This window comes from Rhododendron vialii, chromosome 3a, assembly GCF_030253575.1.
Source record: "Rhododendron vialii isolate Sample 1 chromosome 3a, ASM3025357v1".
In the NCBI taxonomy this organism is placed as follows: Eukaryota; Viridiplantae; Streptophyta; class Magnoliopsida; order Ericales; family Ericaceae; genus Rhododendron; species Rhododendron vialii.
Genome location: NC_080559.1, coordinates 15,710,715 through 15,782,803, shown reverse-complemented (window position 1 = coordinate 15,782,803; position 72,089 = coordinate 15,710,715). Strand labels below are relative to the sequence as shown.

General features: G+C 43.1%; 2 protein-coding genes and 3 pseudogenes across 7 annotated transcripts; 1 reads left to right on the top strand and 4 right to left on the bottom strand.

Moving 5' to 3' along the window:
* Nucleotides 1–33,277: 33,277 nt before the first annotated feature.
* Nucleotides 33,278–35,958, bottom strand: LOC131318707 (transcription elongation factor SPT6 homolog). The gene is made up of 2 exons (XM_058348644.1): nt 34,646–35,958; nt 33,278–33,882 (listed from the first exon to the last, which is right to left on the bottom strand). The coding sequence occupies exons 1-2, from the start codon at nt 35,115–35,117 to the stop codon at nt 33,524–33,526; spliced, it is 831 nt and encodes a 276-aa protein (XP_058204627.1). The 5' UTR covers nt 35,118–35,958; the 3' UTR covers nt 33,278–33,523.
* LOC131318706 (serine/threonine protein phosphatase 2A regulatory subunit B''beta-like) lies at nt 35,958–45,047 on the bottom strand (annotated as a pseudogene).
* Nucleotides 45,048–45,135: 88 nt separating this feature from the next.
* On the top strand, nt 45,136–56,987 carry LOC131318704 (uncharacterized). 6 transcript variants are annotated; one of them, XM_058348638.1, is made up of 12 exons: nt 45,136–45,362; nt 46,758–46,901; nt 50,379–50,615; nt 51,479–51,889; nt 52,492–52,602; nt 52,758–52,848; nt 53,337–53,405; nt 53,703–53,780; nt 54,374–54,466; nt 55,254–55,304; nt 56,331–56,567; nt 56,657–56,987. In XM_058348638.1, exons 3-12 carry the CDS (start codon nt 50,548–50,550, stop codon nt 56,789–56,791), a joined length of 1,344 nt encoding a protein of 447 aa, XP_058204621.1. In that variant the 5' UTR covers nt 45,136–45,362; nt 46,758–46,901; nt 50,379–50,547; the 3' UTR covers nt 56,792–56,987. The 6 variants fall into 6 exon arrangements, with proteins under 6 accessions (XP_058204621.1, XP_058204623.1, XP_058204624.1 ...); XM_058348640.1 differs by lacking the exon at nt 53,703–53,780; XM_058348641.1 differs by lacking the exon at nt 54,374–54,466.
* A 669-nt stretch (nt 56,988–57,656) lies between these two features.
* Nucleotides 57,657–61,026, bottom strand: LOC131318703 (pentatricopeptide repeat-containing protein At1g08610-like; annotated as a pseudogene).
* A 2,985-nt stretch (nt 61,027–64,011) lies between these two features.
* On the bottom strand, nt 64,012–66,201 carry LOC131318702 (pentatricopeptide repeat-containing protein At1g08610-like; annotated as a pseudogene).
* Nucleotides 66,202–72,089: the final 5,888 nt, after the last annotated feature.

Sequence of the window (72,089 nt, the reverse complement as noted above, 5' to 3'; positions counted from 1 at the left end):
ATAGCCTTGAAGAGGGTGTCTAGAAAACCTTTGACGTTACTTGTCTCCAGTCAATGGTACCACAAGTGCCATCAAAGGGGGGCTACTGTAGACACCCCATTCTGGACCATACAGATAATGCTATTTTACGGTCTTTTATTTCCCCAATGATGATTAAAGGTCCAGAACAGTCTAAGGATGAAGGTGTGTTTGAGCTTTGAGCGTCCCGAACCTCTTTCAAACCCATGTCAAACCCTTCAAACCAGAGCCAAACAGCCCCAGCAAAACCCAAACTGGCTTACGCCAGTACCCTGATGACGTACGCCAGTTAGCTGCCACGTGTCGGTCATCGACCGTTGACTCAGCTATCGCTGGCGCACGCCGGTCCATATGTGGCGCACGCCAGTCAAGCCCAGTCAAATCAACTTTATTCAGCCACATGGACAAGACTTTTGAGCCACCCTGACGTCGGCCACAGTCTCCCTGATGATTACTCCCCCTCTCTCCTACACCCCCCATCAAGGCAAGTCCCATGCATTTAATGCATGGGAGGCTCCATCTCTCACCCAAACCAGCCAAACAAGGCCTTAGTCCAATTGATCTCAGTCCCTCTCTCCTCAATAAATACCCCCCCTTGCATTCATTTGCAAGGGGTTAGCCACATTAAGAAGAAAAAGCTCTCTTCTTCCCTCCTTCATGCTCTTTATCTCTCCTCTTCCATTGAAAGAGAAAGTAGGGCAACTCACTTCCATATACCCTACTGATATCCAGTCACCTTCTAAACCTTCATCTTCAACCCTTAAGCTCAATACCACCTTCAAACCTCAACACAAAAAGGTATACCACCTTTGTGTCCCTTTCTGTTTTCAACTTCTGAGGGAGACCAGTAAGGCCCAGGCTAGTAAGCAATACTAGTCCTAGCCTTAAACTGGTAAAATACAGCAAACGTATGAGATGAGACATGGCGTACGCCAGTACACCTATGTCGTACGCCAGTCATGGCAGTACGAGCATTACTGGCGTGGGGATCATCGGATCGTCATTTCTGTTACCTTATCTTTCTGTCAATCACCCTTGCATGCTAATAATAAGTTTACTGCTTTCTGTATATCCAGAGTTGCTTAGGTGTTGTTGTCTATGCTTACCTTTTATCTGCTCAATAGGCCTCTGGGATCCTTCTGGTCATGATCCAGAGCCCAGATGATGCAAAGCCAAACACTGGATTAGGGTTAAACATGCGTACGGCATCCTATGACTGGCGTACGTCAGTTTGTCCTAGGATCTAGTGGCTGGCCCTTGTATCTTAGCTTAAATCTTGGCCTTTTTTCTGTTCCCATACTGTTTTTGGGTTATTCTGCTGCTTTTTCGTGGCTTGAAGCCATTTCATTTGTCTGTAACTGAATATATTATGTTCTATTAAACTGCGTGGTTTGTCCTGGGTGTGCGCTGGTCCCTTTCCAGAGCCCAGAGGGTTGCAAACAAAGACTGTGAAACCTGATAAGAGGAGTACGCCAGTCTCAATGTGGCGTGCGCAGGTTGTGCCAGCATGCAGTGGCTCGGCCAGTGCATGCTGGTGTGGGCCTGCCCACGTCCCTTCGGGATAGCGTACTCCAATTTATCCGGGTTGCTCAGTGCTTGTTCTCAATCTATATTTATCATTGCAAGCCAGTCATCCATAAGCATTTTGTCACATAAATTGCAAGCTGTTATAAATTGCAAGTTGTTATCCCCGTTAACTGTTTTCCCCCTCCCTAACTAGCTAAAAAATGATCAAAAGAGAGAAAAATGCAAACGTTTTATCAAACAAAATGCCTGAGTAGAGACCGATCTCCGGATTGGGCGAGAGGGGTGCCATAAAACCCTTCCCCTCTCGTAACCTGGCTCCCGAACCTCAGATATCGAAGGTGACGACGGACCGGTCTACGCCTTTTTCAAAAATCAAACAAACGTGGCAAACGTTTTCGAGTTCGGTTCCTTGGGTGTTTTAACCGCTAAAACCCGAGTGGCAACTCTGAATCGAGACGTTTCGCCGCGCTTTTCAAAAGAGGGCCGCACCCGATTTTAAAACAACAAAGCTTAGAATTTTTGAGGCGCGTGCCCACAGTGGCGACTCTGCTGGGGAACTCATTGCGTTTATTGATATTGGGCGATTAATACATAATAGAACAATTTTCAAAAGCCTGTCAAAACAGTAGGCTTCGCGCTGCTGAAAAACGGAATGGTAACGTAACAGGATCTCAGCATCCGACCAATCCGTCCATAAGCATTTTGTCACATAAATTGCAAGCTGTTATAAATTGCAAGCTGTTATCCCCGTTAACTGTTTTCCCCCTCCCTAACTGGCTAAAAAATGATCAAAAGAGAGAAAAATGCAAACGTTTTATCAAACAAAATGCCTGAGTAGAGACCGATCTCCGGATTGGGCGAGAGGGGTGCCATAAAACCCTTCCCCTCTCGTAACCTGGCTCCCGAACCTCAGATATCGAAGGTGACGACGGACCGGTCCACGCCTTTTTCAAAAATCAAAAAAACGTGGCAAACGTTTTCGAGTTCGGTTCCTTGGGTGTTTTAACCGCTAAAACCCGAGTGGCAACTCTGAATCGAGACGTTTCGCCGCGCTTTTCAAAAGAGGGCCGCACCCGATTTTAAAACAACAAAGCTTAGAATTTTTGAGGCGCGTGCCCACAGTGGCGACTCTGCTGGGGAACTCATTGCGTTTATTGATATTGGGCGATTAATACATAATAGAACAATTTTCAAAAGCCTGTCAAAACAGTACGCTTCGCGCTGCTGAAGAACGGAATGGTAACGTAACAGGATCTCAGCATCCGACCAATCCGAACTGGGGATTTTACTATTGTTCTCCTGTGTAATTTTCTCCAAGTATCAATTAACAAAAGTGAGCCAAATTTCAAAAGGCATTTATTTCAAAAGCGTTGCATTTCTCTCTCGTCGAATCATTTTTTGGTATTCTCCGTTCGTATCGATGGTTGGTCAGCCCCGTTGAGGTGTTTTAGGTAACCGGCACAATTTATTGGAGCCCGGGGTCCTCGAACACCCAACAACCTTGGACGATGATGAGTCGTACTACCGTTCGACCATTGCTTTGCTCTACGCATTGCAATGGGAGGTATATCGTGGCTCTAGTCAGAGGAACCCCTTAAGCCAAAATCGGCCTCTACAGCGCTTACAAGCACTAGAACCTTTCAACCTAAGACAGGGACCCGCAGGGTAGGATTATGTGCATCTAACCCCTATATTCTGTCTACGTGTTACTGCTTTCCTTATCGCATGCCTGTACATACATTCATGATCGTTTTGCGTAGGAGCATGCTAGGGCGGCTTTTAGGGTGTCTTTCGTCAAGTTTGTATTGCGCCCATTCGACGTTGCCTTGGACCGATGACGAGTCGTGCATCTCAATGTTGCACGTTACCAAAAATTTTTAAGTCCTTAATTAATGAGACTTCGGGAAACCAGCACCTCCTAAGTCTTTGCCCAATACCCCATCGAGGTTTCAAATCGAAAAACAAGGAACAACGGAGAGAACGACATGATGCTTACACCACCTAGGTTAAGAGTGCTAATCACTTACACCGCTCAGGCTCCGGCACAGTGCTGCTTACGCCGCTTTGGTTACGGTATCACGCCATCTACACCAAGTTGTTCCGAACTCAAACTTTGAAACTTCGATAAGGGAGAAAGTCAAAGGCTTAGGCCGTTTTGGCATCTCTTAGTAACAGTCGATTCAATCAAGGATACACCATCGAAAAGAAAATCCGAGGATTCTATGGCAACTGTCCGAGTGTCGTAAAGCAGACTCTCTCTAGTTCTAGAGTCTAAGAGGACACCGACGACGTTGGCATGCTCATTTTCCATTCTTTTCGATTCTTTCAAATAAAATGATTGCAGGCTGTCACTGAGTTCTTGTACTTTGCTGTAAAGCCATGTCGATATCAAAGCAGGGTTCCGAAATCAAGAGCCAAACCTACTTGGGGCCGTTCGCCGAGTCCGCTTGAAAGTTTGATTTGGGGTTTGTCTCTCAGTCGATCACAACGAAAGCTCTGGCCTGCACTGTGTCACGAGAGGATTCACCGCCGACCACACCGCACGAGTCCCCTCCATCTACTCCGTCTCCGCCGACATCTCCCAAGCTTGTTAAAATAGAAGTTCTAGCTATGGCAGATGTCCCACCTCCGAATCTCGTTACCGTATTGGCAGATCTGCAGCACAACCTAGCCATCATGCAGCAAAAGGTCGACCAGGCCGACGCCTCCATGGCCAACCTCCGCACATTAATCGAAGAACGACTTCCCCTTGTAGCAGGAGGGGAAGGCCGCAAAAGGCGAGAGCGGGAAGTCGTTGCCGAAGAGGAACCTCTGATCGAAAATCCTGCTCCGAGCCCGAAAATGGTAGCCTTGGTCGCCAAGATGGCAAAATTGGAAGAAGCAATCGCTAAGTCCTAGAGAAGAGGATCGGGAGTGCTAGACATGGATCGCCTTTGCCCGTTCCCGAACGCCAGGTTGCCTGATCGATTCAAAATGCCCGACTTTACAAAGTTTGACGGAACCGGAGATCCAAAAACTCACCTGTTGGCCTATCATGGTGCAATGAAGTTACATGGCGTTGGGGAAGATGCGATGGCTCAGCTGTTTCCGCAAACCCTTTCTGGCCCTGCCTTCCAGTGGTTCTTGTCACTTGACATCTCCAAGAGACGGACATGGGAAGGCATCGGCACTGCCTTCAATGCTCAGTATAGCTACAGCGCCCAGCTCAAAATGACCACTCAAGAGTTGAATCAACCAAGATGAATGCGAAGGAGTCTTTCGCAGACTTCATCCAGAGGTGGAGGGCCAAGGCCGCTCTCATGCCCGATCGCCCGAGCGAAAAGGACCAGATCCGCATCATTTCCCGTAATCTGCAGCTGGACTTTGCCAAAAACCTCGTGTTGGTTCAGGGAGCGAACTTCGAGACTTTTTATGACTCCGGGCTGGCCATCGAAGAAGCCCTCCAAACTGGTGTCCTACCCATAAGTGACAATTCCTCCCCTACCTCATCCTCAAAATCAAAGCCCCGTGCATACACCGGAAACAACACTGCTCTGTTTGGAGGCAACAGCTACGCCAACACAACCGCTGTCAACAATGCCTCTGCTCAAAACTCCAATCACATCGCCGATGTCAACCAGGTTCAAACCCCTCAAAGACCCCGAAACCGCAACCAACCCCGTAACTTTGCCAATTTTGAGGCACCGCTTTCCTCGGTATTTGAGAAGTTAGTCAAAATGGAACACCTTAGGCCTCTAATCCCAACTCCACTTCCTCAAAATCCACCCCCCAGTCATAACCCTAATGCCTTCTGTGTACTATCAAATGCCCGGCCATTACACTGACTCTTGCTATCGCCTTCGTCATGCGATACAGGATTTGGTGGACAATGGTACCCTTCCAACTCCACCTACTAAACCAATGTCATTACCAACTCCTTGCCTAAACACGACCCCAACCCTCAAGTAAACCAGAAAAACCTCAGCTCCACCATATTCAACCCCACCGACCATATTACCTCAGCCAACAACCCTAAACCAATCATACCCTTTCCTTTTGAGCTAAGTGTTAACATGATGGCAGCCGATTGGGCCATGGAAGATAAGGCCAAGGAATGGAAGGAGCTTTGCAATGATTGGATCGAACAGCACAACATGGGATTCCCCGCGCACCCTCAAGTCAATCAAATATGGCTAGACCACTGGGAAGGAGAGTGGAATGCGGCATAGGCTGACCCTCTGGACGGTCTCTCCTTGTTCGCACTCTTCTACCAGCCTGAGCTGAACCGAGTCGAGGAGGAAGCCGAGGAATACGTGTGGGATCCGCAACCCGATGAATGGTAAATAGTTCAGGGTCTCAAGGCTGATTTGGACCAAGATTACATTAGTGAGGAGTGCTGGGATTACTATCAAGAAGGGGAGATTGTGTCGGATGTCCGCCGCTCGCTCGGCGCCATTCTACCTTTAGTGAATACGATTGCCGGCATGGTAGGCCACTGCACCCATGAATTTGACCCTACTCTTGACATTGTCTCCGTGGAGCAGCCTCGCCCTATTATTTCGGCTCCCGGAGATGACTGCTCGATCATGGTCTTGGATGCACCTCCCGCCGACCTTTGGGATGCAGAGGAAACCGTTAAGACTCCGCCACCTGCTGATATCTGGGACGTGGACAATATTGTCGATCTGAACATGGGGAACGAAGTGTGGACTGTCAACACTGCTCTTGTCGATGGAGGATTCTGGGATGTTTCGTTCGTCACCAATCCGGGGGCACCCTTCGAGGAAGATGCTGCACAGGATCTTGCTTTTTGGGAAGGACTAGTGATAGAGGATTTGGAATGGGACACAGCTCCGGGGCCAGACTCGACTGCAACGGTTGCGGCAACAGACAAAGGAAAGCGCAAATTGGAAGAGGTGCCAGCCGATTTGTGGGATTTTGTTGACTCCTCTTCTTGGTGGGATGTTGCCAACGTCACACGGAACGGACAAGTGTTCCAGCCATCTAACCTCCAAGCAGGGAGTTCTTCCAATCCGCCTGCGCAGAAAACCGCCGCTCCCGCCGCTCAGAGGAATGATCCGGTCTTTCCGGGTGGGGTTCCCGAAGAAGACGCCATTCTGAAACAGCTCGAATGGATTCTGGCCGCCGTGTCTATCTGGGGCTTGATATTGTCATCAAAGGAGCATCGTGAAAAGCTGTCCTCCGCGTTGGCCCAACTCACGGTGCCGATTGACATTACGCCCGAGGCCATGATTGCTCTTGTGCTGCCGCTCCTCTCTAAGCACTCCGTCACTTTCACCAAGAGGGATCTGCCCGTCGAAGGAACTGCTCATAACCGCCCGTTGCACATCACTGTCAAGTGCCGGGGACATTGGGTGCCAACTGTGCTGATCGACAATGGTTTCGCCATCAACGTTTGCCCGATGAGAGTTGGCTATCGCTTGGGGCTCACCAAGAATGACTTAGCACCCTCCAATCTGGCCGTCAAAGCGTATGACAGCACTCGCCGTGCGGTGGAAGGAACTCTGACTCTGAAACTCGATGCGGAGGGCTTTGAAATGGACGTAGAATTCCACGTCGTCGACATCCCTGCCACCTTCAACCTGCTGCTGGGCAGGCCATGGCTCCATAGGGCTGACATCATGGCGGTGCCTTCAACTCTACACCAGAAGGTCATGCTGGGGCTCCCCACCAGGACTTTGACAATCTGTGGGGACTCTGGGATCCGCCCACTCGCGGATGACGAAACGCCTGTTTTAGGCATTATGCACGGGGAAGAGGACTCAAACTTTGGAGGATTCTCTTTCGACACATCTGGCTCAGTCCTCGCCATCGCCATGGATGATGATTTCACCATAAGCTCAACTATCCTCAAAATGATGAGGAAAATATCATTCATGCCTGGCCTAGGACTCGGGGTCAACCAACAAGGGATCGCTGAGTTCCCTGTCTTTCCTTTCACTGAAGGCCGCTTTGGTCTAGGTTACACTCCACCGGCCAAAGACGCCAAAAGGAGGAAAGACACGGGAAAACCTCGGACCCTTTTTGGTAACCCCGATAGCTATTTCGTTCGAGAAGGAGGAGGCTCTGCTTATGCGGGACAGATAGAGCCATTTTGGGATCCAGAGACTTGCACCTGGCTGCCGGGATTCAAAATCTTTGCCGCGGACACCTGGTCCGACGGTGAAGAGGTAACAGCCGAAGAGAAGCTTGCTCAGGGGGAATTCGAGAAACAGCTGAGTCAGACCAAGGAAAAGCTTGACTGGCTGAAGGCTTTCGATCAAAGGGGTCTGGAGATGCTGTTCTCCCAAGTAGGTTTGGTTGGCGAGGGTGAAGAAGCTGAAGTGCTGATGCTTGGGCCCGACTCATCAGATGCTCTCGAGGATCCTACCTCCCTCATTGTGAAGGCGCAGGGAAGTATTAATAACTGCATTTTCACTCCGCGTCTGACATGCATTGATGATGTATCTGAATCTGACACAGAGTCTGTCAAGTCTAAGTCTAGCTCAGAGTCGGAGTTTGTGCCTCTTAGCCCTCCACGTCGTAGCTTTTACTTTGAGTTCGAGTCGTTTGTACTTGGCAACCCTGTTGGGCTTTATGAAATGCATGATCCTACTTCTGACTACTTTGCTAGCTTCTATATAAACTGTGTCGACCCTGACGATGAAGGAACAAACTTCGACGGAAGTATCCCCACTGAGTTGTGTTCCCTCATCGAAAAGGAAGACGAAAGGCTTCCTCAGCCTCTAAAAGAAGAAGTAATTTTTGTAAATTTGAAAGACGAGGATGACCCTTGCATGATGCAAATTGGTGCAAATCTATCCCCGAAAAATCACGCTGGAACAATTGAGCTTCTCAAGGAGTTCCCCGAGGTTTTCGCATGGTCCCATAAGGATATGCCCAGCATTGATCCTGAAATAGTGCAGCATCGAATCCCGTTGGAGCCTGGGGCTGTCCCCGTCAAACAAAAACTCCGCAGGATGAGGCCGGATTGGGTTCAGAAGATCAAGGAGGAGGTTACAAAACAGATTGATGCAGGATTCATAAGGGTCACATAGTACCCCAAATGGGTTGCCAACATCGTGCCTGTCCCCAAGAAGGATGGAAAGATCCGAGTCTACATTGACTTCAGGGACTTAAACAAGGCAAGCCCCAAAGACAGTTTTCCCTTGCCACACATTGACGTGCTTGTGGACAACACGGCGGGGCGTGCCTTGCTCTCTTTTGTCGACGGATTCTCCGGATGAAACCAAATCTTTGTGGCGGCCGAGGACCAAGAGAAAACGACGTTTATCACGGAATGGGGCACCTACTGCTATGTAAAGATGCCATTTGGGCTGAAGAATGCCGGATGTACTTTTCAACGGGCCCAAACGACCTTGTTCCATGACTTTATCCATAAGACCATTGAGATCTACGTCAACGACATGATTGTGAAGGCAAAGGAGGAAAAGGACTACCTTCCGTCACTCAGGCAGTTTCTTGAAAGCCTTCGCAAGTACAACGTGCGTCTGAACCCACAAAAGTGTACATTTGGAGTCACGGCAGGCAAGATGTTGGGATTTCTGATCACTGCAAGGGGAATTGAAGTAGACCCTTCCAAAATCAAGGCGATTCTTAAAATGGAGCCGCCAAAGTCTAAGAAAGGTGTGCGAAGCTTTCTAGGAAAGGTCCAGTTCATCAGCAGGTTCATCTCCAAGCTAACTCTAACCTGCGAGCCGCTATTTCGTTTGCTCAAGAAGGGGGTCCCGTTCGAATGGACAGAGAAATGCCAGGCCGCCTTCGAGTCTATTCAGAGGTATTTACAGAACCCGTCTGTACTGATGCCGCCTACGTCAGGCCGACCGTTGATTCTTTATCTGTCCGTCTCCCCGACAGCCATGGGATGTCTACTAGCACAGGAAGGGAGCAATGGGGTCGAGAAAGTTGTTTACTATCTGAGCAAGAAAATGGTGGGGTCTGAGTAGCGCTATACCCCTCTGGAGAAGACATGTGGGCGTTGGTTTGGGCTACCAAAAAGCTTAGACACTACATGCTAACCTATTCGGTGAGACTGATTTCTCGGATGGATCCTATCAAGTATTTGTTCGAGAAGCCCGCGCTCACCCATAAGCTAGCACGTTGGTTGCTTTTGCTGGCTGAGTTCGAACTCCAACACGTCACGAGAAAGTCTGTAAAGGGGTGCGCCGCTGAATTTTTGGCTGATCACCCGATCGACGGCCCGGAAGACGTGGATTTCACTTTCCCTGACGATGAGGTGTTGACAGTGGTCGAGGAGGTATGGACGCTCTATTTTGATGGGGCTGCCAACCAGAAGGGATTTGGGATCGGAGTGTTGTTGATTACGCCCGCCGGCGCTCACATTCCGCTCGCCTTCAAGCTGAATTTCGATGTCACCAATAATCAAGCTGAATATGAGGCCTGCATCGTCGGGATGGAAGCTGCTATTGCTTTAGGAGTCGAGAAGCTCGAAGTAATTGGAGATTCAAACTTGGTGGTTTCCCAAGCCAATGGAGATTGGAAGGTTCGTGAGGAAAAGCTGAAGCCTTATCACCAAGATTTGGAAAAACTGATTCCTCGCTTCAATAAGGTGACTTTCACCCATGTCCCACACTTGAAGAATCAGTTCGCCGATGCTTTGGCGACTTTGGCTTCAATGATCGAACTTCCGATAGGCGTTAAGATGCAGCTGATTGTGATTGAACAGAGGGATTTGCCTGCTTATGAGTATGTCAACGCCATTGATGATGTCGATGATGGCCTACCCTGGTACCATGACATTTGGAACTTTGTCGAGCGCGGGGAATTTCCTGCCGAGGCCACGAGGAAGGATCGGATTGCTTTACAGAGGTTAGCTTCTCAGTACATCATCTGTGGAGGGAAGTTGTATCGAAGGTCTCACTGCGGGATGCACAAGCTCTGTGTCAGTGGCGTCGAAGCAACAAGGATAATGGAAGAAGTTCACGAGGGAGTCTGCAGACCTCACATGAGCGGCGTCATGCTCGCTAGGAGGATCCTCAGGCAGGGTTATTACTGGTCTACAATGGAATCGCAATGCATCGACTACGTACGACGCTGCTACAAATGCCAAATCCACGCGAACCTACAACATGTCCCTCCATCTAAACTGTATGGCATGACTTCGCCATGGCCATTCTCTGTTTGGGGTATCGATGTTATCGGGATGATTAAGCCGTCTGCTTCGAATGGCCATAAGTTCATACTGGTGGCAATAGACTACTTCACTAGATGGGTTGAGGCCGAATCCTACAAGACGCTGACAACGGTTCAGGTCGCTCAATTCATTCGAAAGAACATCATTTATCGGTACGGGGTCCCTCAGGCGTTTGTGTCGGACAACGGGAGTCATTTCAAAGGAAGGGTTCTGGAGCTCTTTGAGGAATTCGGTATCGAGATCCACCATTCGACGACCTACCGCCCACAAACAAACGGAGCGGTCGAAGCTGCAAACAAGAATGTCGAGATGATCATCAAGAAAACTGCCGAGTCTGCAAGGGATTGGCATGAGCAGCTGCCTCTCGCCCTTTGGGGGTATCGAACGTCTATCCGCACTTCAACTGGTGCAACTCCTTTCTCCTTGGTCTATGGGATGGAGGCAGTGCTTCCCATCGAGCTTGAGGTCCCGTCACTAAGAATCATGGTCGAAAGTGGTCTTGAAGAATCTGAATGGCTAAGCGGGAGGTTTGTCGAGCTGATGTTGTTTGACGAAAGAAGGCTCCGAGCCTTGTACCATGTTCAGGGGTATCAGCGTCAAATTGCTCGTGCATTCAACAAGAAGGTGAAATCCAGGGGCTTGGTCGAGGGGGACATGGTTACAAAGGAAATCCGCGCCCCAGTGTTTGATCCCCGCGGGAATTTCAGGCCGAAGCTATCCGGGCCTTACATCATCAAGACCATCCTATCCGAGGGTGCTGCTAAGCTCATCGACCTCGACGGTAACGAATTCAACACCTTTGTCAACCTGGATCAACTCAAGCGTTACTATCCCTGAGAGATGCTCGTTGGGTCGAAAACCACAAGGGTGGACGATTCCAAGCAAAAGTTAGAGCAGCCTGCTAGACCGAAAACCTAAGGAGGCGGTACTAGGAAAAAATAAATAGGCAAAAGTCAAAAAGCTCGCTAGGCCGAAAACCTGAGAAGGGCAGTCTTAGGCAAAAGTTAGAACGTAAAAAGAGAGGTAAAATACACGAGCGAACCCTTGCCTGAACTACGTTCTGACCTGATTCCTTGAAAAGGGATACGTAGGCAATCTCACCTTGAGATTCGGTCATATTCCATCAAAATTTTGATCCAGGGTTGACATTTTGGGTCCACGTCGCAGTTTGAGAAGGTCAAGCACAAGTCAAAACCGCACTGAGGAGGATCAGAAAAGGGGAAACCCATCATCTTTCAACTTTATTGCAAATTACTACTTCTAATACATAAGCTGAGCATAAAAGCCTTAAAATAGTGAAAGCATGAAAAACAGAACTAAATGCTTAAGAAGCCTAACGGCTCGCAGTTTATTCTAAGCATAGCAAAGTGGCCCGAAGTCAGTTAATGTTTTCCCTTGCGTTCACATCCTCTCTCAGCCACTGTCTGTAGCGATTCCTTAGCCCTGTGGTAAACTCTGGCATCTCAGCCTGAAGGGCTCTAAGGCCCCAGTGCCTCTGGTAACCGTTGAGTGTTTGAGCGTTGAAATTCGGGACACGAAAATCCCCAATGCTAATGCGGTGATTCTCCTGGGAGGCACCCAGCTGTCGAAGGGCACGGCCAGGAATGTAGAAAGTAAAGCTCAACAGTCCTGCAATCACCATCCTGTCGAATCCATCAGAATGAATAGCCATGTCCGGGAGGTCCAGCCAGGGGCACCTCCAGGCAATCTCGTCAAACTGCATTTGCTGCATGAACTCATACCAGCCTTCTATGTCCATGTCGGGATACCGCATCTCCCTTTGATGAATCCTCTTCGGAAAGAGATTCCAACCTGCCACTGGTGGGTTCAGTAAACTCAATTTGTCCGACAGCCACAACTGCATGAGCGAAAAGACAAGTAAGAAGTCAGATAAAGCCTGAGCAAAAAGACAAGTAAGAAGTCAGATAAAGCCCGAGCGAAAAGACAAGTAAGGAGCTAGGGAGCAGCCTAAGCCGAGCGTCAAGGTAAAACGAGAATGTGCGAAAAGCCAGAAAAAGGTGAGCTGAGTGAGTTTACCTGAAGCAAAAGCAGGCTCCCGCCGAAAACGGCCGACTGGCCCGTGTATACCAGATCCAAACCCAATAGTGTCTCAGCCAGGACCAAAGGGATCACGTTCCTTCGTGCCCCCATCTGGGCAGCGACGCTCACAAGTGAAGGGCTGACCTGTCCGTGGACCGGCACGAGCAGGTAAACGGCAAGCAGGCAAATTACCAAGGCAAAGCGGCGGCGCGCTTGAGCTTCGTCGCTATCCAAATCGCCGTCTGGGCTGTACATCTCAATCAGCCGCATGATGTTCATTTGGCCGCCCTCAAGGATGGTGTTCGCCAATCCCTGGGAGATGTTGAGCAAGCTGGCTAGCAATTTGGGCATGCTCGCTTGATAAGGCGGAACAACAATCGTAGGGGACGAGAAGGTCCGGAGGTACGCTTGGAACTCCTCAACGGTCGGGCACATCTCGTCATCGCCAAAGCGAAAGACATGAACGTCAGGATCCCAGAATCTGAGGGCAGCCCGCAGGAACGCCGGACGGAGCGGCACATGTCGAAGAAAGCGAAACGAGGCAAGGCCGTGGTATTTAAAATTGAGCCAATCAACGCTTAGAAATTGCGTCAACTAGGGCCTAAGTAAAGTGGGGAGGGGGTTATCCATGGAAAATGCTGGAGTATACTGAAGAAAATTGGGAAGCAATGCAGCCGTGAAGGCCACAATGCATTTGCCTCAGTTTTATAGGCCCTGGCCATCCTTCCCATTACCAATGATTCATGCAAGCATCTTGCTACCTTCCAAACCTCACCCCTGCAAAGGACACTGCCTCCTCAGAGCTCAGAAACCGTGTGCAAACCGTGTGAGGGTAAAAACAAAGTGCCCCCTGAAAAAGGACAGTTGGTCAGTCAAGTGGATCTGGTACTCAGAAACCAGGCGTACGCCAGTTTATAACTGGCGTATGCGTGTCTTCCACCTACTGGCGTACGGGACCTACTTCACGGCGTACGCCAGTAGTATTCACCAGAAACCAGTTTGCAGCAGCTACTGCCTACACATGGTCATTTTCGATTCCGAGGCTGGCTTTGGCTATTTGGTGGTTCCTACAAGTCACAAATGTCGTTTGGGACTATGGTAAGGCGTCGGATTCCAAAAGCGACGCCCGACGAAGATTTCGAGCCCTCGGCGGCCCGTTTCAAGCTAAAATCAAGGATACGGGAGGTCAAATCTCGTTTCAGGGGCTTTTGCCAAGTTTTGTCATACCATACATGTTACATAGGACTTTTGTGACTATATGGGGGTGTCGGTTTCAGTCCGGAACCATATCGGGTCATCTTTTGCGTCTAATGTCCATTTTTGTGGCATTTTTAGCTTTTCTTCAGTATTCTCCTCGTGCCAAGACAGTTCTACCAGTTTTTGTAGCTCGTACAAGTCATTATGCACCTATTTTACCTTTTAAAAGGGTGAGTTTCTTTACCCCGGGAGAACCTTAGAGTTTGGCCAATTAGAGCCCCAAATCTCCTGTATCCTCCGCGTGTCTGGGATACGTGTCGTATCCTAGGACTTTTCTGTCCATATTTTCTTCGAGCTAAGTCAATCGTGTACATATGTAAAGTGTCTTTTGTCAATTCAAAGCATTCGTCAATGCATGTTAGATATTAGCGGATGGTTTGTTATTTTCCTTAATCAAATCTCATCAAAAGCGAGGGAAATTGATAAACGGGAAATGCAGAAGTTTTATACTACTGTGTCAAAGCGTAAAGGTGGAAATGTATCAAGTATTGAAGCGGCACAACAGCCCGGGCAGAACTGAAAGTATCAGGGCACACTCGCCTAAAAAGTTCAAAAGGCACACAGGCCCTATCCAAAGTATCAAAGTATCCATCTCAAAAAGTATCAAAGTATCAGCAAAATAAACTAAAGCTCGGTGGTAGCCCTCAGTCGTCAAAAAGATCCTCGTCGTCGTCGTCCTCCTCCTCGCTCTCCTCCAACTCTCGAGGGTCCATCCGGAACCTGGGGTTGCTCGCCGAGTCAGAGCTGCTGCTGAGGGACGTCTGTTCCTCTTCTTCTTCTTCTTCTTCTTCTTCCTCCTCTCTCCTCCTCTTCTGTGAGGGTCCCTCAGCAAGCCTCTTCTCTGCAGGCCTCTTCCTCAGTTCTCGACGGAACTGGAGCTCCTCGCTAGCCGGAGTGATTTGCACTCCCCATTGTACCTTCGCCGCTGGCCGAGAGGAGCTCGGTGCTACGTTCTTCGTTGGATGAGGCCGCACACTCTTCCTCCTAGGAGCCGCCCTAGCATGACCCTGCATGGTCATTCAAGTCGTTTAGCATACATTGTGCATATTGTATATGTTGAAATGCTAAGTGCAGGAAACTTTGAAAGCAATCCTATCCAAAAGCAGAATGAGAAATCATACCTGAGGCTGCATGGCAGGAGCTGGAGCTGGTGGTGGGTATTGCAACTGCAAAGAGGCGCCGCCGGCTATCTTGTGAAATTCCTTCTCCATGGCCTTCATCAGGCGAGCTACATCCCGCACCCACTCCATCGGGGCCTGCGACACAATTTTGGGCCAAATCAGAATGCAAACCAGATATACATGCCAAAAGTAAAGTAAGGAAACTACAAGGGATGAAGAGTGTCATACCGGCCCTGTGATCTCTGTTGGATCTGTCCTGGCAAGCTCAAACCGAACTACGGCCTCCTCTCCTTGCGCGTCCCGCACCGCTAGTGTCCAAGAAAGCCGTGGCAGCCCGGTCGTTGTGGCATAGTTGCTCCTCTCTCTCGGCCGAGCTGCCCTGCTCTCGGCTCCTCCTCTCCTCACCAGCCTCCAGTGCCTTGCCTGCACGGCGATATGCTCTAAAACCCCAAGTGGCCTCGCCAAGCGCTGCCTCCGGTAGACAGCATAATCACGCTCGGACCTCAGAAAAGCAGCAAGGCCGGCCGGAACAGTGAAGCACCGCAACTCAACCAAGGTGTACTTATCTGTGTGAGAGGCGTGAGGTGGAAGTGGCACGGGAACCTGGAACTCGAGGAAGCCCAGTGACTGCCGCGTCACCCAGTCACCCAGGTACCACCGCCACCCAAAGGCCGACTCCAACAGCACCCGGCTCGCTGTCACCACCCTGTTCTGCGCTAGATACTCAGGCTCAGGTTCGGCATTGCTCCATGGGTTCCACTCCACCTGCAAGACAAGTGCACAGATTCAAAGTCATCAGCGACAGCATTAAAGCAATTCTAAGGGCAGAATGATCAATTTGACGTGTTGCTTACCTGAGTACCAGACAGCTCGTCAAGGTACGACCTGAAGGCTAGAAGGCTCCTTCTCAACTTCTTCTTGCCGCTGTACATAGGGCCCCAGATCATGGCACGGGGGAGCATCCTCAGGTTCGGGCACTTGTTCTCTGGCGGGTACATCTTCAACACCTCATAAGCCCACAGCTGCAAATGGTCAGACAATCAAAGCATCAGAATATGGTTCATATGCAAATCAAAGACAAGTGCAAGAAAGGGAAATGGGAAAATATGTTGCAAGCTTTGTTTCGTACCTCCCACACTCTCCAGTAGCTGGCAGTCGCTTTCTTCCCCCGCGAGAATTCCCCCATGAAACCATAGCAGGTGCCCAGAGCCGCTCCTCCCCAGTCGAATCGTGAGGCTGTGCTCAAGTCATAGAGGGCTGGCAAGTAGGACAGGTGCATCGTGGATCGCTTATTCGAGTACAATGTAGCCCCAAACAAGTACAACAAGTAAGCCCTCGCCATCTGCTTCGCCTCCAACTCCGAGTCTGGCTCCCTCCTGTGCAATTACCGTCTGAACTGGTCATAGTGAACGGTCTCTGCCTCGCCCGCTGGCGCCTGCCCTAAAAACCACTCCAGAGCCCTGGGATCCCTGTGAATCTCTGAGTCAAACGGGATAGGCTCCCCTCCTACCCTCAAACCGATGAGAGCTGCAAAGTCAGACGGGGTCACCGTCATCTCCCCGATCGGAAAGTGGAAGGTATTCGAGGAATCCCACCACCTCTCGGCCAGCGCTGTCAGTAGAGCGTGGTCACTCTTCACGGCCGTCAACGTGAGGATGAACGGCCGGAACCCTGCAGCGTCAACCAAAGCCCTGACCCGCTCTGGCAACCCTCGGTACAACTCAAGCGAGCTTGCAGGACTCCGTGGCCCCAAGTACTGGCCGTTCCTCTCTGTATACAAAGAAAGACAAAAAAAAAAAAAAAAGAGGTTCATCAGCATTTGCAATTCAAACAATCAGTCAAATTCGGAATTTCAAAAGTAATTCTACGGTCGAAACAAGCATCTTAAGGGTCGAACGAAGCTACCGAGCACTCATATTACTCTATCCAGTTATGCTATCAGTCGAATCAATTCAAATGTATTTCTCAGTCAAGTTCCGAGCCACAAGGCCTTATTTCTCGCGAGGTACACCTCTCAGTCGATTTCACAAGTGTTCTGTTTATCAATACGGTCGATTCAAAACTATGGGACACGCCATTCGGGCGTTCGTTGTGTCATGGCAATTTACCTAGTCGAATTCGAGTTCAAAGGAGTATCTTATTAACCGAGCCAGCCTATGATTGATGCAAGTTTGGCACTAACGGTTTTATCGAAGTCAGGGGCACTCTGCAAGTCGTTTCAGTTACGTCAAGTGTTCTATCATCCAAGTCAAGTTTCAAAGTCGAGGCATACTATTCAAATTCTACTTTCTCAGTCAAGCTACAGCTCAGAGTTTTGGCCTACGTACGTTACAAGTTATGCTACGCCAATACAAGCTACATAAGGTTATAAATAACAAAGCATGCATATCAAAGTAAGTTCCAAAGTATACCTGTGCCCAGTCCACGGACAGGTGTCTCTGAGGATCTCTCAGTATAAGCTCTGCGTCGTAGCTCTCCCGCAGAGGTGCGAGGCTCTCAACCCCAGACGGAATGAACAAGTGTGGCTCGGGCAAAATGTACGTGGCCGCGTCGAACCTAGCACGGGGTGCTAGCCGTATGGACTCTGCAAGTGTCACTGCCCGCTCAAAGGACCACACCTCCCCCTGAGCCTCCTCGGCTGCCCCGGCCTCGCGCTTAAAGGCCTTCTCCTCTGCCCTGGCCCTCTCGGCCTCCTCTCTCAAGCGCTCCTCCTCCTGGGCCCTCTCAACCTGCCGGAGTCAATCCTCCCGCGCAGCCAGCACCCCCGGATTCTCCCGGAGCAAGCGGCCGAGCTCCTCCTCCGACACAAACTTTACAAAATCCCCCCGAGTGATGGGTACGCGTACCGAGGACCCTGCTACAGGCCCGAACTCAACCTCCTCCATGGGCACCTCTCCGGATACTCCCTCCTCAACCACGGGACCCTTGCCCCTCGCCGGATCTCTCACCGGTGTCTCCGGCCCACCACCATCACCACCATCATCCCCATCATCACCACCACCACGGCTGCCGCTGCCGCCGGCCCGAACCAAACCTAAACCCGTGATCACCAAGCCCTCTACCCCACTCCTAGCGTCCAGCCGACGAACCCGTAAGACCCCTGGATCGATGACACCTGGCGTACGCCCCGCCACAGCTGGCGTACGCCGCCTGTTGCCGTTGCCTGTCTCTCCTGCATGCCGATCGCTGCCGCCTGCACCACTCGAAACCTCTGCACCGGCACTCGAAGCAGCCTCCCCTGCCGGTTGATCGTCGATTTGAGACCCCAAAGTCTCGATTTCACCCCTTGGTCGGTTTTCCTCTTCACCGGCATTGCCATTGCCGCCGCCACCACCACCACGAGGTTCTGCCATGGATGAGTAAAGAAGCGTGTTTTTTTGGAGAAAGAGGGAGATTGAGTGAGAAATTGAAGAGTTTTGGGAGACTTGGAGGGATTTCGAAGTTCAAAACCAACTGAGAGAGGTTTCTGCACTGGTTCGGAAGCTTATACGACGTAAGGGAGTAGTTCGGCCAGATCTGGGCTCGGATCTCTGTACAAAGTGGCACACGCCAGTATCATAGTACCGTACGCCAGTAAGATGTGGGCCTCAGGCCCAAATTCATGCCCTGTGCCGAAATTCATTCTCAAATGAAGGCTCGACTTATTCTGGAAAGTTTTGAGACCCATCCCCCAAGCAGAGGTTCGTCCAATTTCAAAATCAACGGCGATCTAGCCGTCCCATCTCAAATCAAAGACGATCCACTCATCCAATTTCAAATCAACGACGATCTACTCGTCCAATTTCAAACCAACGGCGATCTATCCATCCCATCTCAAAATCAACGACGATCCACTCGTCCAATTTCAAATCAACGACGATCCACTCGTCCAATTTCAAATCAACGACGATCTACTCGTCCAATTTCAAATCAACGACGATCTACTCGTCCAAATTCAAACCAACGACGATCTATTCGTCCAATTTCAAATCAACGACGATCCACTCGTCCAATTTCAAACCAACGACGATCCACTCGTCCAATTTCAAATCAACGACGATTTATCCGTCCCAAACTTCAAGTCAAAAAGGTTCTTTAAAGTTTATGCATTCTGGATAGCCTTGAAGAAGGTGTCTAGAAAATCTTTGATGTTACTTGTCTCTAGTGAATGGTACCACAAGTGCCGTCAAAGGGGGGCTACTGTAGACACCCCATTCTGGACCATCCAGATAATGCTATTTTACGGTCTTTTATTTCCCCAATGATGATTAAAGGTCGAGAACAATCTGAGGATGAAGGTGTGTTTGAGCTTTGAGCGTCCCGAACCTCTTTCAAACCCATGTCAAACCCTTCAAACCAGAGCCAAATAGCCCCAGCAAAACCCAAACTGGCTTACGCCAGTACCCTGATGACGTACGCCAGTTAGCTGCCACGTGTCGGTCATCGACCGTTGACTCAGCTATCACTGGCGCACGCCGGTCCATATGTGGCGCACACCAGTCAAGCCCAGTCAAATCAACTTTATTCAGCCACATGGATGAGACTTTTGAGCCACCCTGACGTCGGCCACAGTTTTCCTGATGAATACTCTCGGCAGGGGTGCTCCCCCTCTCTCCTACACCCCCCATCAAGGCAAGTCCCATGCATTTAATGCATGGGAGGCTCCATCTCTCACCCAAACCAGCCAAACAAGGCCTTAGTCCAACTGATCTCAGTCCCTCTCTCCTCTATAAATCCCCCTCTTGCATTCATTTGCAAGGGGTTAGCCACATTAAGAAGAAAAAACTCTTTTCTTCCCTCCTTCTTGCTCTCTATCTCTCCTCTTCCATTGAAAGAGAAAGTAGGGCAACTCACTTCCATATACCCTACTGATATCCAGTCACCTTCTAAACCTCCATCTTCAACCCTTAAGCTCAATACCACCTTCAAACCTCAACACAAAAAGGTATACCACCTTTGTGTCCCTTTCTATTTTCAACTTCTGAGGGAGACCAGTAAGGCCCAGGCTAGTAAGCAATACTAGTCCTGGCCTTAAACTGGTAAAATACAGCAAACGTATGAGATGAAACATGGCATACGCCAGTACACCTATGCCGTACGCCAGTCATGGCAGTATGAGCACTACTGGCGTGGGGATCATCGGATCGTCATTTCTGTTACCTTATCTTTCTGTCAATCACCCTTGCATGCTAATAATCAGTTTACTGCTTTCTGTATATCCAGAGTTGCTTAGGTGTTGTTGTCTATGCTTACCTTTTATCTGCTCAAAAGGCCTCTGGGATCCTTCTGGTCATGATCCAGAGCCCAGATGATGCAAAGCCAAACACTGGATTAGGGTCAAACATGCGTACGGCATCCTATGACTGGCGTACGGCAGTTTGTCCTAGGATCTAGTGGCTGGCCCTTGTATCTTAGCTTAAATCTTGGCCTATTTTCCGTTCCCATACTGTTTTTGGGTTATTCTGCTGCTTTTTCGTGGCTTGAAGCCATTTCATTTGTCTGTAACTGAATATATTCTGTTCTATTAAACTGCGTGGTTTGTCTTGGGTGTGACTGGTCCCTTTCCAGAGCCCAGAGGGTTGCAAACAAAGACTATGAAACCTGATAAAAGGAGTACGCCAGTCTCAATGTGGTGTGCGCAGGTTGTGCCAGCATGCAGTGGCTCGGCCAGTGCATGCTGGTGTGGGCCTGCCCACTTCCCTTCGGGACAGCGTACTCCAATTTATCCGGGTTTCTCAGTGCTTGTTCTCAATCTATATTTATCATTGCAAGCCAGTCATCCATAAGCATTTTGTCACATAAATTGCAAGCTGTTATAAATTGCAAGCTATTATCCCCGTTAACTGTTTTCCCCCTCCCTAACTGGCTAAAAAATGATCAAAAGAGAGAAAAATGCAAACGTTTTATCAAACACAATGCCTGAGTAGAGACCGATCTCCGGATTGGGCGAGAGGGGTGCCATAAAACCCTTCCCCTCTCGTAAACTGGCTCCCGAACCTCAGATATCGAAGGTGACGACGGACCGGTCCATGCCTTTTCCAAAAACCAAACAAACGTGGCAAACATTTTCGATTTCGATTCCTTGGGTGTTTTAACCGCTAAAACCCGAGTGGCGACTCTGAATCGAGGCGTTTCGCCGCGCTTTTCAAAAGAGGGCCGCACCCGATTTTAAAACAATAAAGCTTAGAATTTTTGGGGCGCGTGCCCACACAAGGCAAAATCAGGGGGATACTTTTGAGGCCTCAAGGAAAAACCTATTTATAGTGAGAATAAGCTCGAGGGTCGTTGGGCCGTCCGAGCATTTTTCTTTGTTTTTGTCCTTTACTTTGTAAGCCGTGTGGTGTTTATGCCCGGCATGCTCAATAAAAGTACACCTTGTGTAGTAAACGATCTCGCGAAGCCACTTTAAACAACATGGAACCCTGATTTTTGCTTGAAAAACTTTTCGTCGAGCCCAGATCCTTTATTAAACGTAAAATCGGAGAACGAACACTTTGACACGGCCACATATACTCATAATGACCTGTTGGAAGTGTAAAAAGTCCAAAATCTGGCTCGAGGCAAAAAGTGGAAAATCGTCCCGAAAAGTCAGTAGGCTGTCTTCTTGGCTGGAAAAAGGGCTAACCGACGAGTGTGAAAGCGACTCAGTCGCACGTGCTATACTTCCTTGCACGCTTATCCCAGTATGGTGCGCGTTGATTCTGTCCAGTACAGGTGCCGACTTTGACCCATTTCGGAAATTGTAGTGGTGCAGGCATAGTCACCACCCTTGGTCGGCCAGGGTACCTCTGAAACACACCAATAAGTGACCCTTGCATTGAAAAGAAGATGGCCACCTTGCTTAGATATTTCTCTTGGAATGAAAGGGTACTTTCCATCCTTTTTGCTATAAAAGGACATGGTCCTTATGAATGTAAGACACACCCCAGAAGAAGAGCTCCCCACATTACTGAAAACCAATGGCAAACCACTTACCAACTTTAATTGGTCCATGGCTAGAAGCATTTGTTGTTAGCGATTGGTTATCTTTCCGGACTCATGGGCTAGCCGCTTTCCATTTTCTTCGAAGCATAAGGCTCCGCCATGAAATCTTGTGCGCGGCCCTACGGTTCTGGGACCCAAACATCCATGTGTTCAAATTCAGAGATAACGAGCTGTGCCCGACAGTGGAGAAATTTCAAGCCTACCTCCAAGGTTTTGCATCCAGCGTAATTGTCATATCGCCTTACAGGAAGAGCATGCTAAAGCTTTTGAAATCCAGCCTGAATATCTCAAATGGTGCAGCAGAGAGTCTGTTGAGCAGAGGGCAAATAAACATTATGCGCCTGATGGAGTGATATGGTCCTGAAAGTGACCTAGAGGATACTGGCATGCAGGCCCGGCGCCGATTTGCTCTGTCAATCAGCGTGCTAGCTGCATACTTACTAGTGTCTCCAGACGGATGGGTCGATCCCTCACTGGTGAGTGTTGTCGCTCAGTTGGGCGCTCAAAGGAATATGGTGCCAATGGTTCTCACGGAGACACTCATAGGTTTGGATTTGGCTTCAACTAGTTAAACAAACATGTTCAGCGGCAGTCCACTCTTATTGCAGGTAAACTCTCACTCACCTCACCTTTTTTCGGCTTTCATACCTTTTGTTTTTACCTCAACTCTCAGCTAAGGCTACATCGGAGTTCCTCACTTGTTTTTTCGCTCAAGTTTTATATGGCTCCGTACTTGTCTTTTTGCTTATGTAGCTATGGCTGTCAGACAAGCTTGGGTTGATTGTAGCTCCTGAAGCGAACTGGCCCTATCTGCCCGAGCGAATGCACCAAAGAGGGATGCTATATCTGGAGACGTCCACCGAAGCATAGTATGCATTCATGAGCGAGATGTCGCCGCATGAAATTGTTTGGAGGCACGAGGCGCTGAATATCCCAGATATGGCCAGAAATTCTGCAGGTTTTGAGAGGATGGTGATTGCTGGGCTATCCAGTTTCACGTTCTATATCCCAGGCCGAATCCTTTGTCAACTAGGCATGAGCCAAGGGCTATTCCGAGCCGAGGTAGAGACCTTTTTCATCCCTGAGTTCACTACCCAAAATCTGGCTAGGTATGAGCACAACTGGGGTTTGAGGCAACTGGGCGGAGCAGACCCTGATTCCAGCACAGAGTTGATGCATCGCTACAAAGCATGGCTAAGAAAAGAAGTTGGAAGGAGACAAAATGCAGACTGACTCCAGACATGACTCCAATGATCTAGAATAAACTGTGAGCCTGTGAAGGGCTCTAGCATTTCATTCTGTTTTTATGCTTTAACTATTTTTAACTGTTTTGAATAAAATCGAAAGTTCAAGAACTTTCTCCTTTTGGTCCACAAGTTGAACACCAAGTCGTTTCGAACACTGAGCTGCACCCTGGAAAGGGAAACCACGGATCAAGCTGATTGAATGTGACCGAATGTCACGGGGAGATTGCCTACGTATCCATTTTCAAGGAATCAGGTCATGACGCAGTTCAGGCTAAGGTTCGCTCGTGTATTTTAGCTCACCTTTTGTGCCTTAATTTTTGCCTAGTGCGGCCACTTTGGGTTTTCGGCCTAGCGAGCTTTGATTGTTTGCCTATTTATTTTTGCCTAGACCGCCTCTTTAGGTTTTTGGTCTAGCAGGCTTGCTCTAATTTTTGCCTGGAACCGTCCACCCTTGTGGTTTTCGGCCCAGCGAGCTTCTCTCAGGGATAGTACCGCTTGAGTTGATCCATGTTAACCAGAGTGTTGAACTTGTTGCCATCTAGATCGATGAGCTGAGCTGCTCCACCCGGGAGGATGGTCTTGATAATGTAAGGCCCCGCACGCTTCGGACGGAACTTACCATGAGGATCGAAGATAGGAGCCCGGATTTCCTTTGTAACCATATCCCCTTCGACCAAGTCTCGAGACTTCACCTTCTTGTTGAAAGCCCGAGCAATTCTTCACTGATACCCCTGAACATGATACAAGGCACGGAGCCTCCTCTCATCAAAGAGCATGAGTTCAACGAATCTTCCACTGAGCCACTCAGATTCCGTGAGTTCACATTCTGCCATGACCCTCAATGACGAGTCCTCAAGCTCGATAGGAAGTATTGCTTCCATCCCGTAAACTAAGGAGTAGGGAGTTGCCCTTGTTGATGTCTAAATCGACGTTCGGTAACCCCAAAGAGCTAGAGGTCGCCGCTCGTGCCAGTCCCTGGCAGACTCTGCAGATTTCTTGATGATCGTCTCGACGTTCTTGTTAGCTGCTTCAACTGCTCCATTTTTCTAAGGGCGATAGACCGTTGAATGGTGAATCTGAATCTTGAACTCATTGAAGAGTTCCAAAACCCTGCCTTTGAAATGCATCCCATTATCTGATACAAACGCCTGTGGGACGCCATACCTATAGATAATGTTCTTCCTGATGAAATGAGCAACCTGAACTGTAGTTAGGGTCTTGTAAGACTCAGCTTCCACCCATTTAGTGAAGTAGTCTATTGCCACTAGAATAAATCGATGACCATTCGAAGAATATGGCCTGATCATGCCAATAACATCGATACCCCACACGGCAAATGGCCAAGGCGACGTCATGAGATAGAGAGAGAGAGAGAGATATATATATATATATATATCTCGAAGATTCGAAGTGGACAAAGGAAGGGAAAAGAGTAGCAGCCAATTGCTTCCAATGTAGGAGTAGTGAAAAACATACAATGAGACCCACGTGCCACCCACGGGGGTTAGGAAACAACAAGAGGGTCGTTGTGTGTGGTGTCGATTATATTGTATGAGAGGCTGTGGGCCGCCCCTGCCCATGATCCAATTCAAAACCACCGCCTTAACACTAACGACTTACAAAATTAATGCTACAGTATAACATTTTTTACTCTCCCTTCTGTTCTCCTCCCCCACCCACCAAATCTACCCTCTGTTGATCCTTCACCGTTTTCTCCACCCGTCCGTTTCTTGCTTCTATTTTATTTGTTGATTCAGTGGCTCGGCCTCTGTGATGGTTCTCTGTCCTTCGTGCTCGGCTTTCTAGTTCAGATCAGTGTGTAGTGGTCCGGCGAGCGGTGGTCGACGGCATGGCTAATAAGTTGTGGCTGAGTTAGGTTTTTCTTTTGTTTTTTCTTCTTTAACCAGCTGTCTATGGCTCGATTTCTCCCGATTTGGTGACAATATTGATCAGATTTCCCTAGATTCGGTGGGTGAAGATGGTGGGTCAGTAATTTTTCTAGTAATGTTAGTAGTTTTTAGCTGCTTCGTGTTGTTTCTCGCGATTGTAGTTGTGTTTCTGGTTTCTCAGAGGTGATATCCAGTACCTCGCTGTGGTTGCGTCGACCCGTTGGCTTGCCGGCGGTTGTCCATTTGCGCGCCTGAGCTCGAAGTGACAGTTGGGCTCACACAGGTTTGATCCAGTGCCCTTGTTAGTGGATTTGGGTGTCATTTTACGTGCCTGCGTCTTTACTCACTAACAAGGGCCCAAATTTTATATGTGCGCTCCTAAGGTTTAAATTGGGGGCCCTTGTTGGTTTACCTCTTCTGCGATTGATTCTTATGTATCGACATTTTGCCAGCCTACATTTGCAACAGTTAGGTGTATGTATCTAGGATTAGGTAGTTTTGGTTCTCTCCTAATCTTTTGAAGATTTCTTTAATGCCTTCGGGCATTGAATGATATATGACATTGACCATTTCAACAAAAAAAGAAGTGACTTTTGATTAAAATGTTTATTTTATTGCTTCATGATTCTCGACTTGAGAATTAAGGAATTAAAGAAAACCTACTGATATGCGATCTAGAGCACAATATTTGCTTGGTATCCAATAATAAAGCCGGGCAGTGGGATTTGGCCCCGAGGATTAGTCAAGGTGCGTGTAAGCTGGCCAGGACACATTGAGTTATCAGAAAACATAACCAATAGTAAACCTCAAGTAGACACACTCAAGGAAAGAGGATCATGCATATCAATCCGCCCAAATCAGTAAATGAAAAACAATCAAGAATGGAAAAGTATTCGTTAAAAAAAAAGGGAGGGCTCACTTGCTAATACTGCGGCAGCGTGTAAACTCCGGGGAGGGGAGGCTGGGCCTGGTAGATGGACGGAAGGTTACCGGAGGCAGAGGAAGAGGGGAAGCGGCGGCGTAGGAATGTTGTTAGACGTGGAAAGGCACCGGAAGGTAAGGAGCGTTTGAGTAGGTGAATTGTGCAGAAATCGAAGGGTTCGAAGCGTTCAGCAGTGACATGGAGTTCGAAGATGAGGGCGTAGTCGACATGTCCTAACCCTCTCTCTTTTTACTGATCGAAAGTGATAAACTGTATGTATGATATAGGAAATCTAGGGTTTTGAAATTGAGAAGGAATTTTGATTTTTGAGGAGAGAGAGAGAGAGAGAGAAGGATATCTCGAAGATTCGAAGTGGAGAAAGGAAGGGAAAAGAGTAGCAGCCAATTGCTTCCAATGTAGGGGTAGTGAAAAACATACAATGAGACGCACGTGCCACCCACGGGGGTAAGGAAATATCAAGAGGGTCGCTGTGTGTGGTGTCGATTGTACTGTGTGAGAGGCTGTGGGCCGCCCCTGCCCGTGATCCAATTCAAAACCACCGCCTTAACACCAACGACTTACAAAATTAATGCTACTGCGTCACATTTTTTACTCTCCCTTTGGTTCTCCTCCCCCACCCACCAAATCTACCCACTGTTGATCCTTCCTTATTTTCTCCCCCTATCCGATTTTTGCTTCTGTTTTATGGATTCGGTGGCCCGGCCTCTGTGACGATTCTCTGTCTTTCATGCTCGGCTTTCTGGTTCAGATCGGTGCGTAGTGGTCCGGCGAGCGGTGGTCGACGGCGTGGCTAATAAGGTGTGGCTGAGTTAGGTTTTTCTTTTGTTTTTTCTTCTTTAACCAGCTGTCTATGGCTCGATCTCTCTCGGTCTGGTGACTGTATCGATCTGGTTTCCCCAGATTCGGTGGGTGAAGGTGGTAGGTTAGTAGTTTTTGTAGTTATGTCATTAGTTTTCAGCTGCTTCGTTTTGTTTCTCGCGATTGTAGTTGTGTTTCTGGTTTCTTAGAGGCGACATCCAGTACCTCGGTGTGGTTGCGTCGGACCGTCGGCTTGCCGGCAGCTGTCCATTTACGCGCCTGAGCTCGAAGTGACAGTTGGGCTCACACAGGTTTGATCCAGTGCCCGTGTTAATGGATTTGGGTGTCATTTTACCTGCCTGCGTCTTTACTCACTGACAAGGGCCCAAATTTCATATGTGCGCTCCTAAGGTTTGAACTGGGGGCCCTTGTGGGTTTACCTCTTCTGCGATTGATTCTTATGTATCGACATTTTGCCAGCCTGCATTTGCGATAGTTAGGTGTATGTATCAAGGATTAGGTAGTTTTGGTTCTCTCCTAATCTTTTGAAGATTTCTGTAATACCTTCGGGCATTGAATGATATATGACATTGACCATTTCAACAAAAAAAGAAGTGACTTTTGATTAAAATGTTTATTTTATTGCTTCAATATTGTCGACTCGAGAATTAAGGAATTAAAGAACTTAGTGATATGCGATCAAGAGCACAATATTTGCTTGGTCTCCAACAATAAAGCCGGGCGGTGGGATTGGGCCCCGAGGATTAGTCAAGGTGCGTGTAAGCTGGCCAGGACACATTGAGTTATCAAAAAATATAACCAATAGTAAACCCGAAGTAGACACACTCAAGGAAAGAGGATCATGCATATCAATCCGCCCAAATCAGTAAATGAAAAACAGTCAAGAATGGAATCGTATTCATTGAAAAAAAAGGGATGGCTCACCTGCTGATACTGCGGCAGTGTGTAAACTCCGGGGAGGGGTGGCTGGGCCTGGTAGACGGATGGAAGGTTTACCAGAGGCTGTGGAAAAGGGGGAGCGGCGGCGTAGGATTGTTGTTGGACGTAGAAAGGCACCGAAAAGTAGGAAGCGTTTGAGTAGGTGAATTGTGTAGAAATCGAAGGGTTTGAAGTGTTCGGCAGTGACATGGAGTTCGAAGATGAGGACATAGTCGACATGTCCTAACTCTCTCTCTCTACTGATCGAAGGTGATAAACTGTATGTATGATTGAGGAAATCCAGGGTTCTGAAATTAAGGTGGAATTTTGATTTTTGAGGAGAGAGAGAGAGAGAGATATCTCGAAGATTTGAAGTGGAGAAAGGAAGGGAAAAGACTAGCATCCAATTGCTTCCAATGTAGGGGTAGTGAAAAACATACAATGAGACCCACGTGCCACCCACGGGGGTTAGGAAACAACAAGAAGGTCGCTGTGTGTGGTGTCGATTGTACTGTGTGAGAGGCTGTGGGCTGCCCACGCCCGTGATCCAATTCAAAACCACCGCCTTAACACCAACGACTTACAAAATTAATGCTACTGTATCACATTTTTTACTCTCCCTTCTGTTCTCCTCCCTCACCCACCAAATCTACCCTTTGTTGATCCTTCCCTATTTTCTCCCCCGTCCGTTTCTTGCTTCTGTTTTATGGATTCAGTGGCCCGGCCTCTGTGACGGTTCTCTGTCTTTCGTGCTCGGCTTTCTGGTTCAGATCGGTGCGTGGTGGTCCAGCGAGCGGTGGTTCACGGCGTGGCTAATAAGGTGTGCCTGAGTTAGGTTTTTCTTTTGTTTTTTCTTCTTTAACCAGCTATCTATGGCTCGATTTCTCCTGGTTTGGTGACTGTATCGATCTTGTTTCCCCAGATTCGGTGGGTGAAGGTGGTGGGTTAGTAGTTTTTGTAGTTATGTTATTAGTTTTCAGCGGCTTTGTGCTGTTTCTCGCGATTGTAGTTGTGTTTCTGGTTTCTCAGAGGTGATATCCAGTACCTCAGTGTGGTTGCGTCGGCCCATCGGCTTGCCGACCGCTGTCCATTTGCGCACCTTAGCTTGAAGTGACAGTTGGGCTCACACAGGTTTGATCTAGTGCCCGTGTTAGTGGATTTGGGTGTCATTTTACTTGCCTGCGTCTTTACTCACTGACAAGGGCCCAAATTTCATATGTGCGCTCCTAAGGTTTGAACTGGGGGCCCTTGTTGGTTTACCTCTTCTGCGATTGATTCTTATGTATCGACATTTTCCCAGCTTGCATTTGCGATAGTTAGGTGTATGTATCTAGGATTAGGTAGTTTTGGTCCTCTCCTAATCTTTTGAAGATTTCTGTAATGCCTTCGGGCTTGAATGATATATGACATTGACCATTTCAACAAAAAAAGAAGTGACTTTTGATTAAAATGTTTATTTTATTGCTTTAAGATTCTCGAAATTAAAGAACTTACTGATATGCGATCAAGAGCACAATATTTGCTTGGTCTCCAACAATAAAGCTGGGTGGTGGGATTGGGCCGCCAAGATTAGTCAAGGTGCGCGTAAGCTGGCCAAGACACATTGAGTTATCAATAAACATAACCAATAGTAAACCCGAAGTAGACACACTCAAGGAAAAAGGATCATGCATATCAATCCGCCCAAATGAGTAAATGAAAAACAGTTAAGAATGAATCGTATTCGTTGAAAAAAAAAAAGGGAGGGCTCACCTGCTGATACTGCGGCAGCGTGTAAGCTCTGGAGAGGGGAGGCTGGTCCTGGTAGACGGACGGAGGTTTACCGGAGGCGGAGGAAAAAGGGGAGCGGCAGCGGTAGCATAGGATTGTTGTTGGACGTGGAAAGGCACCGGAAAGTATCAAGCGTTTGAGTAGGTGAATTGTGCAGAAATCGAAGGGTTCGAAGTGTTCGGCAGTGACATGGAGTTCGAAGATGAAAGCGTAATCGACATGTCCTAACTCTCTCTGTCTCTCAACTGATCGAAGGTGATAAAATGTATGTATGATTGAGGAAATCTAGGGTTTTGAAATTGAGGTGGAATTTTGATTTTTGAGGAGAGAGAGAAAGAGAGATATCTTGAAGATTCGAAGTGGAGAAAGGAAAGGACAAGAGTAGCAGCCAATTGCTTTCAATGTAGGGGTAGTGAAAAACATACAATGAGACCCACGTGCCACCCACGGGGGTTAGGAAACAACAATAGGGTCGGTGTGTGTGGTGTCGATTGTACTGTGTGAGAGGCTGTGGGCCGCCCCTGCTTGTGATCCAATTCAAAACCACCGCCTTAACACCAACGACTTACAAAATTAATGCTACTGTATCACATTTTTGACTCTCCCTTCTGTTCTCCTTTTCCACCCACCAAATCTACCCTTTGTTGATCCTTCCCTGTTTTCTCCCCCCGTCCGTTTCTTGCTTCTGTTTTATGGATTCGGTGGCCCGGCCTCTGTGACGGTTCTCTGTCTTTCGTGCTCGGTTTTCTGGTTCAGATCGGTGCGTGGTGGTCTGGCAAGCGGTGGTTCACGGCATGGCTAATAAGGTGTGGCTGAGTTAGGTTTTTCTTTTGTTTTTTCTTCTTTAACCAGCTATCTATGGCTCGATTTCTCCCGGTCTGGTGACTGTATCGATCTGGTTTCCCCAGATTCGGTGGGTGAGTAATTTTTGTAGTTATGTTAGTAGTTTCCAGCTGCTTCGTGTTGTTTCTCGCAATTGTAGTTGTGTTTCTGGTTTTTCAGAGGTGATATCCAGTACCTCGCTGTGGTTGCGTCGGCCCGTTGGCTTTGCCGGTGGTTATCCATTTGCGCGCCTGAGCTCGAAGTGACAGTTGGGCTCACACTAGTTTGATCCAGTGCCCGTGTTAGTGGATTTGGGTGTCATTTTGCCTGCTTGTGTCTTTACTCATTGACAAGGGCCCAAATTTCATATGTGCGATCCTAAGGTTTGAACTGGGGGGCCCCTGTTGGTTTACCTCTTCTGCAATTGATTCTTATGTATCGACATTTTGCCAGCCTGCATTTGCGATAGTTAGGTGTATGCACCTAGGATTATGTCGTTTTGGTTCTCTCATAATTTTTTGAAGATTTCTGTAATGCCTTCGGGCTTTGAATGATATACAACATTGACCATTTCAACAAAAAAAGAAGTGACTTTTGATTAAAATGTTTATTTTATTGCTTCAAGATTCTCGAAATTAAAGAACTTACTGATATGTGATCAAGAGCACAATATTTGCTTGGTCTCCAACAATAAAGCTGGGCGGTGGGATTGGGCGGCCAGGATTAGTCAAGGTGCGCGTAAGCTGGCCAGGACACATTGAGTTATCAAAAAACATAACCAATAGTAAACCTGAAGTAGACACACTCAAGGAAAGAGGATCATGCATATCAATCCGCCCAAATCAGTAAATGAAAAATAGTCAAGAATGGAATTGTATTTGTTGAAAAAAAAGGGAGGGCTCACCTGCTAATACTGTGGCAGCGTGTAAACTCCGGGGAGGGGAGGCTGGGCCTGGTAAACGGACGGAAGGTTACCGGAGGCAGAGGAAGAGGGGAAGCGGCGGCGTAGGATTGTTGTTGGACGTGGAAAGGCACCGGAAGGTAGGAAGCGTTTATGTAGGTGAATTGTGCAGAAATCGAAGGGTTCGAAGCGTTCTGCAGTGACATGGAGTTCGAAGATGAGGGCATAGTCGACATGTCCTAACTCTCGCTCTCTCTCTCAACTAATCGAAGGTGATAAACTGTATGATTGAGGAAATCTAGGGTTTTGAAATTGAGGTGGAATTTTTATTTTTAAGGAGAGAGAGAGAGAGAGATCTCGAAGATTCGAAGTGGAGAAAGGAATGGAAAAGAGTAGTAGCCAATTGCTTCCAATGTAGGAGTAGTGAAAAACATACAATGAGACCCACGTGCCACCCACGGGGGTTAGGAAACAACAAAAGGGTCGCTGTGTGTGGTGTCGATTGTACTGTGTGAGAGGCTGTGGGCCATCCCGCCCGTGGGCCATCCCGCCCGTGATCCAATTCAAAACCATCGCCTTAACACCGACTTACAAATTTAATGCTACTGTATAACATTTTTTACTCTCCCTTCTGTTCTCCTCCCCCACCCACTAAATCTACCCTTTGTTGAACCTTCCCCGTTTTCTCCCCCTGCCCGTTTCTTGCTTCTGTTTTATGGATTCGATGGCCCGGCCTCTGTGACGGTTCTCTGTCCTTCGTGCTCGGCTTTCTGGTTCAAATCAGTGTGTGGTGGTCCGGCGAGCGGTGGTCGACGGCATGGCTAATAAGGTGTGGCTGAGTTAGGTTTTTCTTTTGTTTTTTCTTGTTTAACCAGCTGTCTATGGCTCGATTTCTCCCGGTCCGATGACTGTATCGATCGGGTTTCCCCAGATTCGGTGGGTGAAGGTGGTGGGTTAGTAATTTTTGTAGTTATGTTAGTAGTTTTCAGTTGCTTCGTGTTGTTTCTCGCGATTGTAGTTGTGTTTCTAGTTTCTCAGAGGTGATATTCAGTACCTCGCTGTGGTTGCGTCGGCCCGTTGGCTTGCCGGCGGTTGTCCATTTGCGCGCCTAAGCTCGAAGTGACAGTTGGGCTCACACTGGTTTGATCCAGTGCCCGTGTTAGTGGATTTGAGTGTCATTTTGCCTGCCTACGTCTTTACTCACTGACAAGGGCCCAAATTTCATATGTGCACTCCTAAGGTTTGAACTGGGGGCCCTTGTTGGTTTACCTCTTCTGTGATTGATTCTTATGTATCGACATTTTGCCAACCTCCATTTGCGATAGTTAGGTGTATGTATCTAGGATTAGGTCGTTTTGGTTCTCTCATAATTTTTTGAAGATTTCTGTAATGCCTTCGGACTTTGAATGACATATGACATTGACCATTTCAACAAAAAAAAAGAAGTGACTTTTGATTAAAATGTTTATTTTATTGCTTCAAGATTGTCGACTCGAGAAGTAAGGAATTAAAGAACTTACTGATATGCAATCAAGAGCACAATATTTGCTTGGTCTCCGACAATAAAGCTGGACAAAATGAACAATTTTGCTCATCAAAGTGTGACTCAAAAATGGGCACATCCTCGCCAGGGTGAACAAACAAAATTGCTCAACCTTAACCTGGCAATTTCACTTCCCATTTCCTTTAAAAACTAAGGTTTTGCTTTGATTAAAAGCTTTGTACAGGAACTAGCAAAGGGAAAGGAAACGCCTAAAAAAATGGTTATTGTGCCAAAATGACATTGCAGTGGTGGCTCCCACGATTCTTTGACATAAAGGGTGCGCACTATAACAAACCAAAAAATGACTTTGCAAAGTCATTTTGGCCGCAACAGATGGACTTGTTATCGAAAAGGGGAAAAAAGTGCTTTCCAAAATACTGGGCACATGAGAAACGTATCATATACTAGATAAAGACTACATAAATAGAAACTGGACTTCTACTTTTTTACGAATAGAAACTGGAGAAGTACGCTACTATTCAACTGGATAAGTACGCTACTATTCAACTGGGGCAATACTGCAAAATCATATGCCCATTAGCCATACTATTAAAATCCATACCATTAAAATCCAAACAGACTTGGGGCACTCTACCACTTGGTGCCACCCCAGCCAGAATTTCCACCACCAGCATCCGCATCACCGGAACCACCACCACCACCGCTCCCCCAACCACCACTTACACCATCACCACTTCCACCACCACCCCAATTGCCACTGCCACTCCCACTCCAACTCCAACTCCAACCACCAGGAAAAGCCTCCCTGCTTGGAGAATTTTGAACTTTGGCACCTGGAAAGCTGCCCCACCCATCCCGCCCGTCATTACCATCATTATCACCACTGCTGTTATGAGAGCCTCGGTCACGGCCTCGGCCACCATAGGGCCTGGGAAGCTCACTTGGGTGCCCATCCTGATTGCTGCCCCTGTAATCACCATTGCCTCTCCCTGTAAAGGCAAAACATATCCTCTGTATCAGTAAACCATATCAAGATTGACAAGATAGCTAAATCGGTACAAGTATATTTGGCAAAAGGAATGCAAGACAAAAAACCTCTCTTACATTATTACTCTACAAATTATTGTTTCACAGTTAGGAGATACGTCATCTTCACTGTAGGTACTTTTTCAAAATGATCCAAGTATGAAGAGAAATAAGAATGGAACAACTGCAGGTAGCTCAAGCAATCATCCTTACCCCCTAAAACAAGTTTGTTACCAGTAGGAGAGGTAGCAGCTAGGCTACCAATAAACAGACTACGGGTGCATTTACGATTACCATGCTACACTTAATCACATCAAATGCAATGCCTCAAAACTCTATTTCGAGCTACAAAATGCATCATGCCTCTAGCAACTCTCAGACTGAATGTGGCATAAAAAAATCAGATTGAAACGAGCTGTAATTCCCAAGGGCCAAGACAAGCTGAACAGACCGCAGAATTGATACAGCTACAGACCGCAGAATTGATACAGCTACAGCAAAAATGCGGTACATTCATACAGTTCTACTCCCAGAAAGTACTTATCATCCAGTATGGATGCTTTTGTGACCATGTCCTACATTTTCCAAGTTTTTAGCAAGTGGAAACAAGAAACCAACCTAATAAAGGGGCTTGTTGAGAAAGGCCACACACACGAAGCAAAACAAACAAACAAAAAACTATACGCAAGTATACCAAAGCACGACATCAACAATTTACCAACATACCTGATCGTGAACCTGGATTTCTTTCCCGATCTCCTCTCCAGCCACCGTCATTACTAGCGGAACCACCCCACCCACTTGAGGACCCCCCAGTTGCAGGGCTTCGCATTGGCACCATCGCAGCAACTGATCGAATTGATTGCGCAGAGTCATGTTGTGGATCATCAATATGCCTCTGGAAATATGCTACGAGCCGATCAATGTCCTCAAACATCTTCCGAAACTTGAATCCCTTTGGATACAAGCCGATATACTCATGATGTGGGTTTGTGCTCCGTATGTATGTAAGAATAAATGTGCCAGGATGTTCATGTGATATGCCAAAACAATAAACAATCCTCATCGCATACTCGGATTTCTCAATTCTCAACACCTCATCAACTTCTGCTTTAGTGCCCTTCCTGAACTTGCGGTAGCTCAACATTATCTTCAAATGAGTCACTAATGGATCAACATAACGGTCCATTACCTGCATTAAATGGCAAAAAAAAAACAGGCTTAGTAGATCCCCACATGTATATCAAATATATTAAGTCATCACTCCACATGTTGAGTCAACATTCATACAACGAATCTAAGTGGCCAAGCGCTATCCAGAATATCAGACGAAACATAATATATTTTCCTAATGAGCACTTCTACGCAGTTGTTCTAAATCGCCAAAGCTTAGCAGTTGCGAGTTGATGGGATTATCACAACAATTTCAGCAAAGATTCCTTCCCAGGAAGTTCAAGAAGCAAATGAATTTGGTCAAGTATATAATAAGTAACTAATGATACATTAAGATGTAACATGGTTTAACATAGCTTTAGTGGCCCGCAATACGGTTGTGGTCCCAACTTAATGGTATCTCAAGTATCGAAAAATGTGGAAGTGGAACAGAAATAAGAAAACCTGATGATTCTTTTCAAGCACCAGCCAACACTTGAAAGCTCATTAATAAACATGCTTGGATCCAACTTATCAAAATATGCTTGCAACAATTTCTAGTTAGCATTTTTCCACCTGAAACATGTTTTCTTATATCATCTGTTTCAAGGCAAAAAAAGGTAGAGTTCCAGCAAGCAAGGGAATGTCACTTTAAAAATCATGAGAAAAGCTACTACAAGCACAGTAATAATGAAATTATAAATAGAAACAAAAATTGTGGATGGTAAAGAAAGTAACAACTAAAGACGGCATTTAACCAAATGTTTCATTTGAAAATATTATCTAAATACAACGAGTCAGATTATCACGACAGGCTGATTATTTGAATATCTCCTCAGACTAAATGTTTCATTTAGAAATACCTTGAGAATCGTGCAGTTCAATGATTCATCAAACTCACAGAGTCAACATGGCAAAAATATGACTAAAACATCCATAAAATGATTTATGAAGGCAAATATTCCAGTACTCGAGACTAGGCTCAGCTGACTTATCCTCTTCCGATAGTATGAAGTAAACAAAATCTTCATATCCCATCTTTCCCTCAATAGTACTCGTAAACTTTCTCGGGACCTGAGTTGATATGTAAGCATTAAATTGAAAAAAATAAGAATTAGATTAAGCATTTATGTATAGAGAATTCTTTTGCACAAAGAAGGTTGTTTAATCTGAGCAAAATAGCATTATATGCACGACACAAACCTGGGAAAATATTCTATCAACGATCCTGTAGGTAAGTGCATAGTTGCCATATCTAATAAGGTTCTCTTTATCAATCAAGAAATCGTGATCTGTATCCAGCTCCCAAAACTTGCAGTATATGACGTAGAAGTGTTCATAAGAGAAATATCTGTAAGAATTTCATGCAATAGACGAGCAAAAATAAGCAAAAACAGTTTTAGAATGTGACAACAAACAAGAATTTGTTTACAGGAAATTTACATGTTTTAATTGAAAGAAATGGACTATTTCCTTCCAGGAAAATAAAATTTAAGGAGAAAACCTGGTAACATGGATGTGTTAGATTCGCATGAATATAAAATAGACGTGACGCGTAAATAGTTAATGTGTTTGAAAACAGTCTTCCCATCCTAGGCCAGCCCATCCTATGAAGTGGCAGCAATAGTATGAGAAAGGCCAGACTTATTTTCATTTCATGACATAAGACAAGTTAGAAACCTCGCCGACGACTTTTTTCCTAAAAAGCCACTTTGGTTTGCTAATGTACCTTAAAACTTTGTTGATGTCTTCCTCTTCATCTGCATGTTGCATTGCAGCAATTAAGTTTCCATGTTTCAGCTCCCTCAGAGTAAGCTGACCATTTCCCAATCTATTCACGTAGTAAAATATTCTGTACACTACAGTTTCAGCTGGACAATTGAAAAAAAAAATGGTTAAAATGCATCAGACAAACATGCCATCATTAACAAGTACCGGTAAATATGAAAACATATCTCGAAAACAATTAAGCCTGCAATATCCGCAATGGGTTTTGCTGGATATGAACCAATGAGACCACTCTTCCCTTGACTAGAAACAATCAAAATGACGATGAGAAATATAGGAATCAAAGGAATCTGAGACTCAAAGCATCACCCAAAAAGTAATACACAGCACAAGCTAAAATTCATGTGAAAACCAAGATTAAACAGAAAACAGGTCGATAATCAATACAGAATTCAAGGAAACTTTGGAAAGAACAATCAGATATGTTGTCTATAAGGGTAATCTGCCTCATGGTTGAATGCTGCAATAAAAAGGTATTATTATTCTCTTAACTCTGATGTACACATGATGAGCAAATGTGCATCCAGGCCTCATCTTTTTTCATACATGATGCAACATAGAGATACAAATAGGAGGAACTAACAGAAGTGGGAGAGAGAGAACAAAGATTTTCCAATAATCAAATTACGTTTGTGAACCAAAGCAAATGTTGCTTCTGCCTGGATAGGAGGTTAGAGGGTGGCAACCAAATGATGGCTTTTATAAAGGAGTATTTCTACCTAACTAAGAAAAACAAAAACAGCCTCACAAAGAACAGCCCAATGCAGGGGGCTGTAACAACAACTGCCTATCAATCTTCACGTACCCAATTCGGATATCGTAAGACCCAAGACCCAAGACCCAACACTAAAGGAAATACACCACTATATTAGAAAAGATGCTAAGAATATCAGAATGACTCATTCGAAAATCTCTATGTTAATCTTGCATAGGTTGCTTCACCTCTTTCAGGTATGCTATATGAGAAGAAAAAAGTCAAAGGCTAGTATTTTAAGAATTATTATGTGCTAAAAAATTTTACTAAATCCGCCCAGATCTAAGTTCTAACTCACAGCTAGGCTAGACATGTTTTGGCTACAGTGAATCTAATCTAGATATATCCAACTAGGATACATGTGATTTATGGCGTCTTCATGCAGTACCAAATCTTGAGTGGGCCAATCACATAACGATTTTTATTGTGCATGAGGTTAATGAATAAATGAGTGCCATCTACACCTACAACCAAATATGTATCAAAGAAGACAAACAATTAAACTAGAATTTTCAGAGAGTTAAATCTTTGAAATACACACCATGCATAAGACCTCATAAGAGTCGGAAAGAAACAATATGGCCAACACTGATATCAAGGAAAGCAAACAAAATCACACTAAAAATAGAAGCTATAGACTGATAGGCAACATACCATATCTATCTTGAAATTCAGGCGTGCTCTGCAAGAACTCCAACCCTGGATGAGTCGCCAAAAGTTCTCGAAGCACAGGTTTGAAGTCATCCTACAGTCAGGTAAATAAATCCATTCAGAAACAGAACTCAAATTAACATTCACGCAATTAAATCGTGTATACAAACGAATATCTTCTGATGGCATAGCCACCTGACAAGTGCCACAGACACAGTTCATGCAAAACCATATCAATAAAAAGATGGCTCTTAAATTCCTCATAGATATCACAGGGAGGAAAAATAAAAATATTAAATGCAAAAAACACCTGGGTAAGGTATTTGAGATCTGGCTGTTTAAGATTGTAAATATTTGAGTTGCGATATCTTTTGTCAACATGTTGCCATTGACCCAATAATCGACAAAAGCATCCCTGCATGTTAGTAAGCAAATAAGAACAAAAGCATCGAACAGCAGATGAGAATATCACGTGGCGGCAATCATCAATTACAACTTTAGGAAAATCAGCACTCAAAAACCAAATAGCACATGACGCACATTCTATGACACTCCATAATTATCAATTGGGTTGCCTATTCTATAGTGCCCCAACAATACGCATTATGGAATAAAAAAAGAAAGAAATAGATTTCCTGAACCCCAAGACAAACTTTCAGAGATTTTTCTTTACACAGGAGCCGAACCTTGAAGCACTGACCGTGTGCGCAGTTTAGCCAGAGGTGGCAAAAGGGCGGTTGGGTTGGTTTTGGGCGGGTTGATACGGTTCATGGGTTAGATGTGGGCGGGTTCGATATGAGTGAGTGGATTAGATTTGGGCGGGTTGCGTACCCATGAACCCACTTTGGACCCAATAAAATGCATGCCTCTGCTTTGGACACAAAATTTGTTGGGAAAACCAAAGGGCTCCCCTTTGAGTTCCCTCCGCACAAAAACTCCCTCTCCTCTCTCTTTATAGTGTATATATCCCAACTTTCTTCTTTAGTTTTGCAATTACAACAATATAGAGACTTCTTAGGAAAGAAGATGCAAGGGAAATCCCATAGTTCCCCACCCCACCCTCCCCCGCCCCGCCCCGCCCCCTCTTTTCTCTTCCTCTCTCAATCAAACTCTGTAAGAGAAAACAATAATAGGAAATCAAAGCATGAAAGCAAAGTCGTGGACGATAGTGGACAAAGAGCGTGACTTTGTTAGTCAGGAGGTTATGACTTTGTTAGTCAGGAGGTTAAGGCTTGATTTGGAATGGTAATTGAGAGCAAGAGGAAGTTATATGCTTTGAGAGAGAGAGAGAGAGAGAGAGAGAGAGAGAGAGAGAGAGACGCATCAGCTCCAATTCTCGTTTTGATCCTCTGTTAAGATGTTTCCATGTTCTTAGATATGACACACCCACCCACCCACACATTATAGGTATATAGTTAGAGAGAGAACATAAAAGTTATAAAACAAAGCCAATGATTGAAATTAAGCCCCCACGTACATTGAAGACAGTTCCAGCGTGGTTCTAGTAACCCAGAGTTTGAAAATTATTAGGTATGACACACACACACATATTATAGGTATATAGTTAGAGACAACATAAAACAAAGCGAATGATTAAATAGGATAAATTACATTGGACACCGCTGCAGGAGAACAAGAACCCTCTGTTCGGAGGTCTTCGTCTGATTTTACTGAACATTTTTTTTTCTCAGAATTAAGCTCCCACGTACATTGAAGACAGTTCCAGAGTGGTTCTAGTAACCCATAGTTTGAAAATTATTAACCCATTTAAACCCATTTACAATGGGTTTACACAGTGTGACCCAATTACAACCCACTAAATAAATGGGTGAGTTGGGGCGGGTCTAAAACAGGCGGACATGGGTAGGTAATTGGGTTGGGGTTGAGATTGCCACCTCTAGGTTTAGCGATTCCACCTTACTAGAGATTTTACTGGAGCTTAGTGCTGATGTACCGGATAACTTGAAAAGCACTTACGAAGGAATTTCATTTGGGAACCTAGGTTTTCCAGATCTATACAGGATAGGAGCGGTGGATGAAGTTTGTGAGCTTCCATATATCATATAATTCGCTTACAGAAATGCGATCTTATATGTGATTATACGTGTCAATATCCTCATCCATACCCTCATACGACATACATACCAATGATTGATGACCCAGAAACTCAAAAACACACTGATACATGAGTTCAACATTGTCAAAATTAAAAACCAGATCACACCGGAAGAAACTAGCACTTATTAATAAGACACAAGGTGCATACCTCATTACAAACCCCATGCACTCAATGTCAATCCTTCTAAATAAGGCACTAGAAATGAACGATGGCAGCTTGCAGATTTCCTTCGTAACTAGTTTAAACTCTGATAACCAAATTAGAAGTAAACATAGATTAATGGCATACCCCCCCCCAAAAAACAAAAGTTCTAGGATAAGAGGACTATCTTATCAACAATGGTATTCGATCTATATCTCACCATGGATTTGTAGCCCGTCCAAGTGACCATAGAAAAACTGATTTATTCTGAACAAACATCGTTCTTTAATCTCATTTGGAGGTGGACGACCATTTTGAAAGTAGAACTGCAACAGTTGCAAGCATTCCACCCAAAACGCATCATGGTTAGTAGCTAGCAACAAATAGAAATGGCACCATGCGAAGGACATGGTAGAGGAAACATTTCAAGCAATTATGAAGAGAAAAAAATAACATTCAAAGACTAGCTGACCTGAGGTATCAATTCTTTTACCGGCTCATTGACTAATTTTAGAGGAGAACCTAAAGTAGATGGCCCCACTCGCTGTCTCACAAAACGTGGAGAACCAGATGAACTTCTTGGTGAAAGTGGAGGTGCACTGCCAGCAGGAAACATGGAGGGTAATGAATTACTTGAAGCAGCCTTTGGGCTAGAAGATGTCCCAGTGACAGTCAAGGGAACACCTGCCTTTGCATTGTTAAGCAATGATTTCACCTGCACTCAAAGATGACAGAACAAACCTTTTTTAAAACACATTGCTTACCATACTAACCAAGAAAAGAGACGGGAAGTGAAGAAAAAATGCAAGAGAATATAAAAAGTATAAAACGCATCCCTTCTCAGACGGCGAAGTTAGAGCATACAACTGAGTAGTTTTAGTTTACCTGCCAATGGCAAGCGCAGATTGTGTCTAAACTTTCAAATAAAACTGACATGGGAATGGAGAAAATATAAGAACACCGCATAGCAGATGAGAGACTGCACTTCCATCAATAGATAGTTATCACCAACAGAATAATCTATGATGAGTAATATCCTTAATCTCTAATAGATTTTTGGCTTATTTAGACATTTGCATTCTATGAAAAGGATGTTAATACAAGCTGGCATGGTATCGATGAAACCTCTTTTCCTTGCATCTTCTGAACTTACACCAAAATGGAATAAGCAAGATACTCATTTAAAATTTAAATTCCAGCAGACTGTTAAATGATATTTCAATGCCAAGCAAAAATACCACCGGGTTCCCTTCTAGCACCAAAGCCACGTCTAATCAAATATCACAATTCTTATGGTTTTCTTACCAATTCTAGATAAATATCACCATCAAAAAATCCAAATTACCTCTCAACCCCGATCACATCAATCTTGATTCTATGCCCACAACCACAATCATGATCCACCACCAATAATATGTTTTCAAACCATCGCAATAGCCATTCCAACCTAACATCACGCATCGTCGCAGTAATGCAGTAACACACTAGGTCACCAACTCAACAACTCATCACCACCATCCTTCACGTGAGTGTTAGAACATTTCTAGTAGGTTTTTCTAAAGCATATCTGAATACTGAAAGAGAAAGAATTCCAAAAGATCTTAGGAATACTAGAATGGGATATCATCAAACCAGCAACAAATTGGAAATCTGAAAAACGAGAATTAAGGAGGACTCTAACCTCTGATCAAGTCTATATCATCCAACCAGCAAAAAATAAAGGTGGATGCTAACCTAGCTAAGAATAAGATCTCCATTTTGACACGGAGATTCATCTCCAAGCCCAATCCTTTAGCCAAAAGTTATCTAGTACATCCCAAGTACTAAATTCTGGCACACTTTTAACAGGGAAGAAATTCCTCCTCTGAGGCGTCCTCGACTCCCTTGATCCTTCGACAATACGATCTTTTTTTCCCTCAATTGAGCAGCAATAAGAATTATAATAACAAGCACAACCTTTATGACTATCACTTTGGCATACCTTGGATTTCAATGAGGAAACTCACATATCATTTTCAGGCAATAGAAAAAATACCTCATGATTCGGTAGAGTTCTATCGTTGATGTGTATTCTTTCGCTCAGCTCAAGGCAAAACTGTTAGTAGCCTTGATTGGACAGGTAATCAGCAATTTCAACCATGTGTGCATGAAGACCTTCTATCTTTGGATTGGATGCTATGTGGTTGGGTTCACCTGAGGACTAGCACTTGCTTTCTAACTTCTTCACTACTTGGCTTCGGTAGATATAGTATAGACGAAAGATGTGCCTTTTTTGCCAAGTGAAGGGACTGTCGGGACCTGTTTCCTTTCATTTTCCCCAACTCCCAAGGTAAAATACAAGTTCCTTCCTGATGCTATTGAACATAGGAAAGCGACTCGCATATTAAAACAAAAATTCCTTCCTGAGGCCTATTAAACTTAGGAACGCTAACAGATCTTCAGACCACTAAAATTTGGGATTCAAACTTGTTAAAGTTTTTCCTCTCAATATTAACTTAAAGCTGTACTTCAATCGTAGCTACTAGAATTGCCAGGCTAATTGGCGTGCAGGGAATTCATTGGTATATTAGATTTGTTCCAATTTTGAGATGCTATCTAGGGGTCTCTAGCCAACCAAGTTTCAAAATCTGTACCAATTAAAAAGCAATGAGAGAAAGGTTCTTCTAGTAAGTACGCTATGAATAGAGGTCACTTAGCAAGAAATTCTATCACATTTGTCTAGAGGTTACTAGTAGACCCCTTGTTTACCGTATCAATAATTTCCCAAAACACTTCTTTGCCATGCTATAAAGAAACTTATATACATTCCTAGGCCATGGTTTACTTCTGCTTTCCTATTGTGCCTTTTTAATCAAGCAAGCTTAACTAACTAATCTTTCCATCCCTCTTTCATCCAATAAGTTCGTTCACTGAAATACATGAACTACAATCACATGCTAGTCTCAATTAGACTCCCATTAATAACTAGAAGATGATATAAGAACCAAAATCTGAGAAGGCCACAGGGAACTCATGTGTTCAGAATTCAGATACCACAAAACTCGAACATTTCTGAAATCCATAAATGCACCCTACCAGTCATCTAACTTTACATTGCAGGTACATGTGTCTTTCATCTCCATTTTAGTTTTTTCTGTGTTTACTGGTTTCTTTAAGGCTGGACAGAAAGTGACGCATATCCAATAGCCTGAGAACCCCGTGAACATATCAACGATACTATTGTAACTGGATAAGGTACACTCTTAAGAGTTAAGACCATTTCCAAACCTAAGCCACGTCATGGCCAACCCAAAAATTGGCACAATCTCTCAAAAGACCGTCCAACCGTATGCCAAATCCATTTCCGAAAAATTGCTTACCCAAATCCTCTTTATATCTATCTACTGATATGTCCCACAAAAGTTCTCCCACAATGTTTGACACAGGGTTTAGCTGGAAGGAAAATGTGAGAAAAATGGAAGGACAATTTTACTGTGCTTAATATTCAATCTTGCCATTTTCTCTCCTCTTTCCTCTCAAGCCAAACAAGGGGAGGAAATTTTGTTTAAACTCTCACTTATTTTCCTTTCCCTTCCCTATGTTCCAATCAAAGCCAAAGTTCCTGCATCTACCTCTTCACTGGTAGGTACCATAAACACTAAGGGTGCAAACGAGCCGAGCAAAGCTTTGTAGTGTTCGAACTCAGCTTGTTTGCTAAACAAGCCTAAAACTCGAGCTCAAGCTTGGCTCCGTTGTAAACGAGCCAAGCCTGCTTAATTTACTTAACGAGGCTCTTTAAACAAGCCGAGCCTAGATATACAAGCCGAGATTTTCCGAGCCGAGCCGAGCTTTTAAGTGTGGAGCTCGGCTCATTTAGTAAACGAATCTAAAATTTGAGCATGAGCTCGGCTCGATTACTGAACGAATCCGAACCAAGCCATAGCTGCTCGCGAGCAGCTTGATTCGTTTGCAGCCCTAAATTAAACATGGCTCAAGCAAAAAAAAAAAATTCCTCTCTCGACCTCTCTCTCTAAACGTTGGAGCAACATTACCATTGGAGCAACATTACCAAACCGAAAAATGACTCTGGCTTAAGAAACCATTGGACCCATGCAATTGAATTGCTCAAATTCATTCGAGGAAAAGGAAATTACCACCGAAGCGGTTTCGGGGCAGGCGAGAGCCACTAATCGAACATCTTCCTGGCGACGTCCGGGTTCGATTTGAGCGCCGAGGGAGACACCTCCGGAATCTGCAGCAATTCGGCCTCGAAACACGCCACGTCGCCATTGAAATCCACGTCCATCGCCCGAAAACAAAAACAAAAAATTCAATCTCTCATCCAAACAGATCGTCGCGGAGGTAGAGAGAGAAAACCTAGGAGTTGGATGTGTCGGAGGTGGGCGAAAGAGAGAGAGGGGCTATGGTGGAGAGAGAGAATTGAGAGGTCGAAACCCTAGGAGAGAGAATGGGGGGCGGGGTGGGTGTTTGTTTGTTGAAGAGAGAATGGAGAACCTCAACGAAAGTGCTACAGGCACAGCACTTTGTGCCACACCCAGCCGCATCAGCTGAGGTGGCACCCCATTTAAACAAAAAAAATCAAAATCAAAATTAAATCATGTGTTTTTACCTCTGGAACAAACAAAATCTGTGTTTCCTCTTCTTCCGCCGTGTCCAAAACACAACGAAGAGAGAGCAAGAGAGAGAGCGGACAGCGCCACCACCAGACCAACCCACCACCACCGGCGACCTCGCCGCCATCAGCACCTCCCCTCCACTGAAGACAACCACCACCGCCTGCAATTTTTGCCTCTGCGACCACCGACGCGACTACACACCACCAACGTCTCTACACACTCGTACTCTCTCTCTCTCTCGGCCATAGCCTTAGAACTTGTTCCGATTTCACTCTGATTAGGTTTAGGGCTTGAACTGAAATTGGGGATTTGAACAATTTCTATTATTTCTCCATTGCTTTTTTCTGCTCGGATTAGGGTTAATGCTGAACAGAAATTGCGAATTGTCTCACAATGTTTTGAACCTAGCTCCATGGCCCATGGGAAATTGTTACTATGTGGAGCCTCAAATGCAAAACTATACTGGCATATTGGTTTGGAAATTACCAGATTCTAAGCATTGCGATGTGCAGGTTCATATTGTGGCTGTTGTCTTTCCTTGTACTATTAACAAACTGATCCGTTGGACATACATTGGAGTTGGCTTTGCAGTTTAGGTTGCTTTAGTGAGACTAATACACAGAAACATGGCCTTAGCATGAAACTCTTTTGTGGCAAGTGCGTGTAAAATTTACTCACATACCTTAGGTACGGAAGTATTGAGTAGAGCAATGAAAGAATAGGTGAGACTAATGGCATGAGACTGCTGGAATGGCTCTCGTTTACTATTCTTTTGACGCAAAGATTTGCAAATTGTAAAAGATTGGTTTTTTCTTGTAAAAGATTGGTTTTGATATCGGCTTTTAAGGAAGGGATAGTGCACTAATTATAGTCAGTCTGTTAATCAATAATCTGAATTACGGTATTAGTGAAGAATGGTAGGAACTAGGAAAATGAGGGGGTTCGCCTTGTGTTTGAGGCCTTATACTCTAGCTCACAAGGTCAGGCATTCAATCCCCAGTCTCCACTTCCTCCCCTCCCCCTCCCTCCTAGGCTAGGTTAGAGTAGGTATTTCCAATGTCAGAAAACGAAAAGGATGGTCACTCTTAGGAATGTAGATTGTTCACGAGGAAAAAGGAGTGATGTGATATTTCTGAAACAGAAGAGTGATCTGATCCTGGTTTTGAGGTTTTGAAGTGCTGAAGAGTTTAAAAGTTCATGTGAGAATTGAATGACAGGTGCTAACTTTGTGTGACCGACCCCAAATTGCTAGGATTCAATCTAACAACATATATGGCTTATTTATTTATTTATTGTTGAACAGGTTTCTTCAAGATTTTCTCTATTAGACTTGGACATGTCAAGATTGTCTAGGGATCACTATTGGAAAGTGTCAAAAGGTCAAATTGTTTAACACTTAAGACTCATAATTTGTGCTGAATTTGTTTACAGACCGGTGATATGCTGGTGGGAATTGGCATTGGATAGTTAGAGAACTAGGAGTTTTTTTGCCAATAAGGAATCACCAGAGCTAGGAATCAGTTTTTTACCTTAATGTTGCCCATATTTCTAATTTTTTCCCTTCTTATGATGTTACACTCAGTAATGATTTTTCTTTTAATTGTTTTCCTCTCCCAGTCGATTTGATGAAGCCTGGCGCAGCTATCATATTCTCCGAAATGCAAAGATTGACATGTTCAAGGGATCCATGAGGCTTGCAGTTGAAGCAACAATAAGGCGAGCCGGACAATCAATTTTTGTTTCTGGCCGTGGTTTCACCAGGTTGCTTCCTCTCACCCTTGCCTTTCCACCACGACTGCATTGAAGAGTTAGATTCTTCAATTTTCCATCTTTTCCCTTTCTTGACGTTCTTTTCGCCACAGCAAATCCTTGTTGTTTAGCGTATTTTAAGTAATACACATAAGCTTCGTTTGATGTGTCAAATTCCATTCCCACCTTCGGTTCCTCAATTCTATCTTTACAATTTTCTGTTGTCTCATTAGTACCACTCAATACTTCTTCTTCATTGTCTCCACTCCCCACCTCCTCCTCCTCCTCCTCCTCCTCCTCTTCTTCTACATCTCTATAAAATTTAACAAAAAATTATAACTAATTAAATCTTGTTCAACTATTGCCAAAAAAACCATGTAAATTATATTAAAGGATGAGGAAAATACCTTCCAAAATCAATTTCGCCATCTGGAGGAGGCATAACCGACCAAATAGACGATGGTGATGGCAAAGGAAACATCACCTATTGGTAAAAATGAAAAGTAACATATGAGCAAATATGTTAGACTCAATTAAAATGAACATATGATTTATAAAAACATTAAAATGAACAAAGTAACCAACAATTCAAAATCCATAATAACCAAGCAATACAGACTTTAACAATCAATTGCATTTTTTCGTCCGCTTTTTTTATGGCAACCAAACATAAGCATGTGACAATATCAATTACGGACTTTGAACAATTCAACTAGGGCGTGGGTTCTCATACTGGTCTAGGCTTATTATTATTACCTTCTTATTAGAACTAAGTATCTAATTGGGATTAGTACTTTGGCTTCAGCTAAATAGGATGCTAGTCTAATATTGAAGTAACTCTTGCTGCAAATTTGTTGATTGTTTCGCTCCATTAATAACTTTGGTCTGGACTGTAAGAGCATTCTGTAAATTTGAGAATTCTCATGCTTCTATTGTCATCTACTCCTCTCTAGAAAATCTGGTGCCTTTAGGGGATCGAACATCTTCATCCATCACAAGAGCAAGTTCATTTAATCACATAGGTTTCCACCTACGGCTTTCGTCAAGCTGTCCAGGTACGTTTCAGTTTAAGGTTTATTCACATGTCATGGATTGGAGCAAGAAATTAGGGCTTGTAACTGTGAAAATTCTAACAATTGGTATCAAAACAAACCAAATCGCAATTTCTGTTCAGCATTAACCCTAATCCTAGCAGAAAAAAGTAATGGAGAAATAATAGAAATTGTTCAAATCCCCAATTTCCGTTCAAGCCCTAACCCTAATCAGAGTGAAATCGGAACAAGTTCTAGGGCTATGGCACAGAGAGAGAGAGAGAGAGAGAGAGAGAGAGAGAGAGAGAGAGAGAGTACAAGTGCGTAGAGACGTTGTTGGTGCTTAGTCGCGTCAGTTGGCACTGTGGCACAATTGCAGCCGGTGGTGGTTGCCGTCAGTGGAGGGGAGGCGCTGATGGCAGCGGGGTCGTCGGTGGTGGGGATGGTGGCAGAAGTCGCTGGTAGTGTTGGCCGGTTGGTCTGGGCTGAGGTCTTCTTCCGCTCTCTCTCTCTTGCTCTCTCTTCTTTCAATTTTGGGCGCGGAAGAAGCTGTGCACCCGATTTTGATTTTGATTTCTTTTTTTTTTAAATGGGGTGCCACCTCAGCTGATGTGGCTGGGTGTGGCACAAAGTGCTGTGCCTGTAGCACTTTTGGAAGCTCAATGAGGACGAAGGAGGACATGTCCGTGCAGTTAGAGAGAGAGAAGGCCTGTGGCTGTGTAACTCTCCGGTCTACATCACGAGAGAGGAACGTAAGTTGGTAATTCAATTACGAGAAAGCCCCAAGAGTTCTACTTTAATAACGAGTTAAACCTTGGGTTTTTAAATTTATCAATTCGAACCCCGGTCTGTTTTTTAACGACCCGCACCAGCTGTCCTGCAAACTCTTAGCCTAATCACATGGCTCAAAAGAATAACCTAAGGTTACAGTTTTCCTCTTCATAGGATAACAACATATAGCACTTTAGGCTGTGTTTGAAATTTGGGGGAGGGAAGAGAGAAGAAGATAGAGTAAAATAACACGGTGCAGAACTAAAGGAAAACATATGAAGATATCGGATATTGGATCGAGATCTTACACATATCAAATTGAGCTGATTTTCGTGGGGCCACTAAAAAAATTTAAATTATTGAATAGCTCGGATCATCCGTACGGGACTTAGGGTGGGCCTTGCGTGACGTTCGGTGCATCTTTGATAGGTACCTTTAGCATTTTCGATATTAGAGTAGTGTGTAGGAACTAGTGATGGATAATGGATGGCAGATAAAATCTCAATAGAGTTAGGATAAAATTTTGAATAGGAACTAGTGGTGGATAATGGATGGCAGATAAAATCTCAATAGAGTTAGGATAAAATTTTGAATTTATTAGATCAAAAATGCTAGAGGCACATCAGTTGTGTCACACCTCAATCACACTCCTCTCACATACAGGTGGGTCCCACTGAAACAAGCCCCACGTGTATGTAAGAGGGGTGTGACTGAAGTGTGGCATTATCTGTCATCGATATAAAATTTTGAATTTCGATATAAAATTTTGAATTTTAAATTTTCGGTGTTTAGTAGTAAAACAGAAAACATAAGTGAACGAGAAACATTTTCTTATTTAGTCAACTAAAAATACTAACGAAAAACCAATCATTTCAGCTGAAAAATGTCCCTTTAAAAAAATGTGGAAAATGATTTCTGAAAAAATGCTCCGGAAAACACTTTCTGAGAGACGACTTGATGCTCGCGACACTCCGACCCAAGACCTCAGGTAATTGTCCCCCATCTCCCTCATCACTCTCTCTCTCTCTCTCTCTCTCTCTCTCTCTCATCATCGTTTCCCTATCCCGAAAATCCTGATTTTCTAAAGCTCCCCATAAGGTGTTTGTGAAAAATCCCTTCAACTGGAGTAATTGATTACAGATTATTCGTGCAAATCTTCTAACGTATCATGAATAGAGCACACACTCATGCAGTTTGCTAACTTTCATAGGATGCGTTTATAAAAAAATAAAAGATAGGTATTTTGATCATTTTGTCCAATTAGTATTTTTTCATGTCTACCAAATAACATAAAACGTTTTCAGAAAAATGTTTTCATTCCGGCCGAAACAAACTGAGCGTAATAATTATTTAGAGGATGGGAAAAAAAGGAGTCGAGCTTGAGCTCGCTTGTTTACTAAACGAGCCAAACATTTAAGCTTGAGTTTTAATAAATTGAGCATAATTATTTATCATACGAGTCTCTTTAATCGATCCGACCTTTTGTTGAACAAGACGAGCTTCATTCGGCCAATTTACCGAAGGAGCCGAAAACTTGTGCTTGACAGTTTCGCAAAAAAGATTTTTTTTTAAAATGAAAGAAAAGAAAAAAGAAGAAGAAGCTGTCTCAGACGGTTGCGGAGCATTGCTACGGCTTTTTCACTCTGACCAAACTCAGTCTCAACGCTATGTTTGGATCTTTGTGCAGAAACCTTCGACCAAATCGAACTCAGCACAAGCACACGGGGCGAATCTCAACATCGTTCGAACCCAAACTACATCGGAAAGGCACGAGCCTGAAATCCTAGTCAATCGACTACGGCAGCACCCCATTTGTCATCAGATACTAAAAAAATCTGAACTCTCAGCTGACTCTAATGACCGAAGGAAACTCTTTCGCGTTATTGAATCAGTTGGAGGATATTTTGGATTCTGATCCTCTTATGTAAGTCTGCTTCATCATATAATTTCATCATAGATATGGGTATATAATTTCATATGTTGTTTTTTTTATATAACCGGATGTCCGGCCAGCTTGTGCACACGTTGACTAATTCCAGAGTCGCGAAGTTAACGATGCCCGATCTCTGGTGGCCTTTGGAATGTTTGGCCTTCATATAATTTCATATGCTGTATTTATGCATTTTTGTTGAATCTTGGCTTGGTTGGTAGGTTTTGAAGCATAGGATTTACAAATTCATTCCTGAACCCATTGGAAACCTCCGGCTTTTCGAATGTTTTGTTTCGTATGGTTTTAATCAAACACGGACCGGCGCAGGATTTTAACCTCGGGAAGGTGAATGTGTACAGAGTGGCAGTTATTTTTCAGGTTAATGTTGGAGTGGCAAAACCATTCAAGTTTGAAATGATTTATAAAGAATACCAGCGTAGTAATAAGGTTTTGAAATGTTTAAGAGAGGCGGTTGGCCCGCCAGTCCTCTTGTGTATTAGGCCATCTTCACACTATTGATAATGAAGTATGATGATTTACGGTAATGTACAAAAAAGTAGGGATTTCTAATACCACTTACCCAACGTATTGCATTTTCCATATTTTGTGGGATTTATGATCCCTCCATCAATCGTTGCATTGAAACATATAGAAATGCGATCCCATAGGATTTGAAATCCAATTTCCAATCCCATGTCTAATGCAGCCAATTTGATGGGCCGACAGTTTGGGTAAACTGAAAGGGCTTAGGCAGGGAGTTCATGGTTCTATAGTTCCTTTGGTAGCAAAACGCTCAACAAAGTGTTATTTTCAATTTTCAAAATAGTTGTCATCTTATGTATTCCATTTGTATCCAGTGATGAAGTGGGGTTTATTCATCCATCCCAGTTTGTCACGCTCAATAGAGAGGCTGGTGGCTCTCTTGCCTCTTCTGTGCGAACTACTCCTCAGTCTGAAGATGGAGTCCTACGGCCAAGAGTCCCAGAAGTTAATTCTTCAGAAACAGTTTTCTGGTGTCGAGATCATAAGTTGGGCATTTCAACGCAGGTTCTTCTTCCACTATATAATGCTGCAAAGCATGCATTTATGGCCTCACTTGAAAGATACAAGAGTCATAGCAGTGTTTCTGCAAAGAAAGATGAATCTGGAGGCAAGGATATGTCAAGCTGCTTTTCACCTTCCCTAAACATCCTGGAAAGTGAACTCATGAAGCATAGCAGGGCTCTTTTGTTGCTAAGCTGTGATTTTGTCACTGCATGGAATTCCAGGTTTTACCCCTTTTATGTATTGCATGCCAACACCTCTATTTCCTTTTCATCAGTTGTATACATTAGGTTTAAATACACCAAAATAGTAAGCAGTCAAGTAATCAAGGCTCCATAGGAGCTTATTTTATCACAAAACTGTGATTGTTACAAGAGGAATGTAAAGTCTGCTTGGTAATAATGAAATCAATTACTAATAGCTAACATATCTTGTTGAATAAGGATCCTTGGGTGGTATGTCAAAGCGCAATAATGCATAGTTTGATTAACAAAAAGTCAAACATTGTCTTGAGGAGGTGGCTAGAAGAGAAAATGAAACCATACGCAAGCGGAGGTTAGCACCATACATGTAGCAAGAACCATATACGTTTGTATTTGTTTCTTTACAAAAAGTGCTTATGCTGTAATTTTATCTCTTATGGATTCAATTTAATTAGGCAGTACAATCTTTTCCCATCTGCCAACTTCTGCAGAAAGAATGATTGGATGGATTCTGGATTTCATAGCCCTATTAAATTGCTGTGATACCATTGTATGGAGTTTGTTTCTGATCTATCATACAAAATTGGTAATGACACCTTGTACATGTTTCATGTACTGTGCAGGAAACTAGTTTTGTCAAAGAAGAATAATGTTCAGATATTTTTTGGGGAACTGTTCTTGTCAGCATTGGTTCTTTCATATGCACCAAAAAGTGAATCTTCTTGGAGCCACAGGTACTGAGAATCTGTAGTTTATTAAGCAGAGTTGCTTTGTGGGATGTACAAGCTAATGCAGGTGTATTTTTGTATTGAAGTTTTGAGACTCTTTGCTGCAGTTGTTTTTTCAATGGTAATTGAACCCTGCCCTTATGCATGTCAATTATTCATAGGCGGTGGGTAATCAAAATGCTGGCTGGAAAGTGTTCAAATCTGCAGGAGATTATGGAAAAAGAAACTGAGTTAGTGACGAGAATAGTTGAGGTTAATTTCAGTTCAGGAACTGGTTTTTCTGAAGTTTAAATAACTTTTTTCAGTAACTCACACATATATATGTATACATATAGAGTAAAATGCGCGCGCACACACACACACACATATATATATTTTTGAGGTTTGAATTTAGTCTCCTATTTCCACTCTTTCCTTTTGTTCCTTAAAAACAATATAAGCTTCTTGCAGTCCTGCATTTGGCATCCCTCGTTGACAATTTTAGAATAATAGGTTCCCAACATATTTTATAATGGATCTGATGCAGCTCCTAAATATTGATGGGGAAAACTGTTCATAAAATATTGGATACTGCAAGTCCATGTTACTCCTCAAGTTGGATTTTGTTTATTACATCTGTAAAATCGTTCTCTAGGTTTTCGTACATCTATCAGGTTTAGTTGATAGAGATTAGCTACAATGACTTCACATGTCCCAAAAGAAAGGCCTCTTGTTGATTGACTTCTCACTTTCATTGGCAGAAACAAAAAATGAATTATCGCGCATGGAACCATTGCTGCTGGTTAGTTTCCTACATGTCGGAAGGACAGGTCAGGTTCAAGTTTCTGGATTTTGCAAGCATTTTGAAATCATTTCCGTATTTTTCTCTATGTGCTTCCATTAATTTTGAAATGGTCATAAACAGTTTGATTTGAGGCAGTTGTGGTTGGTTGGTTGAAGTATGGTTGAAGTATGCTGCCCCAATTTTGGTCGCTCTATATGTGTCTAGATTTGTTCCCAAGTACCTTAAAGCATTCCGCCCTTCCTTCCATTTTATTTTGTTCCTGTCCACATGCACAGGATGTGCATGAAGGCATTCTCATATATGATATCTTTTCTTGCACTAGGTCTTGGAAGAGTTGAACAGGTCAAGAGATTGGGCTAGATTGCACATCGCTGATAACTCCTGCTTTCACTACCGTGCAGTGAGTTTCCTAGTTTTGGTTCTCAAGTCTGATACTTTCAAATCTATCTGATTGGTAGTTGACATTGATGCGAATATAAGTGCGTTTTTGCATATAAGTATTCTTAGTTTAAAGAAGTCATTTGTTTTGGAAAGCTGATATTTATCCTCTTAAATTCCAGTGCAATTCCAGGATTTTTGGACAGATATGTCCATTCCATAGCTACCATATACTTTACAGTACTGTTTTTTATTCTATGTGATGGATCACATTTTACCAGCCCACAAATTTCCAGTAACTTGTGTGGGCCTTGGCAGTATCTTGAAATAGTGAAGCGCATTTTGTGCAAGTGTTCCGATCAAAGGGCTACTCAGTCACGGCTACCAAGCGTATAATGAGTGCAGGAATGTTATTAAAATATATGTTAGGAAAGTATATTGCCCATGTAATAGTATAAAACTCGTAAAGAAATGCAAAAAAATGTATAGAGCTCTGTGCAATATGAAATGAGTACTACTTACCAAAATCAGCCATAAGTGAAGCAAAACCATTTCAGTTTTTGGAGATGTTAGGGAGTCATCTTTCAAATAGTGATAAGACTTTATTGGCTGCAGCGTTTAATGCTCAAGATGTTAGAAGAGTCGCGGGATAAAGAAAGTCTAACTGGATCCTCTGGTCATAGTGCAGAACTTCGTCGAATGTGGAAGGTGTGCTCTTGCCTTGTATCTTTATATATAAATGGTCTTTAACCTGATTTTGAATGAGATCATTACCTTACAATTTCCATTCTCTTGCAGCAAATTTGCTCCTTGTTGTGTCAAATCCCAGATGTGTCAATATACGTATCTGACTTGAGTTTATTCTTTTTTGTTTGGCTCAGTCCAAACCTTAGGGTAGGTCGCTGAATTAACAGTTATAGGTAAAGTGATGCTTTATTTCATTACTTTATACTTAGGAAAGGGGACATATTACCGGGGTTTTCTTTTCCATTCACTAAGTTTTCAAAAATGAGTTGTTCTATGACTGCATATTATGGATTGTTAGTGTTGGTTCTTTTGAGTAATAAGGGAATATGCGGCTATGTTACATGAGAATGGTGTTGGTGTAGTTAATTTCGGATAACTGATAATTCTGTGGAAAGATGAAATATGCATGTTACGACTTACAATCTACTGTTGAGAAGTCATATATAGTTCACCTGATGCCCCTGTACAATGGATTATATAGGTATGGTTGTAAAAATCAGATGATATGTGGTATCCATCAGTACATATCGGAAATTCAGACCTCCGGTGCCGAGATTTACCAATAAAACCCCCATATTACTGATACCGATGTTTATCCTGATTCAGCCATAAGACCCCATGATAGCTATAGTAAGTAGTCTTGTGGAACTTATGGTTTTGCATCAGTATGCTCCTATAAACTCTTCAAACTTGTTAACATTTTGTTCAAAAAAAAACTTGTTTAACATTTTGATGGCGAGTGTTGCAGGAGGAGCTTGACTGGACTGAACTTTTGATAAAGCGTCATATTGGGCGAGAGGTAGTTTGATCAAACTCAGAGTCCTCTGTTTGCAAGGATTTTATATATTGGCCTCCCATGTATGGATTTTTGTACAGTATAACAAGAAGTTGTTTTAGTACTTCTTTCTTACTATCTTTGGGTCAAACAAGTTTCTATGCAGCTATTCCATTGAGGCAGAAATTGGAGTGCTTCTGGAATGACTTAGAAAAGCCTCATCTTTTGGGTTTCTCTTGATCTTTGACTCAATGAGTTGCAATTGTGTGTAGAAGTGATCCAAAACTAAGGCTATCAACCCTTGGGTTATGCTAGGGCAGAACCACAAATTTCCTCCCGTATGGCCATTGTTTAGACTTAGGACTAGCATAAGTGGCTATTTCGCGAGTTAGATTGCATTTCAGTAAGGTAGATGAAAGATTAGCTCAAGGAAGAACACTATGAAGTCGACTTTGGATCCACTTGAAAGCGGTATACTCGTCAGCAGGGAGCTTGGAGCCAATGAATTAGATCACTTCTCTAACAACATAAGCATTAGATGAGTAGGTATTTAAAGATATCACATGATATTGGTACACGTACTAGATCATGTGTTCGAAACTCATCATTAATTAGAAGTACATATGCATGTTTAAGCTGTGTGGAGATGGAGAAGAGTCTTGCCACACAGGTTGTGAATATAAATGATTGTAACCTTTCTCTCCAACAATGCATGCATTTTTAGATGAGTTGGCAGTTCTAATTTTAACATTTAGTTACTCCAAAAATGAAACTGAAGCTTGTAAAATGCTTTCTTTTGACATTTTTGCCATTCTTGTGTTTATGCACCCGTGCATACATAAAACTGGTGGAAACTAGAAATATATAAAACTATTGATGCCCCATCTCCATTACTATTGATGCCCCGTCTCCATCCCTCTCCAAGTTGTTCAAGAATAGGTGGCGCCAAAATCCCTCCTTTTTTTTGAATTCACCCAATACGCACTAGGTATACAGCCGTCGGGCTGGGCAATGAACCCATGTAGATTACAGCTTGGTCGTACTTGGCAGGCACTATGGCTGCATCGCCGGTTCCTCTCTCTTTGTTGGATGAAGTACTTTGCAACTGATATTCATGATGTGTCCTGCCGTTCTTATCACAAAGATAGCACGAGTCATGAGATTAGCGTCTTTATGAACAATGAGTTGGGACTCGTCCGCTCCTGCTCTACTATTCGAGATAATGACTTTGAAGATTTCCAAGCACACGCCACATTTTCTTCAACGTACATCTTGTGGTTGATAAAGGTAATGGACTTTTCCCCCCAAGTTTTAAGTTGAATTATAAGTTAATTGCAGGAACTTGACTTAATTAGTTGTTCCTTTCTTCACCTCAGCATCTCTCCGAGTCTCTGGAAATTGAACTTCAAGAGAAGTTACCTTTAGGCGAGCTGAAGACAATTATGAATGACATATGCCCAGAAAAGCTATTTCTTTGGCATTCTTTACAGGGTACATGTGAAAGCACATAATTTCATAACCTGATAAGAAATCCATGCGGGGAGTTAGACTTCTTCAGAAGTATGAGAATCAGGTGCTGTTTCTTGTTCAAAAAAGTGCAGATGTAGCGTAACGTGCCATTGGCTGTTGGTGGCTTTCCATCGTGTATAATGTTGTATTTATAACAATTTATCAATCTATTACACAGCTCTCTGTGTCTTTTACTTAGATCAATTCCAATGATGAAGATTAGGGTCCTGAAAATAGAGGATTAGTGGTGATATCATCTGATTGACCCAATAGCAATAGGGAAGTTTGACAAATGAAATGCCAAGAAGGCTACGCAAATGGTTTTAGAAAATTTGCTATTGCAACAGATATCGCATTGTTTGAGTGGCATTTGTTTCATCTATTTATCTGGATTATTCTCGTGTCCTGATTTGGGGGGGTGTTTGGGTGGGTGGGTCAGGCTATGACCTGATTCCATTGCATCTACCTACTAGTTTTCAGTAGTCTCTACAGATACATTTCTGCTACAGGGATAGGCTAATTTTGCAGTTGACGCATTGCCAATTTTCCTTTTGCACTTCCCTCAGTGCAGGATGCCAATTAATATTTTGAGCGATCGGTATGAGAAACACCGTCACGGAAGATGCAATTCGCAACAATAAGACTCGGACCCGAGCACCAATCCATAGCTGTTATATACTTGGCCTTTTACAGGACCAAATGGACTTCAGTAGTCCTAAACTACAAATAGGAGGTGCAATACACAAAATCCATGCAAACAATTGTATTGGCAGAATTGGGGTTGCCATTTTGCAGCTTTGTCACTATTGTTCCGAAAAAGCAATACTACATGTTAAAGAAAGTTCATAGATGGAATCGAGGCCTTCATTTAGAAATATCATAGCAGAACCAAATAGCTAAAATATCTCAAGAAAAGGTGAATCAACATCAGTCAGGAATGCAGCCACCGTTAGGGCTAGAATACCTCAAGAAAAGGTGAATCAACAAATCTTAGGGCTAGGGGAAAAAAACACTACATTCCGAACTCGGAAAATTATTGCATGGTATATTACAGAACTTTTTCAGCATCGCTGCATCTTCGGAAACACTACAGAAGCTCAGGCTTTAAGTAGGAACAGTCTTCCAGATAGACCAACCAACTCAAGATTCACCTCATTTTTTTCCCAACTTAACACAAAGATTCAGCTAGTAAGAGGGAAAAACAAGAACCTCATATCCAAGTGCATGGAGAAAAGAGAATCTGTTAGGGCCCTGACATCCTTGTCTCTGTCGTGGTTCCTAAGTTTCAACACATTCCAATCGCTTCCCTCGATCAAAAGATAGATGGCGGGTAGTTGGTAGTTGTTAAGTTTGGGCATTGATCCGCAATGAAAGGCAAGCTTCCATGGACTCAAAGAGCAGCTTGACCCCTAAACCAATCAACAAAGAAAAAGACTAGCTAGATAAATTCAACAATAGAACAAATTATACTGCACAAAATCAGGTCAAGAGGGATAGGTAAAAAAGAATTTCCAAAAGAATGAACATTCACCGAGGTGCAGAGTCTGCAGACTACAGAAGGTGGCAGATTAGCTTTGTAAACACAGATCACTTTCCAAGACAGCTGCCTTATTGCCTAAGGCCGATGGTAAACCTTGTAGTTGCGTATTCAAAATCTTCCATTTATCTGTTCAATCGAATGCAGCTTCTTCTTTTAAGACATTCAATGCAATCAACTTTTGCTGCAATTCTACAGCCTCTTCTCTCATGCCAGTTGCAGCTATTCCTTTAATTATGTCAGAATAAACTTTTTTCGGAGGACAATACCCACTTGAATTCATTACTTGTAAGACCTCTATCACAGTATCCACTTTCTTGATCTTACACAAAACACGGAGCATCGATCTGTAATCAGTGTTTCTGACTACGTGCTTTCGTTTAACCATTTCCTCAAGAATCTCCACTGCTTCCTCAACTAGATCTTCCCCCAGAAACCCATATAGTAAACATCGATGGGTAACAACATCAGGCATAATCCCACTCTGTTTCATGTGCCCATAGACTCCCATTGCTTTCTCCATACAACCCTCTTTCGATAAACCATCAATCACAAAGCATACATTACCAAACTAGGAAAATAGCCAGTATCTTCCAGCAAATAAAGAACTTTGAGGACTTCATCCGTCATTTTCTCTTTACGAAGACCATGGAGGAGGGAGTTATATGTGATGATGTCTGGAGGGAAGTTTCGGCAAACCATTTGTTCGAAAAAGTCAATGGCACGATCTAGAAGCCCATATTTGCAAAGCCAGTCGATCAAAATATTGTTAGTGATGACGGTCGGAGGACTGGAAGTCTCATTCATGAGCAAAAATATCTGCTCCGCCTCATCCCAATATCCGCTGCTACAAAGAGAGTGGAGGAGAGTGTTGTATGTTACGGAATCGGGCTCCATCCCTAATGACAGCTGGTTACACAAAACCATAGCTGTATCTCCAAAGTTTCTTTTTTTACAAGTAAAATTAATTAACATACTGTAGGTCACGTGATCCGGACAGAACCCTTCAATAGCCAAATCTTCCAATACTTCCATAGCTCTTACAACCCCACAGTGCTCACAAATTAGCTTAAGAAGAACTGTAGAAGAGATAACATAAGGAGGGCATCCCTTCCTCAACTGGTCCCTCCAAAAGCCAATAGCCTGATCAAACCTACCATTGTCAGACATAGTGCGGAGTATCGTATTATATGTAATTACATCCGGGGGGCAACCACTTGAGCTCATGTCATCCAAGACTTGAACGGCATGTTCTAATTGTCCCTTCTTACACAAACCACCAATTAACATGTTGTATGTGATGATATCTGGAACACCACTGGACATGACCATGATTTTCAAGATTTCATAAGCACTTTTTGTCCGAGCTATCTTGACTAGGCCCCTGATTATGTTTACGCAAGATGGGAAATGAGGGATTTGGTTCAGATGAGCCATCACGTTGATCAAGTATGATGCGTCGGCTACCTTCCCATTACTATTGAAGCGTTGAAGGATTTCATTGTTGGATTCTTCATCATTCTCGACAAAGACCGCATCTAAAGACAACGTTGAGGTAATAAAATATTTATTGCGGAACATTTGTCGTCTGTCGACTCTATTTTTCTTTTCAAGACCTATCAAGTAGCTATCTGAGCTCAAGGCATCCTTATCACCCTCGTTAACTTTATCCACACAAATGCCTAATTGATGGGCTCTACACTGCAATGAAAATGTAGTTCTTCTACAGCCAACATGTCCCCTACACTTTAGAGTATTGGTGAAGTGAGCTGCCAATGTTTTTGATGGGAGACCATTGCCAATACCAGAACTAAGGCCCACTTGGGCAGAAATCAAATGCAAACAAGGAGCTTCAACCAGAAATTTCTGAGATAATTGGGTGTCCCATTTCTCTATTCCAAGCGAATACCTAAACGGATTACAAAGAGGATTGTATCATCTCATAAAAACCCCATACCAAATTCATTAAAGCAAATCTGAGACCAACCTCTAGTAGCTCATGTAAGTGAAATCGATGTATACTCGGCGTAAGTTATTCGACATGTAACAATTCATGAACAAGAATTTCGAAGTGTCTCAACCTCTGTAAACACAATTCAATGGTGTCAACGCCAAAGGGCTAAAAAGCACTAATGAGAATCAACATGAGAAACCTTGAGCCACTCTACCTTGGCAGTATAATCAAGAATTGGACATGAAATAATCAACCAGCACCTGCACAATATAACTGCAAAAAAAATAAAAATAAAACCAGATCACATATATGAAATAAAACTTGGTTTCTCCCTAAATTTAGGTTCTTGTGCTAAGCTCATGACACAAATGCTTCTGAACATTTTTGCCTCAATTAGAAAGGGGGAAGAGAGAGAACTTCTCAAACCCAACAAATTGCAGTCCCAATTAACTTGTCTAAACGGGGAAAAAACAACTCATAGTTGAATCGAAAGCGAGAGAGAGAGAGAGAGAGAGAGAGAGAGAGAGAGAGAACAAATGGAAAGCTGAACATGGAAAGCTGATTTGAGATTAGACAAAACAGAACAACAAAACCATTTGGACCGTCACCCATGAAAATTAAAAACACACAAAAAATAACAAATAAAAAATAAAAAAGTTGAATTCGAGAGTAATTAAATACGGGAACACATACCCTCAGCTGGTATTCTCTTTCTTCTTCTTCTCCGTCGTCTCTGTGGCTGTACTGTGCAAACACCTTCCAGTTCATTCATTGATAACCAGGGGTGTTATTTACGTTTTTTTTTCCTTTTCATTTTTGTCCTTCTAAACTTTAGGAGGGTTTTTTTTTTTCAGAAATGCTACACACACATACAATCTGTGCACAGATTGTGCACAGATTTTGTTGTGGGGCCCACCACGGGTCCCACACAAATCATCCGAGCCGTTCATTAAATGTAAAATATTTTTTCAAGGGTCCCCGTAAAAAATAATCTCAATCCAATACTTATAGATGCTCGATCCAATCGTATAACTTTTCATTATCCGAAAATCTGAATGAAAAGTTAGATGGTTGGATGAAGCACCTATAGGTATTGGATTGAGCTTCTTTTTTACGGGGACCCTTGAAAAAATGTTTTACATTTAATGAACGGCTTGGATGATTTGTGTGGGACCCGTGGTGGGCCCCACAACGAAACTGTGCATAATCTGTGCACAAAAATCTGTACGGGTAGCAGGACTCTTTTTTTTTTTCCTGTACTTGACGATTGAGTTCGAAAAGTCTATAGAAACCGATCGGGGCACACCGATCGTGTGTACCAACGACACGCGGGATCCATCCCGGGTTTTGCACAGATGATTCGATTCGTTCAATAATTTCATCTCAATTCAATATATGCAAATGCTTGTTCCAATCTTTCCATTTTTGACAAAAATAGGAAGATTGGATGAAAAATAAAAAAATTGGATCGAAAACTTACACATATCAAATTGAACTCATTTTTCAAAGACCCACTCATTTTTTTTTTAAATTATTAAATAGCTTAAATCATTCGTAAGTAGGACTCGCATGTCATCCGTACGCTTGGTTGGTTTCCATAACAGCGTTGTTTAGAGTTCAATAGTTATTTTTATTTTATTTTTTTATAAAATACAAATACCTTCGGTCAAATACAATCTTTTTTTTTTTTTTATCATTGGTCAAATACAATTTACCCTCGCGGTTCTTATTATAATTACAAATCCCCTCGGAGAGAGAGTGTTGTGTGAAGTGGTTTGATAAGCTAATTCAATGCATAAAATTAAATAGAGTGACAAAATTATTTCTCTTTTTCTAAAATTAATTAGTTAAGGCTTACTTATTTTAAGTGCATCGGAACTTTCTCTTCCACCAAAACTACTACACCAGTCTAGAGCTGCCACCACAGCACTACATCACCAACACTATCACCACCACCACCATTCAAGGGTCACCACCACTCCACCATCGCTACCGCCACTTTGCTACCGCCATCTATCATTCACTTTTAATAATTTTATAACCACACATAAATACACAAGCACTTACATACACATACTCACAAAGAGAGTGTGCCACACACACTAGATACTCACAAAAGAATGTGAGCCCCACACACACAGTGGATGTGTGCAATGTGGGTCCACGATTGCACCGCATCCTCTGCAACGTACATCTTGCGGTTATAAAAGTAAGACTTTTTCCTTAAGCGCAGTCTCGTTCCAGAAACTTTTTTTAAAATAAATAATTTATTTCACATTTTCAAACTTAAAAATTATGCAAATGAAGAATTTTTTTTTTTTTGCACTGTTCAAAAGACTTCAATTTGATTTATCAAACAAGATCCATATTGTTAGAAAAATTATTTGCATAAACACATCATTTTTAAGTTTGAAATTATCTTCTTAAAAAATAAGTACTTATTGGGAGTTATGAAACACACTTAGATTTTAAGTTAATTGTAGGAACTTTCCTTAATTACTTGTTCATTTCTTCAGCTTAGCATATCTCTAAGGTTTTCAGGTTGGTACTTTGTAGTGAGGTACACAGTACCATGCTGCACATCTCCGAACCGTCAGATCGTGCATTCGACAGCTCGGATCTCATCTCGGCAACCAACGATCGAGAGTCATTCATTGCCGAAATGAGATGCAAACCGTCAAATGCACAATCCGACAGCTCGAAAGTGCACAATGTTGTGCTGCGCACATCACTGCATAACACCATCCCTCAATTCTATCTCTAAGTCTCTGGAAATTATGGATATAATTCTCTTATCTCCTGACAAATTAGAGAGGGATCTTTTTTTGGTCAGTCCATGAACTCATTCCATTGCAACTACCCAAAGTTGTCAATCTCGTATTTGTTTCATCTATTCGAACTGGCCAAGATTCCGGTACATGCTAGGTATAGGCCCATACGCCTGGTATTGTCCGGCATTTGGTTGGTATCGATCTACCGTTTTATACCGTACCGGTCGATACAGGATTCACAACACTTCTGCAACTACCAACTAATTTTCAGCAGTCTCATACTCCTTTATTTCTGCTACAGGGAAGGCTATTTACTTCTAACGAACTTGTGTCGAACTGCCGATCTGCAAACCACCTGCAGTTCGTTAGCCTCGTACCATGAATCATGTCAGGCTGCAATACACGAAATCCCAACAAAAAAAAAAAAAACATTGCTAGAGTTGGGATTACCATTTTGCCTTCATGTCAAAGTAAGTTCACGGATGAAATTTAGGTCTTCATTTAAAGATGTCATAGCAGAAGCAAATGGCTAAAATTCCTCTAGAAAAGTTGAATCAACAATTCAGTTAACACTACAGCCACTAAAAATCTACAGGCTAGAGAGAAAAAAGCCATTCCGAATTCGTAAAATTGTTGCATCGTATAGTTTACTGTACAAAACTATTTCAACATCATTGCACCTTCATAAACACAACAAAAATTGATCAACCAAATCAAAGATTCACCTCTTTTTTTGGGAACTCAACTCAAAGATTCAGCTAGGACGACGAAAACATGAACCTCGCGCGTATCCAAGTGTACTGTAAAAAAAATGCTAGGACTGAAATCCTCGTCTGTCGTTCGTCCTAAGTGCCAACACATTCCTAATGCTTCCCTCGATCAAAAATTAGATGGCAGTAGTAGTTAAGTTTAGGCGTTGATCTGCGATGAAAGGCAAGCTTCCGTGGACTCAGAGCAGCATGACCACCAAAACCACTCAACAATATAATAAGACTAGCTAGATAAATTCAACGAAAGAACAACATCACACTGCATAAAATCAAGCAAAGAGGAATAGGAAAAAACAGAATTTCTAAAACAAGGAACGTTCACCGAGGCGCAGGCGAGCGCAGACAGATTAGCTTTGTAAACACAAATCACTTTTCAAGACGGCACAGTTTTTACATCTGGCTTATTGATTAAGGTTGATGGTAAACCTTGCAGCTGCGTAGTCAAAATCTTTCATTTATCTGTTCAATTCAATGCAGTTTCTTCTTTTAAGACCTTCAATTCAATCAACTTTTGTCGCAATTTTAAAGCCTCTTCTCTCATACCAGTTGTAGCTATTCTTTTAATTATGTCAGAATAAACTTTTTTCGGATGCCTACCCTGACCTGAATGCATCAGTTGTAAGACCTCTATCGCAGTATCCACTTTCTTGTTCTTACACAAACCATGGAGCATCGATCTGTAAGCAGTGTTTCCGACCATGTGGTTTCTTTTAACCATTTTCTTAAAAATTTCCACAGCTTCCTCCAATAGATCTTCCCGCAGAAACCCAGACAGTAACATCGATGGGTAATTCCGTCGGGATTAATCCCATTCTCTTTCATGCGCGCATAGACTCCCATTGCTTTCTCCATACAACCCTCTTTCAAAAAACCATCAATCATAATATTGTAAGTTATCAAACAAGGAGAAAAGCCAGTATCTTCCAGCAAATAAAGAACTTCGAGGGCTTCATCCATCATTTCCTCTTTACAAAGACCATGGAAGAGGGAGTTATATGTGATGATGTTTGGAGGGCAATCTCGGCAAACCATTTGTTCAAAAAAGTCAATGGCACGATCTAGAAACCCATATTTGCACAGCCAGTTGATCAAAATATTGTAAGCGATGACAGTCGAAGGATTGGAAGTCTCATTCATGAGCAAAAATATCTGCTCCACCTCATTCCAGTATCCGCCACTACAAAGGGAGTGGAGGAAAGTGTTGTATGTAACGGAATTAGGCTTCATCCCAAATGACAGCTGCTTACACAAAACCATAGCTGTATCTCCAAAGTTTCTTTTTCTACAAGTAAAATTAATTAACATATTGTAGGTCACGCGATCCGGATGACACCCTTCAACAGCCAAATCTTCCAACACTTCTATAGCTCTTACGACCCCACATTGCTTGCAAACTAGCTCAAGAAGAATTGCAAATGTAATAGCATATGGAGGGCATCCCTTCCTCAACTGGTCCCTCCAAAAGCCAATGGCCTGATCAAACCTACCATTGTCAAAGCGCGCAATATCGTGTCATAAGTAATCATATCCGAGGGTAGCCGCTTGAGCTCATGTCATCCAAGACTTGAATGGCGTGTTTTAACTGTCCCTTCTTACCCAAACCACCAATTAACATGTTGTGTGTGATGATATCTGGAACACCACCGGACATGACCATGATTTGCAAGATTTTGGAAGCACTTTCTATATGCGCTACCTTGACAAAGGCCCTGATTATGTTTATGCAAGATGGGAAATGAGGGATTTGGTTCAGACGAGCCATCACGTTGATCAAAATTGATGCGTCGGCTACCTTTCCATTAGTACAGAAACGTTGAAGGATTTCATTGTTGGATTCTTCGTCGTTATCAACAAAGTGCATGTCAATGTTGAGGATCTAAGATATTCCCTGAAGTAAGTTTGTCGTCTGGCACGTCTGCTGACTCTACCGTTCTTTTCGACACCCATCGCGTAGATATCCGAGCTCCATTCATCCTGGTCACCCTCGTTAACTTTATCAACACACATGCCTAATTGATGGGCTCTACATTGCAATGAAAATTTATTTCTTCCAAAGCCAACATGTCCCCTACACCTTAGAGTATTGGTGAAGTAAATTGCCGATGTTTTTATTGGGAGACCATTGCTGATACCAGAAATAAGGTCCACTTGGGAGGAATTCAAATGCAAACAAGGAGCTTTGACCAAAAATTTCTGGAACATGGTTGGGTGGTGACCCATTTCTCTATTCGAAACGAATACCAAAACGGAATACAAATAGGATTATATCATCTCATCAAACCCCCATCCCAATTTCATTGAAGCAAATCTAAGATCAACCTCTAGTAGCTCTTATAATTGAAATCAATGCATACTCATCATAAATTATTCCACATGCTCTCAACCTGTGTAAACATAATTCAATGGTGTCAAAGTTCTTGGGCTAATCTCATGAAACAAAAGCTTTTGCCTAACCATTTCATCAAATACATAAGAGATCATTTTCCCCTCAATTAGGAAGGAGAAAGATAGCTAGAAAAACCCAACTTCTTTTCTTTATTTTTTTACCAGAAAGACCCAACTTTGTCAAGCCCAACAAATTGCAGTCCCAATTAACTTGCCTAAATGGGAAAAAAATTGTCAGCTCGAAATTTAATTTATTGGTAACCCAGAGAGAGAGAGAGAGTATTGTGTCTAAAGTGAAGCTCACATTGACTTTAGAACCAATTTTACATGGAAATCTGATTTGAGATTACACAAGACCATTTGACAAACAGATTAGTTCTGACCCAATAAAAGAAAACTGATTAAGACCCACGAAAAAGAAAAAAAAACTGAATTCCAGATAATTTATATTCCAATGGAAGAAAATACGGTAACACATACCCTCAGCTGCTCTTCTCTCTTACTTGGTGCTTTCTTCTTCTCTGTCGTCTCTTTGGCTCAACAGTGCAAAAACCCTTATCAGTTTTCGTTTCTTGACATATTTTTTCAAAACTTTTGGAGGTACTTTAGGGTTTTTAGGGTTTAGGATATACTCATCATTCATCAAAATAGTCCTTTTATTTTGGGTAAACTATAAATAGCTACCCTGCGGTAAAATACAATCTCTCCCTTGTGGTTCTATTAATTACAAAATTCTCCCGATGGGTTGATGGCATTGAGAGGCAGGATAGCAAATGAGGAGGTAGCTAGTTGAAGGGTTAGATTTGATAATAACATGAGAAAATAGTTGAATCCGAGAGTCTACAGCATGCGTTTGATTTTATATAAGCAACTACGTTTTGATTTGCATTTATATTGTTAAAATTTTTCTATTTTGTTTTTATCATCAGGAAGTTTTCTCTAACATGAGTTTCTTAATCATTATAGCACCCCCAAACATTGATTTGAATTTAATGTTGTTGTAATGATATCTTTGTATTTCTAGAAAAAATTACATTGGTATTTCTAAAAAATAAAAATGCATTGGCTTGGATCATTTTATGCACTTATTCTTACAATATTGCCTTATGTTACATATTCACATGTCAATCACATCTTATGGTATGAGTATTCCCCAACTTTTGGTTTGTATTTTTTTCTGTAACATTTTAATTTTTAAAATCCATCAATAAATAATTATTAGTCTAAAATGTTGATACCAAACTTAAAAAACTGAGGCTTAATTGCATTTCATTCCCCTAAATAATCACACTTTTCAAATTATCCCGTAAGCTATAAAACTTGACACTTGACCACCTTAACCTACCTAAACTTTCCAACTTGTGCCCTTTATTAGCCTTCAATCATATGCATATAAACTTGCATAACTAACAAAATCAAAGATCAACTCTTTTGTCTCGATTGCATTCTTCCACCCACCTCCTTCCATCAATCTCCCTCTGTTTTTATCCTCATTTATACCTCTCTAACGTATGATTGCAATAAGAGAATAAATTCTTTACACTACTTGTGTAAACATTTATTTTCTCCAAATCAATTACATTGCGCCATGTTGCAAGATAGTGGTCCCAATCAATAAAACATGGCGACGTGGCACAATATAATTAATTTAGAGGAAACAAATATTTACACCAACGGTGTAAAGAATTTAATCTCTTGCAATAAATATGTAGATTTACATTCATATATGATCCTCGACATTCTCACCATGTTTTGAGAAAGTTGTAATAAAGGAATTTAATTCATTACCTTGTAATTTATGCAGCCTATGAACCTCCTCCTTGGGTTCTCTTCCTTATATGATGTCTTCAAATGAGACCTTTGTCCACAGAGACAAAAATGCTGGTTAGGGCTCATAATCGGATTGGAGTTGCTTGAACTGCTCATTGTCGCGTAGGGGGGAAGAGACACACACACACAAGGAGAGAGAGAGAGAGAGACGAACAAAGTTGAGAGAGAGCGATTTGGACTATGAGGTACTCAGTACAGAGGAAGTAGAAGTAAGGGTATACATACATATACATATATTGGTAGGTAAAAGACATAAATAGCCTTCAATGATACCATTTGGGGTAAGATGGTGAGTTTTCCGTCCAATTCTTGGATGGGAATAGGGGATTGGACGGAGTGACTAACGTTTTGAAAGTTGGAGGGGGAAGTAGCTTCAATTGGTAGTTGGATGGGCAAGTAACTACAATTGGAATAGTTTAAGGGGAAAGTAGATATTTTACCCTAAGGAAAACATGTATTTTTGTTTATTTTTTACACCATTTAATACACATTCACACACTTGCTATTGTCAGCCTATTGGACTGATTTTAGAATTTTCCTATAAGGAAACCCAAACAATTATTGTAAATCCGAGATTAACCTTTTAAGTCACGTGATTAGGCTATGGGTTAAGCAGGTCAATTGGCACAGGTCGTTACAATTTGGGTCGGTGGTGGATAGGGTTAGGGTTTGAAGGTGGGGCTGTAGTGATTGGGATTTGGTTTGGGGTGGGTTGGTGGTTTCAGAGTTTTGATTTCAGGTAGCGTAATGTTGTGTTGGTTTAGTTTTTGGGTTGATCATTGCTTAAGGTGGAGGGCGACAACTATTGGTGGTGGCAGGGATGTGATTGGGATTGAAGAAGAGAAGTGTGTAAGTAGGGCCAACTATGTAACTATGCATTTGCTATTAATAGCGTCAATAGGATTTTCGATTTATTTAGTCTGGGGGGCTAAGTGTTAAGTTTTAAACATCAAGGCAGTTTAGTGAAAATGGGTCATAGTTAAGGGGACTTAAATATAATTTACCCAATTTTATTTCCTTAAAATGCATTTGAAAATTTAGAACTAATTAGAGAATTTTACAGGCTGGTCCAATTTATTGGTCCCTATTCCCTTCGACCCCAAAAATACCTCTAAGGATTTAACATACTTTTATACCAATAATACCCTTTAACCTCCTCGGCTTCTCTCCATGCCACAACCACCATCATACTTCCTTTCACCTTATTTTGGTTTAGAGTCTGACAGAACCCTCACTTTGATAATCACCATTCGGCATCCTTAGGCTTTTGACGAGCGTCGATGACTTCTGGCGAACGCTGGTGGTGTTGCGAAATGCAGTGATCTAACTATATCTTTGTTCGATCCAACTTGTTGGCAACCAGAGACCATCCCCAACCATTCTATAGTCTTCAATGACCACTGTCAATCCTGGCCAGAGACTCATTGACCTCTGTGACCTCTGTTTTAATCTAATCAGCTTCGATTTTGTATTGTGGAGCTTTGATCTAGACGCAATTGGTCTTTCCTCCATGCCACCACTATCGTTCCTTGCCCTCCACCTTATTTTTTAGTGCTCTTTTATGTATATTAATGTAGCAAAGTAAGAAACAATTTCAATTATTTCACTTTGTTTATGTACATGAAGTATTCGATGAAATGTGTGAGTAGAACTTTAGTAGTTCAGTTTCACTAGTTATTATTCATGAAATGCATGAGCGTATAACTAATGAAATTCACTAGGTGGTTCTGATGTTCTAAAATAGCTTCTTGTGTTTTTTAGATCCAGTGAAATTTTCGAGTTTTAAAGCTAGTGAATTTCATAAGCATCAAAATTACGAGTTCACAACTTCTAAAACTAGTAAAATTCACGAGTTCTAAAATTAGTGAAATTCAGGGTTGTCGGCAGTTTTTTGATTTTTTAGCACAAAATTAGTGAATTTCTCTAACTTTTTAGGTCCCTAGCCGAAGGTGGTCACCAATCGGAAGGGATTGCGCTGGGCGGAGGTGAGAGGAGGAGTAAAGTGTAAAATTGTATTCAGTAAAAATCACTAATATTTGAAGAGTAAATGGTAATCTTATTATGAGATTATCTTTAGAGGTAAACAAAAACTGAGGTGATCCTTAATGAAAATTAAAGTGTACTTTTTTACCTGTAGAGGTAATTTTCTGAGCTCAGTACGATAAATGGAATCTGAACTTAGTATGGTAAATGGAATTGGGCGATTAATAGGTATACAAAATTGGGGTCATGCAAACTCGCTCCCAACTGCTCGCTTTATAGTCTTTTGATTGACTACATCAGCCATCGTAAATGTACTTCCAATGTCCATTTTTATTTGCCAATTTCAAATCGTTGTGTAGTTAAACGAATCAATAAATAATAGGAGTACTAATTTGTATTTTCCCTATCAATCAAAGAAACTAATCATTCGTTCAGGCAGGTAATTTATAAGAGAAATAAATTTTCTCCAGCTAATCGGGAAGAGAGGTGCTAGGGGCACGTCATCTTAGAAGCACATCAACCACACCCCTCTCATATACAGGTAGATCCCGTATGGAGTGTGGTTGATGTGCCTCTAGCATTTTGGAATCGGAAAACCAACCATTTCCGCCCCACCAAGACACCTCAGCAATTGCCTTTAAGGGGTCATTTGGATGCATCCATGAGAGGAGGGATTAGCTTTCACCCCTTCATAAGACCTGGGGCCCAGGCTTTACCCCCGTTTGGGAACCAAAAACAGAGGGGTTTTCAAGAAGACCGGTTCTTGGCCAAGACCTGAGAAAGGGGGCATCGGGGGTCTTATTTTCGGATAGGGTTTGAGGTGTCCATAAGTTATACCCCCCAATCCCCTCGAAATCTGACGATTTTACCTTCTTTATCCCCCTTCCCTCACCTCCAATCTTCCATTTCTGTAGCCCACTGTATCACACACATGCACACCCAGATTGGGGAAAATGGAAAATAGAGAGAGAGAGAGAGAGAGAGAGAGAGAGAGAGAGAGAGAGAGAGAGAGATGGGTGTACAGTGATGACGGCGACCCGCCGACGATCGACGACGAACTGGGACGACGGCTGCTGTTGCTTCTTCTTCTTTTCTTTTCTTCTTCTTCCATCGTTCTCTGACTCTCTCTCTCTCTCTCTCTCTCTCTCTCTCTCTCTCTCTACAACGTAACAAGGGGATTATAAAAAGGACTGGGAAAAATTATTCAGTGCATGTGTGCCCATGCAACCCCACCCATCCACTGTGCTTAAAAAAAAACGAAATTATTGCTTGTTTTGATCCAAAATAAACGAAATTATAAAATAAAACACTTTAAAAAAAATTATAATTTTTGATACTTATTACATTGATTAAATTATAAGTAAAATAAATTATTACAGCTTAAATTGTCAAAGAATAATTAAATTTGTAATTATATATAAAACGTAATACATGATTAATTTAGGGACTGCACAAGGGCAAAAAGGTCACGTGATAGCTTTTTACATCATCCACGCTTCTTTATACCTCATATTAATCCTCCATCCAAACAAAGTATTATTTAGTCCCCCTTCTCTAATACCTCATCCAAACAACATATTATTTAATCCCCATTCTCTAATACCTCATCCAAACAACATATTATTTAATTCCCCTCCATAAACATCACATCAATATGGGTTATCCTTTATTAACTAATACCCCATACTATCTTATCCCCTTATTAATTAATACCCCCAATCTTTATCCCGCATCCAAACGGGCCGTTACTATGATTACTTCAAGAGTTAGTATTTTATTCTATTACCTTCCTACCATTATAGAAGTAGACTTTCACTATTCTATTGAAAGAGAAGCCCAAAATCATCTAACAAGGAAAAATAAATGCACCTTTCCTTCCTCTTTCTTTTCCCAGTTAATTTGTTGAAACAAATCAGTTTTAGATGTCATTCCGCTAAAGGATTTTTGGGCTTTTTTTTTTTGTTTCTGTCCATATTTAGGGTGAGTTCTCCTAAACTTATTAGAAAATAAGTTGTTTTGTTCTTATTTGATTTTTTTTTTTGCATTTGTTAATTTTGCTCCAAATTTTTG

Excerpts from the sequence above, each read along its gene's own strand:
- LOC131318707 (XM_058348644.1), bottom strand. The coding sequence starts at position 35,117 with ATGCAGGTAATGGACCGTTATGTTGATCCATTAGTGACTCATTTGAAG. Across the intron at positions 33,883-34,645 it reads AAATCCAGGTTCACGATCAG|GGAGAGGCAATGGTGATTAC; the intron begins GTATGTTGGTAA and ends TTGCCTTTACAG.
- LOC131318704 (XM_058348638.1), top strand. The coding sequence starts at position 50,548 with ATGACCGAAGGAAACTCTTTCGCGTTATTGAATCAGTTGGAGGATATT. Across the intron at positions 53,781-54,373 it reads CCTGCTTTCACTACCGTGCA|CGTTTAATGCTCAAGATGTT; the intron begins GTGAGTTTCCTA and ends TATTGGCTGCAG. Across the intron at positions 54,467-55,253 it reads AACTTCGTCGAATGTGGAAG|GAGGAGCTTGACTGGACTGA; the intron begins GTGTGCTCTTGC and ends CGAGTGTTGCAG.